The sequence below is a fragment of the Prosopis cineraria genome, unplaced genomic scaffold (genome assembly GCF_029017545.1).
Source record: "Prosopis cineraria cultivar Desert tree isolate PC_DT_omini unplaced genomic scaffold, ASM2901754v1 PC6, whole genome shotgun sequence".
NCBI lineage: Eukaryota > Viridiplantae > Streptophyta > Magnoliopsida > Fabales > Fabaceae > Prosopis > Prosopis cineraria.
The window spans coordinates 3135621-3202791 of NW_026555337.1; the positions used below are offsets into that span (position 1 = coordinate 3135621).

Here is a 67171-nt window from a genome sequence, read left to right on the forward strand (position 1 = left end):
TATTAATGATAACTTACAAACACCATTTAATATTGTAAATATGAGGATACTTAACATTGTCATTTCTTATGATGAAAAATGGCATTTGAACAACCATTATATAGATGATTCATTCCTTGAAGTGCTTGTGAAAGATGCAACTTCATATCTTGATGTCATGGAAATTGTGCACAGGAAATTATGGTTGAATGTAAGTTACGAGGTTAAATTGATGGTTTCTTTTGATATTGAAACTTCAACATATAGCATTTTAGAGATCAAGAATAACAATGATTTGATATAGTATTTTAATTTGTTGAGAAATTATAATCTCCTTAACTTTCTGTTGATTGTCTATATTTTCAATGAACTTTTGTCCACACAATAAGTGTTTGAACCTTATCATAGAGGAACTAGTTCTTTAACTTCATGTTCTTCTACATTTACCAATAGTGAGCATTGTAGTAAAGCCTGTGAGTTTTTGCAAATAAACGATATTAAGGAGGGAAATGCATTTTTTAACAAATTAGATTTTCAAAAAGTCTTGCAACTCTTAACTGTGAAGAGGAATTTTGAATACACAACTCTCGAATCAAATGGCTAAAGGCTTGTTGTTGCTTGCATTGTTGATAGCTGTAAATGGTATGCACAGGCCTTAGTAGTTTCTTTTAGTTAGGTTTGAGTTATTAGGTGGTATGTTAAGACCATACTTGTGCTGTTAATGTTATGCATGGTGACCATATGCAAGCAATGAGCCTTATCGTTAGTGAATGCGTGAAGTAAAAATTTTTTACAAACACTTTAAGGTATGAACCATCTACATAACGATTGTTTAAATCTCATTTTTCTTATAAGAAATGACAGAATTAAACATCCTCACATCTACAAAATAAAATAGTATTGGTAAGTTTTTACTTATATGCTTATATATAAGTGATATATAATAGCATATTATTAATATATTATCACAGATCAACATAACTAGATAATCATGCATAAACTTGTTTATCGTTGATATAATATCGCATATCAATAACACAAAAAACACACAATCATTTGCTCAAAATGGATCAAACACAGTCTGTAAAAAAATTCTATAGCTCTGTTTCTCTACCAGCATGCTCCGTTTTGTCGAGTACTGTCGACACCTCTCGCCTTATGTTTGTCTCTTGTAGTTGCAACCGTGGCTTGCTCACATTATCCGCTTCCTTTCATTTTCAAGTTTGACATACTTATTTCTTCCATCGTGATTGTAGCTCGCATTTGCCTATTTTGTTTGCTTGATTTCTCACATTTTCAGTTTGTTCTAGTATTTGCAAAAAAAGAAGTGTTGTAATTTAAAAAGGATAGTTTGGTAAATTATATAACAACTAAATATTAAAAATTTCATTTTTAAAATTTATGAAATGATAGACTATTTCCTTTATTTGGTCTTAAGACATGGGTTACAGTGTGCAAAAGCCCTTAATAATTTATATTTAATATTTAATTTTTTATAAATTAATTTTCCAAGCATATATACTCTAAACAATGAAGATTTAGTATAGATGGTTTAGATCTAATATTAAAAATTTTACAATTGACCATCCAAGTATATTATGGACAATATAGCTATCTACTAAGATTTTTGAAAGTATATTTTCATTATAAAAATTTGGATCATTAATATTAAATCCAGAATGTCTAGATCAAACCATATTTATTAAAAACATTTATTATTTTTATATTTTTTATTTTAATAAAAATGAGAAAACAAAACATTAAACCTAGACCGTCCAAATTTAATCTAGACAACTTAGATCCTACTAATGTGCAATGGAACCTAAAAGGAGCAAAATCGAGTCCTATTATATCAGCAAATATCTAAAACTATTTTCATTAAAGTTTATGCATTTATATATATACACATATATTTGTTATTGTTATATATATAAGAGAATCTCAACAAAGGCCTTCAAAATCAAAATAATAGTATGTTGGCCCAAAACATTCTAAAATTACTCTACATGCCAAGGGCCTCAATGGAAATTAATTTTTTTATCTAATTACAATAATACCCTTATCTTTTATTAAAAAAATAAAAGACCTGCCGTCACTGAAGATCTAGAGCTAGAGCTGCAGTCATGTCAAAGGTCAATCTAGTGCTAACCAGTGGTCAACAATGGATGATATGGAGAAAGGGGTCAACGAATAATTTGAACCCATGACCCCTTGGGTGTCTAAAAGGAGGGTTGCCGGTTAGCACTTTCAGTTATATATAGCAAAATATATATATATATATATATATATAATAAATTGTTTTCACGCATTGATATAATTTGTTGTTCGTCATGGACACATTGTTGTATATATTTAAATAATCACCTATACATATGCGAACATAACTTATTTGCATACAAAAAAAAGTTATCAATTTTTTAAAGCTAACTTTTTTCAAATTTCAAACTTTTTAACAACTTGTTGTTTAAAATTGACATTTTATCAATATTATACTAAATAAAGTATATGTGTGTTATAGTTTTTTTTTCCAAGTATTTTTATTAGCTTTGGTTATTCATGAACATATTGTTATGCATATCAAAACAATCACTTGTATATATGCGAGCATAACTTGTTGATACATAAAAAAGTACCAATTTTTTAAAAGCTAACTTTTTTCAAATTTTTTAACAACTCATTATATTATACTAAATAAAAAATATACAAGCTATAAATTTATTTTTCAAGTATTTTCATGGGCTTTTATTATTTGTGAATACATTATTGTGCGTATCCAAACAATTACTTATACATATACGAACATGACTTATTCATATATAAAAAAATATATCAATTCTTTAAACCTAACTTCTTTCAAATTTTTTAACAACTTATTTGTTTCAAAATTGACATTTTATCAATACTATACTAAATAAAAATATATCAGTTATGAATTTATTTTTGAAAAAATTACATTTAGGTCCCATGGATAGAATTTTATTGTCGAGAGGTCTCACAAATTTCACAAAATAATCTCAAATTTCAAATTCTACGTATTGACAACTTGACTAAAGGCATTGACAACTGGATAATGGTCATTTACGACTTGACGTTGTCCAGTTGTCAATAGTCGTTCTCAAGTTATCAATTCCTTTAATCAGGTTATCAATGCGTAGGATTTAGGACTTGAGAGTATTTTATAAAATTCATGAAACCTCTCGATAATAAACTTCGGTTTGTGAGATTTGGATGTAATTTTCCCTATATTTTTCAAGTTTGTTTATGGGTTTTGGTTATTTATGGAAGCATTGTTGTGTATATCCAAATAATCACCTGTACATATGTAACATCCTGATTTTTATATAATAAAGAAATTGTGGAATTTAGGTTTTGAGGAAAAAATGATAATAATAGGAATTTATATTATTTGAGGTTATTTAAAAATAATATTATGGTTAGGTATTTAATTATGAATTTAAAAATTTAAATTTAAAATCACATAAGCAATATTTAGTTAAGATATAATACATAAATAATTTTTTTATGTGTGTGTTAAAAAAAAGAGAATGTAGAAGGAACAAAAAAAAGGGGAAGAAGGTTGTTGTTTCTAAGTCCCACATTGCTTAGATGAGGGAAGAGAAGAGGTGCCTTCATGTATAAAAAGGAGGGGGTGTGTGCATTAAGAAGCATGAGAGGCTAAGATGCAATTTAGAGGAAATTGCAACTTTTGGCCCAAAAGTTTGAATAATTAAATTCAAACCTATAATTTTTTTTAATATAATTTTGGGACCACAATCCCATTTTTATATTATTTTTCTCTCTTCCTCTCACGTTCTCGGCGTTTTCTCGTAAGGGGGATTATTTTTTTTTCTTCAGGTATGTTCTAACATTCCTGTTTAGATTAGCATTTAAAAATTTATTTAATTACAAAATTAATTTTATAGTTATTTTCTAAATAATATTAGCTTTCTAGTGATATGATTATTTTGTAGGATAGAGTAAATATTCTGATTAGAATTTTTCTATAAGATAGTTAATCTGATGATATGATGGAGTAAAAATATAGGTTAAAACTCTTAGGGATATAATAAATATTATAGGATATTTTCTTGAGGTTGAAACTCATGTTTAAGAATTTTTAAGTTAAAATCTAGATCTATATGGTTGAATTTATGTAGAATCTGAGAGGTAGAGATGAACCTCTGATTATTAGATATTTATTTAAGTATGAATGGGTATTTTTGAGGTTATAGAAAGGTGATTTGAGGCTTCAGGATAATTTTAAAATTTTTAATTTATTTTTGGACGAATTTTTAGAATATAGAAGGATGAAATTGTGATACTAGAAGTGATTTGAGGCTTAAAAATAGTTTATTAGGGTACGAGAATTTTAGAAAAGAATTTGGGAAGTTAAATGAGGCAAAAATCTTAAATTAGTGTTAATATGGATTATAGATCTAAGACTTTCTAACTCTTTAAATTAGAGTTATTTATTTTAATGTAAAATTAATATATAGTATTGTGAAATAATTATGTAGATTATATTGACAAAGATAGTGGTGAAAAAGGAGTTGTGAAGGGAAACTTGTTATTCAAGACACAAGATAACCATTATTAATATGTTGTAATGAGTGTGTTTCTGAATGGTTATGTGTTGACTTGTTGTTTGGAAAAATTATGAATTATTGAAAGTAAATACTGTTATATACTTGTTTGAAATTATTGTCAAGTGGGTTAAAAATTTATTTTTATTTATCATGATGAGATATTATTGTTCGGATATATTCCTGTTTGGATATTTGAATGATGTATGACTTGTCAGGGTATTTTAATGTATGATGTTAATGGAAATTTCTGTTCGGTTAATTATTACCACGTGGTAAGCCCTCATTGGACCCAATGAGTGGCGTGTCGCTTGGTCCAACTCACCTTTGGCCAGGTGATTTGGCGTCCGAGCATGGTGAAAGGAGGATATAAGGTGCAGTCATGCAATTAAATACTTGTTCAGTTTGTTTGAAAATATTGTTCGGTTAAATGTTTTGTGTGCCCACTTAGCAATCGCATAATTAGTTACATCCGCATGCATCATTACATATTAATTTTTGGTTACTGGGACTTTTAAGTCTCATTCCCCGTAGTTAATATTTTTACAGGAGCGAGTCCGACCGAGAAAGCACCAGAGGTGTAACTGTGGTGTATGAGACACCATCTTTTACGTTGCCTCTTATTTTAGATTATATAATGTATCTTGTGCCAACTTAGGACATATCTTCTTTGTGAAGCATGTAAACTCTAATCCTTTTTATTAAAAGTATTTATATGACCAAGAGAATTATGTCTGTCCCTCTTGATTTATGATCTGATTTGAATAACATGCTATGAGGATCATTTCTGTCCCTCATAGTTCTAATTGCTTTTTTGAGATATTTTAAGACCTGTGGTATATTGTCTTGGATGTATCATGGTAAAAATTTTTCTACCATGATAAGGGTTCAATGAAAAAAAAAGATTTGTTGAATTAATAACTTGCGAAAAATCGGTCTGTAAATTTGAGGGTGTTACAACATATACGAACATGACTTGTTCATACACACAAAAAGATATAAATTCTTTAAACCTAACCTTTTTCAAATTTTTTAACAACTTGTTACTTTGAAATTGACATTTTATCAATATCATACTAAATAAAAAAATGTAGAAGCTATAAATTTATTTTTTAAGTATTTTCATGAGTTTTGATTATTTATGGATGCATTGTTGTGCATATAAAAACAATCAGTTATATATATACGAACATAACTTATTAAAACATGACTTGTTGATACATAAAAAAAGACATCAATTCTTTGAACCTAATTTTTTCAAATTTTTTAATAATTTTTTATTTCAAAGTTGACATTTTATCAATATTATACTAAATAAAAAATATATATGTTATAAATTTATTTTTCAATTATTTTCATCAGCTTTGGTTATTCTTGGCCACATTATTGTACATATCTAAACAATCACTTATACATATACAAACATCACTTGTACATGTTAATATTTTTCAACAAGTTGTTAAAAAATTTGAAAAAAATCAGGTTTAAAAAATTGGCACCTTTTTACATACAAACAAGTTTTATTCACATTTATAAAAGTGATTATTCTCAAATGCACAGCAATGCATAAATATTATATATATATATATATATATAAAGTTAAATTTACATTGTGTTGTTGATGTGTAGACGTTGTTATATTATATATAAATATTTTGTTGTTCATATACCTAGATAACTTGTGTATTATTGTTCAACTAAACAACATGGACAATGCATAATGTAACCTCCCTGAGGTTAAACCATAATTGATTACAAATCTTGGTAATTCAGGATTTAACTCTCAAAGGATTATTATATTGTAAAATTTATAAAAGAAATTTCTTGTTAAATCTTTTAAAGGAATCTCAATCTCAACAATTCAAATCTCAAATATGATTTAATAGACCCAAATCAGAGTTTTCAAAGTAAAGCGAAAGCTTAAAACTCAATGTAAGACCTAAAAATAAGTTTTAAAACTCAAAAACAAATTCTGTACAGATAATAACACGTGCGGCACAGTGTGTCTTCTTTGTGCCACACGCTGCGACACGAGGCACCATACGCCGCGGCGCATTACATGAAATTTGACAGATATGTGCTGTCATATGACAGCACAGGGTATGAACTTCTGACAGGTCCTAAATCTCTGTTCGACGTTCGATTGAGGTGATTTTGGTGTCTACACGGAGCTTTCTCCTAACTCTAGCTAATGGCATCGGTTTCACATTCAAGCTCATTTTCTAAAAAAAGTTGGACATCAAAATCTATTTTGACCACTTTCTGCAAAATCTCTCAAATGAGGTGTTCCAACTCTACCACACGTGCCAATAGCTTACACCAACCATTCGACTACACTCAATAGACTCTTGAGGATTCGTGCAATACACTGCACACAATCAAAAACACTTATATGATAAAATTACTACTCAATCTCGATTTTTATAAAGCATAAGGGAGGAGGAAATATTGCACAAAATCAACCATTTCATTTTAAATCTCTTAAAATACATATGTTTTCTACTTACACAAGTATTTTGGCCCTATCCACGAGTTCACAACCAAAATTCACTAACCCATGGTATAAAATACGCTAGTTATATACAAAATTATGTAAGTAGTGCATAAATCTTGTCAATTAATCCTAGTTGGCAATTACATTAACAAATATACATGAACATAACAAAAGAGAGGCATATAAAGGATTACTCTACAAATCCTAAGCCTCTGTATGTTTTTTCAACTCGAATTCGATGAGTTAGGTCCTAAAAATATTGAGAATTAAGGGGCGAGTATAACCACTCAGTAATCAAGTTTTACTTAACCCATATAGTTGCATATTAATTGTAAATAAGTGCAATTAGGCAATTAAGCACATGTATCACAAAATATTAGGCCACAGTTCACAAAACTAACAACTATGTGATCGAACTTATCACAAAACACTTCATCATATTATTTAGTAGAAATATAACACATGGTCACAAAAATAATAACCATGCGCCTTCAAAACATGTCGAACCATAAAACTAACAACCATATGGCTAGACTTATATGTATGATCATGTGCCAACTTTATATCCTCTTGTTACCTCCGATACGAAACCGATGGCTATCACGTGGCTACGTCCTTCACAGACTAACCTAGTCTTCCACTTATGAGGATCTACCGGGCTAGGGTGAACTCACTTACTTGTATAATCTGGTTTCTTCCATACTAATAATCATAAGGTATCGTACCCCTAATCTAGCTTCCTTATAAATCGGTGGAGACTAGTTAGATTTGAGTCCCTTATAGAACAGGTGGGATAGTCTCAAAACAACCATGAAAAAATGGCTAACTCTCTATTCTAACGATTGGTGCCAAGGCTAGTTCCCAATTTTAATGGTCACTGCTAATTACCACGTGGATTTCAATCAATCTACTCCTCTCCTTAGGTAAACTCCCGCCAATGATCATACTATGCACATATTTCACATAATATGTATTTTAACAATCATTTCTTAACATATAAACTCTAACACAAATGCTTTATGATTTAACACAGAATTTATCATAATTCTCTACCCATAGTAATAAATCACAATTAATTTCATAAAACACTAAGGGTGGCAAAATCAAGGTTTTCTTTCCAAAAATCATTTCACAAATCAACACTTCACCAATATGTATTATCAATTTAACTCATAAATCAAAATTCACAAATAAAATTAACATTCAACTATAAAAATTAAGTTTTCCTTGGTTATCTCAAACCTTTGAAAGGTTAAAGGTTTACCCCTCACTATATTAACTTTCCAAAACTTCAACAAGCTCGAATGGTGTCAAAACAAACCTCTCGACATCCATACCACAAGAACATCATCATTGTCTAACTCTTAAAGCTTTATCAACATAAAACTCCACACACTCTTTTTTTATCAACTCATAATCACTACTCAATGGGCTCATTAGGTTCTATTAATGTATATTATCATTGATGACACCTCAAACTATCATGAATGCACATAAACCTCTCTCAACTATCTCATAAATATAAATTTTTGGATAATAAATGCTCCTATGGGCCAACCACTTTCATAATCATTAATGTGATATTCCAATACATTAAACAACTCTTATTATATTTATTTTAACCAATAGAATCAGACCTATACTCCTATGGATCAAAAATTTATCTCCTAACTCAAACCCTACCATAAATCATCATAAATGAGGGAAAGAAAGGAAGAAGAAAGCACCATAAACTTATTTTGGGTGGTTGGGAGCTTCAATCTATTAACAATAGAACTCAATGTCATGCCCTAACAGAGGTAAATCGAGCTCTTCATTTTTCTTCTTCTTCTTCTTCTTCTTCTGTTTTTCTCACACAAAAATGAATCAGATATATTTGATTTTTTGCTGTGCGTCGTGATGCACAATGCCCTTTGCCACGGCGTATGGCATAAAGGAGTCCGTTACATTTAAATTATCTCTGTGCGCTGCAGCAAACCAACCATGCGCCACGGCATGTGACATAAAGGATGGTTCTTTATTGTTTTTCTTCCTCTTTCCTTGCACGAGTGGCCAGTCATTGATTCGAACTTACTTTTAGGACTGAAATCACAACAATTATGTCAAGTTAAGCTCCTCTGACCACACACCTCATTAACTCACTAATTACCTTTATTAAGTTGATAAACCAGAGTTAAATTTTTTCAGATGTTACACACAATGAGCTACAAGGGTGCTTAACCTTATACCCATCCTAAACGACCTGATTTTGTCTTGAAAGGTTTTTCCTAGCCTAAAAAAAATCAAGATGACACTTTATAAGATAGGACAAGAAAGAGGTTCAGGATGAGACGAGACAAAAGGTCTATCCGAATATTATATATATAATTTTTATTTTAAAAATATACATTAAATACATTAATTATATTAATATAATTTATACTTATTTTGATTATATTAATTACATTAATAATAATTTTAATATGCGCAATTCCTATTTAAAATAAGGAGCCTTTTATATTAATAATTTTAATGACATGGAGTAAGCAGTACAGAGTAACCTCTGTTTTTTATTATAATATATTAATTATATTAATATAATTTACTTTTATATCTATCTATTCAATATTTTTTTATTTTTGAAAGAGTCACTAGTTTAACATATTTTAACTAAAGAACAAGATTACTTGATATTGTTTCAGATTTTATAAAATTTATTTTTTTAATTTTAATTTATATTTATTATAAAAAATTATAAAATTTTAATAAATTTATTTTATTATCAATCTAAACAATATAAATTTAATTTAAGTAGTTTAATTTAATATTATTTTTTTAAAATTTTTATAAATTGACTATCTAGATGTACTCTAAACAGACTGGATTCAAAGTACATTTGAATAGTTAATTTATAAATTTTTTTAAAAATTAATATTAAATTATATCATCTAAATTAAATCTGTATTATTTATATTGATGATAAAGTAAATTTATTAAAATTTTATATTTCATTTAATAATATATATTAAAATATAAAAATACAATTGATAAATTTAGACCGTTTAAATTAAAAATTTAAATAGTTCAGATTGCTCATCAAGTGATACAACATGTATGAATAATTGAAATTGAAATAATAGGATCTCAAGTGTCATACAATAGACAAAACGAAGACATCAGAAGGGAAAGATTTTTATTTTGCCAATAGAAGGGAAAGAGTTGACCGAATGACTCAACGAACATCATTCACATCTGTTTTGGGAGGGGATTGCGAACTTGCCCGTTGAGACATTGAATTTTGGTAAAAAGATTTTCATTTATTTTCAATTTTTTTAATATTTACCATCTAATTTAGGTTCTAACGATACAAAATTTCATCGCAGTCTTAAAAGTGCTCATCCAATCCGTTTAGTCGTTTGGGCTTCAGCCCTTTACTTAGAAGAAAAGCGCTAAATTTAATTGTCCAAACCGCGCTATTGTCCATTAAAAATCACTACACGTGGCTAAATCTCTAGTGGCCCAAACCTTGGATCGCCTATGGCTGCTGCTTTCACTTTGTTTGCCACTGCCTTGTACCACGTGGGTGTTTCTCGGTTCCGAATCATCGCCAAGCCCGAATCTTTTTCACATTCGCATTCAGCTCCGTTCTCATTCACTGGCAAAACAAAGGCACGACGACAATTTCCTCTTTTAATTTTTGTCAATCACTGGCCTAAATATTCTTATTTTTAATGTCTGTGTGAGCTTCCCTTTCCTGCAGAAACCGTGTAGATTCCGATTGATTTCAATGGCCGCGGAACCCAAAGAGTCACCTGCCAACAACCCCGGTCTTCTGGCAACCCCTGATGAAGCTACTAAGGGATACTTTATGCAGCAGACTGTGAGCTTCTATCTATTCATATCACAAATTTCTATATCGATTATGATTATCTCATCGGTTTTCGATTGTAATTTTAGATGTGCCTGTTTAAACTCTCAACTGCAGATGTTTAGAATCAAGGACCCAAAAGTCAGCCTGGATTTTTATTCTCGCGTCTTGGGAATGTCGTAAGTGATTCTTTTGAGCAAAATTTCTGAAATGATTATTAACACGCGAAAATGGTAGAAATGGGCTTAAAAGTATGTATTTCCCAGTTCACTTGTTTCTTCGCTTCTGTAGGGTGAACTATAAACAGTGTTTTATTTATTTGCTATCAGATTTTTCATTCAAATCGTGATAGATATTGGCCAATAGAATTACATATAACAAACCTAGCTCTGTATGACCTAACAAACTTCATCCGACCTTAGTTCGTTTTGGGTTAATACTAATTGGAAACCGGAAACGTATTTGGTCGCCATATCTTCCCATTTTGCAGTTATTCGCTGAGACTACCTTTTACCTATGCATGTTTATTCCATGTCTTACAGTGCTTTTATATTGTTTCAAATGTAAGGTGTTGCATTTTTCTGGTTTATATAACTGTAACTATCATAAGCTTTGCAACTGAAACTGGAACTCATTTGAATTCTTCATCAGCGACAAAATACTTCATGGAAGATGATGCCATTTCTCAATGATTTCAGGTTGCTTAAGAGGTTGGACTTTCCAGACATGAAGTTTAGCCTGTACTTTTTGGGCTATGAGGTAAGGCATATATTGTTATGTTTTCCCCCTTCAGTTAGGCAGTGACTATTTGGCTACATGAAGTGGCTGACTAAAATGCAACATGCATTTGCTATGCAATTCTATCGATGCTTGTTCAGAAATATGAAATCTTCAAGAGGAAATTTAAGCACTTGTCATTACAGATTCTCTAAATTCATTTGACAAATTCATGAGTAATCTGTATTTTTTCAAGTTTTGACTTTATGGAGATGTTCCTGATCTCTATCTTACCTGTTTTGTGGTGTAGGATCTGGCAACAGCTCCAAGCAATTCAGTTGATAGAACTGTGTGGACTTTTGCTCAGAAGGCTACAATAGAGTTGACACAGTAGGGACTATAACTTTATCTTTTTTTTTGCCCCCTCAGTGTTTCCTGAAATCATCTACTAATAAAGCAATGTACAGCAATTGGGGTACTGAGAGTGATCCAGAGTTCAAAGGATACCACAATGGCAATTCAGAACCTCGTGGCTTTGGTATGTAACACTTATATCTAATTCTAAAATAGCTGGACTTGTAGAATCTGGCCCAAAAGCTTAAGCCCTCTTCGATTGGCTGGAATTTTAAGTCAGGAAAGGGAAGGGAAGCTGGATACCAGATTTTTCTAGTTTGGCATGCATCGTGTCTTCACAGTTCCTGTGAAGCCTTTTCCTGTAAAAAAGATGAAAGAAGTTTTCCAACATGGGTGCTTGAGAACCTAGATGGTTTCCTGGGAAGCCAATCTTGTGGACCAATTTACCCTCATGTTCCAACTGATTTGACCAAAGTACCCTCCCACAGAGATCTGAACTTCAATGGTGGTAGCTTCCACTCCCACCCATCTCAACACCAGCCACCATCATCTCAGTGTTGGTTGCTGTCTTCCTCACTGTTGCTGATAGCAAGAGTTCACCATTTTAGTTTCTGTCCCTGCAGAATTTTCAGAATCAAATCATTTTCGCAAATATTTTCGTTATGCTTCCCACTGCAGCTTGTGATTTAGCATTACAATTTCATTACCTATTAATTTAGCATGCTCAATCTCAGTAGTCATTACTTAGTTTGGGGAAAATGTGAGGCTAGTGGTAATGACGGTGATTAGAAGAGAGAAGAAGAATGAAAACAGAGGAGGCAGTGGGGTCCATGGCTTGACATCAAGTACACTCCTTTGACATTGATCTCCCTCCACATGGGTCACTCCATCCTTTTTTTGCAGATTTATCCATTCGTCAACAGGCCCTTAATCCTTTTTTTTTTCCTTATATTGAACATTTGGAGTCAATTTTTGTGGAATAACACCGACTACAATTATTCTTGCTTCTTTATATAAACATGATGCTTATGTCCTTACATGATGCAGAATTTGCCCTTTTTTTGAGCCAGTGTTTCCGGGAACCAACCACGTGAAATGGCTTAAGTCGTAGATATCTAGCATTAAATTTTTTTTCCTCAAGCATTCTTCTAGAGATGAGCCCCGAGAGGCATTTAAATTAGTCAATGATGAACTTTCTCAAGATTGTGATGACGCTAGTAGGCCATGTTTTATGAATTTATGTAATGTTTATGTTGCCTAGATGCTGGTGAAGGTGGGAACTGGAGGTTCAAGGATTTCTTGAGTTGGTATTTGTCATATATGGTTTCGTTCATTTCACCTTAAATTCGTTAAACTTGGTAAAACATGCATCATACAAGGCATGTGAAAGAAATTAAGTTAGTGTTTGGATTGATGGATTTGAATTTGAATTTGGATTTCAGATTTGAAATCTAGCATTTCAAAATCTCACGTTTGAAACATTTCAAATCTCATATTTGAAGCTCATGTATTTAAAATCTTTTATTTGGATAGTTAAAAAAATTTCAAATGAAGAGATGAATTGAGATTCGAAACAAAAATAAAAAATTAAAAATATCAAATTTATTTTTATTTTTTAATCGACGATAGATGAGAAAAGATATGGAAGAACACAAAGAGACAAGATGTTTAAAGTTATTGGAATTTTTGTAGAGGGAATTTGAAATTGTAAAGAAATTATAATTTAAAATAGATTTGGATTCATAAATTTTTATGTATCCAAATTCAGGATTTTGTTCAAATTCAAATCCTTGTTAATCCTCACAAACCATAAAGGATTACTGTATTCGTGGTTTTGCATTGCCAAAAATATACATAGAATGAATTGTTCTTGGTTACCCTCCTTTCTTGAATTCAAGACTAAAGAATCTCTGTAGTTAATCTTTCATTGCTGCTATTTACTGGTAGTATTTCATATTAAACTTCGCCTGTTTCAGGACACATTGGCATCACTGTTGATGACACGTACAAGGCATGTGAAAGATTTGAGCGTTTGGGAATTGAGTTTGTTAAGAAACCAGATGATGGTAACAAGTTCTTAGTGCCTGTTCATTTTTTAGGATGATTTTTGTTCGACGTTCAAGGCCTGTTAACGCAGCCAGCCGGTGCTTTCAACTATTTACCTGTCTCCATGGCAGTGCATTTGTGTATGGTGATTTGATATACCTAGGGATGGTTGTCAAGTGAAATATAAGAGTAAAAGGATGAGAGATGTATTCTAATTATAGCTTGTTGAATTTAAATTTAGTGGGCTTGCCGTTGGTCTTAGTGGTGTTGTCTGGATTTCAATAATTTCTGAGGAATTATGTGCAGGGAAAATGAAAGGAATAGCATTTATAAAGGATCCGGATGGATATTGGATTGAAATCTTTGATCTGAAAACAATTGGAAATGTAACTGCAGGTGCTGCTTAAGAATAAGATGGTGCCATGCCAACTTCAGGTAAGACAATTTGGTTTTCCTTTCTGTCAGTATTGTTATTAATAATATCATTGCTATGATGATGATCATAAAGATTAAAAACAAAATAAAAAGACGATATCTTCTTTATTTGGATTAAAAGTGTCTGTTCTGTGTTTCAGGTGGAAGGACTGCTTTTGCATAGGGCGTTTCATCTTGTCTTTGCTTACGTGTCCTTGGAATTGGCTGTGATGGTTTCTTAAGCATTTTTGTGTTACTTGCACTTTTCGCGGAGTATAGTCTGTGCTCATGGGAGACTGCCATTCTTTTCCCCCCCCTGATTTCCTAGTTGCGATTATCTTTATAATGTTTGGAGAGTCGAATGTAAGTTTTGAGACAAGAAACATATTTGATATAATTTTACCAACTTTTTCCAATAGTTTTTCTTTTTTTAAAAAATAATCTTCTCTTCATTTTGTAAGTCTAATGAAAAAATGTTGAAATTAAAGCGCAATCTTGATATTAGATTTGCTGGCAGAAGTCCCGTTATGCCGTCATGGAATTTTTTCACAGAGAGAATTGACCTTATGCTCCTCTGTCTAAGCTGTTGTAACTGACCTTCTACAAGCCTTGGCATGCCTTTATTTTATTTTATTTTATTTTATTTTTTTAAAAAACTCAATCTTGATAATTAAACTACCAAACTTGACTAAACTTGTAAGCCATTCGATCCGAAGTATCCTTTTTTATTATATTTTTATCTATAAATTCAAGAACAAACAAAAATTTGCCCAAGTTGCTGTGCTCTGTTGTTGAAATAATTGTCCATACAGGTGCAAAAATACAAGTTGCTGGTCTCGCAATGGTTTTTGCGGTGCAATATATCTCTGGAGATTTGAAGTTGTCGTCGGTGATATTAGCCGCTAAGAAGAGACAAGAATTTGGGAGGTACAACCAGTCCCAAGAAAAAAAAAAAAAAAAAACTGATTGTGACATTTTTGACAATAAGCTTTTTACTGTTGACAATACCTTCTTCCCTCTGCCATCCCTGAAGTGAAATTGTGCTCCAATCAAATCAGTCCAAAGTCAATGCTTCAACAGCTTTGACTTCTTTTTGTTTCCAAGTAAAAGCCTCCATCCAACTTTAACTAAATTCATGCTCGCTTATCAATCTAACCCTCGCGCTAAGCTCTGGTTAATTGCTTGCACTTGCAAGTTATGCCAATACCTGCCTCTCTAGTCCTTGATATCGATGTCAACTTTTCATATCTCCTTTACCCTTTTGTGCAATCCAATTATCTTTAGTAATGGTTTTGAAAAGATAATGGTTTTGAAAGATCCAGGCAACATGTAAAAAGGTGGTCACCAACGCCATTATGAGATTAAGAGTCCTACATGTCGGCTATAGTATTTTCTAACTCCATTAACAAGACTGTATATGGTGATATCTTTTAAATATTATTTGAGACTTCGTCTCTGGGTCAATGATTCCAAAGGCGTATTCTTTTATACTTGGGCGATAAAAAAAAAAAAAACAAGTTTAAATATACTTTTATTCTGTTCACATATATAGCATTATTAGCAGCGAGGTAAGAATCCGTATTTTTCTACATAACCATTTAATTTTATCAAGTTCGAGCATTGTAAGATTTAATTAGGAGTATGTTTTTTTAAAGGCATTTTCTGCATTCATATGTCCTCAAATCTAAGATCTTGTACTTAAGTGATCATAATTCATTCTACTGGAATCAATGCCTGTCAATAATTAAGATTGTGTTTTATTAGTGAGTTATTTTTCCAATTTATTTTTTCTCTTTTTCCAAATGAATAGAGTGCCAATTATTCGCTCACCTTTTTCTTGGAAACTAAATTAGGATGAAAGGACTTGGATTGAGCTGTATTATTTCTGAATAATGAATGACAACATTAATTAACTTGATCCAGACAAGGGGGGAATTCATAATTTTACAATAATAGAGGGACCAAAAGTCAACATATTAATAAAATACCATCACATCTGACCAATCAGACTAACTGTAGGTCAGTAAGCTTTTGGCTAACATGTGATTAGAATGTATCTGATTAATAAAACAAGAAATAGGTGTTCACGCTGAAGCAATCTTTGTCCCAATAATATATGAAAGCACTGTATGTGCTGTTTGAAATTACGTGCCATGAACGAGAAAAACCCAGATGACTATAGGTCTCAGACAATGGTCAATCAGAGTCCACCAGCTGGATTTTTTTAAGACCTATTAACACACACTAATTAATCTATAGGGGGATCTGAGAAAGAATTTCTGATTTTTTTTTTAATCCCTCGCGCACGCATAATAAAATACAAGTAAAAGACTCCGATGCCTACGAGGCAATTATCTAAAGGTGTACTGCTATTCTGGTAATCCCTCTATATTTGTTGACAACTAATACAATCTTAATAATTGATTAGGCCAAACAAATTTGAAAGTAATTATATATATGTATTTAATCTGTCAGACTGTACCCTTGGGCCATGCCTTTTGACCTTTACACTTCACTAGAAAAGACATTCCCTGAAGGGCACCAAAAATATATATATATATATATATATATAAAATCACTTGAATAATTTTCATTATTCTATACTATACAACCAAAGAACAACCCTGTACATTTAAAGAAAAAAAAATGTGACAGTACAGAATAGGATTCAATGCAGCTGGCAATTTAAATACTAAATAGTTCTTTTTTTTTGGGTGCGCGGATGGCAATTTAAATAATTTAATTTTGAATGACATAGATTTTGCATGGTGAGTTGAAAGGTTAACACTTAACACTTTACTTGTTTAACCCCGGATAGCTATTACTATTCTTGTTCATCCAAATAAATCATAAAAGCTAGTAATATATTCTCCATCTGCTGCTTTCTCTTTCAACTTCTTGCAAAACTTTCTTTGAAAAATAGTCATTTAATTAGAAAACACAATAGAAAAAATAAAATAGTTTGGCATTTATATTTAAATTGATAAAAAAATTATTTTTTGTTAAAAATGCAAGAGAGATTAAATGTTAAAAATGTAAAATATTTTTAATTTTTTAAAGTGTAATCAACATTTTTTTCTTCATCATTGCTAAATGTTTATTTATTTAATTAATATTGAAATTTGTGGTAAACAAGCTCTTGACTGAGTCACAGTTTACATAAGATTCTTCCGCGGGGTTCTCGATGTTGTTTTTCCCTTCTGGTTCTTGTTGTATAAAAGTACCCTTCCATGAAGGGGAAAATTAGACATGCTGGCAACTGCTTCTCCTCCTCAACCCAGAGAGAGAGAGAGAGAGAGAGAGAGAGAGAGAGAGAGAGAGAGAGAGAGAGACCGAGAGTTCTCATATTGTGTGTATAAAGGAAGGTTCATTATATGTATTGATTAAGAAATGAGGATATTTGAAGAATTATTGACTATCGCGTGATTTAAAATCATTACTAATGGTACCATTACGCCAACTTGTTTATTTAACGTGCGCAACCAAATAAAGGAAGGCACTACAGAAATATGCTAATGGTTCTCGGTTTGTTTCTTTCTAGCCTTTCTTTCGTAGTTCGTACCATTAAAGTTGTTAAGAAAGAGAAACGAGAAAAGTTTCTCACTTTTCTAGTTTTCAGAACGTAATTTGTGCTCGGGGCTTGCGCAAAAGAGAAATAGTTACAAAAATCTAACATCATTGTCACGGTCACAGATTCGAGAGGATATACACACAAATTAAAGAGCCAAGGGTATTACCATGTACTGTCGCAATAATAAGAAATGCTTGATTTCATCAACACACACCCACACAAAACCCCAAAAACTCAAAGTCTTTTCTGAAATCTCTCCTCCCTTACCCCATCATATCTTTCTGATTTTACTACTTCCAGTCACTCATCAGTTGCGCTCAGAGACTCATCAGTAGTAGTAGTACATCATCCCCTTCTCCTCTCTCTTGTTTTCCTCAATATTATTAAACATCCCATTATTACCACTGATCATCTGCCTTATCTCCTCAATTCCATAATCCATCAATGGGGTTTGCCCCGAGTACCCACTCGGCTTCTCTGTCCACTGGTTAATAATACTTTCACCTCCGGGCATGAACTTATTGCCGAACTCAAGCCCACCTCCACCATTGGCCATGTAGCTGTGTTGATGGAATTGAAAACCCATTTCTTCTTGTTTGACGTCTCCTCTGCCGTGGCTGATTTGACTGCAGCTTCCATCAGACGAAGTGCTGCAACTTCCTTCACTTCCAAACATGCAGTAGTATTGCATTGGGCCACTAACCAAGGAGACCTCTTGATTTTGAAAATACGGAAAATTGGTGGTCGGCGATGAAGTTGTGTTGTAAGTTGAAGGCACAACAGCAGTTGACTCGAGGCCGGTGAAGGATATGGTTGATGATGGGCAAGGGTAGCAAGAGCTGAAGTCTCTGTAGGATGACTGAGAAGTAAATGGTGGGTTTTGATCATGATGAGAGGATTGAAATAATGCTGGAGGTTTCCTGATCTGATGATTAGATGGAGGAAGCAAGCCCATGAGCTTCTTCTTGAGCTTGGTGTTCCAGTAGTTCTTAATATCATTGTCCGTCCTGCCTGGCAACTGAGCTGCTATAATTGACCACCTGCAGTTTTATTATTATTTGTTCAAGTGAATAACTTAATTTCCAGAAGAGACCGAAGTATGTTCAAACTGTACTGTCAAAAACTTTAATTAAACACCAACATATGCAAGGGGATGCTGGCGTGCATGCGGAAGAACCATACAAACATATAATATAGGCAGGTTCTAGATAGCTACAAGGTTTCGGAATGAGGAGGGAAAACCTAGTTTATATTACTGTGTCCTTTCTTTTCTTTTCACCCCTTTAAGTTAGATTTTAATAATTTTACCAAACACTTGGCCAACGCATGCAGTTGATATAACTGAACTCAAAAGGGGAAAAAATGATGTGTCCAATCTCCACGAGATTGTTGCCCAGAGAAAGAACAAAGTTAGCAAAGTCATGAAAAGGGGAAGTGCTAGTACCTGCTTCCAATATTAGCATAGAGGGTGCATATTATTCTATCCTCCTCATCAGTGAATTCTCCATGCTTAATGTTGGGCCTCAGATAGTTGAGCCACCTCAACCTGCAACTTTTCCCGCACCTTTTTAGACCTGAAAAGATCAAACACCGAGCTGGAGATCTAAGTGGGAGAGAGATAGAGATATTTAATTAATAAGAAAAGGCGAGAGCTTTATTTATATATGCGTCTTTACCTGCTTTCTGAGGAAGAGCGATCCAATTACCTCCAGTCCCGTTCTTGTCGATGTACTCTTTCAGCTTGGAGTCTTCTTCTGGTGACCACGGACCCTTCTTCACATTTGCTTTGTCGCAACAGGGAGCTCTGCCCATCTCTGGTCGTCCTCGTCTTGTTCGTCTTCGTCTTCTGCTGCTTCTTCCGCTTCTTCCCTCTCTCTATCCCCCCTCCGTCCCTCCGTCCCTCTCCCTCTCTCTCTCTCTGTGATAACTTTGATGTTCCAAAGTCGCACTTTTCTAAATGAACTTTGGCGGATAGAGAGATTGTACCTTATAATGAGAGACCTGAGTTTTGGACAGTTTGAAAATATATTTTATAATAGAGTGATGGAGAGAGGGGTGCCCAAGTCAAATGAAAGCTATGGCTGGGCAAATTAATTTCAACTCTTATGGCCATTTAGTTTGATTAGAAGACAAAATTTAATATATACCCCCCCCGGGGAATAGAATTTTTTGATCCCACATTAAATTTTCATGATAAATTTTTTTAACGAAGTTTTTTGTTAATCAATATATATTTAATAAAAATAAAGTTAAAATTAAATAAATTTTAATTTTTTTAAGTTTAATAAAACATGTTGAATAGGACTAGAGGGATATGTATACACACATAGTAATAAATATTTTTTGATTGCAGGCTCATATAATTAAACATTTCAAAGTAATTATTTGAAAGATCTACAAAAAGTGCTTGATTAAAAATTTTAATTAATCTGACCCGCTGTTTGATTACTTAGATGGAGGCAGCTAATTAAATTAATAGATATAACATTAACATGTTCAACGCTGGCGCCCATGAGAAATTTCACACCCTTCCTTCTCTCAAAAGAATCCAAAGTTTGTCATACATACTCAGAGAAACACATAACAGGAAAATTGAATTGATAGCTACAGCTACCAGAACGGTGACACTTTCCAAGCACAAGGCTCAAATGATGACCTAGTTTTCTTCTGCTTAGTGGCGTTCCTTCATATTTTATTCTATTTTTTTACATAACTCAAAAAAGTAACAAAACGATAGAGATAACCATAGATATCTCTGTGTGTAATTATACTGTAAAGTTACCTCACACATTACTCCAGTTAACCCCATATCTAACTATGCAGATAAAAAATGATAATGAAAAGTTGAGAAAATAGCCATTCTATAAATGGTTTGAGATGCAATGATTTTGTAAAAAGCGAAATAATTCATCTATGCAATTAATTATTCCATTCATTTAAAAATATAAGGTATTTTTAATCAAATTTTACTCTTAATAAAATAATTATCTACTTTCAAATTAACTTTATCTTTACATATTTATTTTTATTAAATACTTTATAATAAATATAAAGTCATTATCACTAGAAACACTTTAAAAAAACAATGATTATACCTTTAAAGAATAAAAATACTTTATATTTTTTAATATTCAATTTTTTAAAAAATAATTTATATTTTTGAATGGAGGATATAATTATTTGACTATTCATGAATTATTGTTGGAATGCCTATTTGGAGAGCAGGCACTGTGCATGTTTTGGACAAGGGAAGTGATGAGAATTATCATGAGGTAGATACATATTTGGATGGCATCAGATTCTGCGGTGACTTTAGACTGAATAAATATTTCATCTGATCAGGTGCCGGGGATTGACTCATCAATGCTGTGGTAGCTTGTGAACATCATCGTTTGGGTAATGACACATCGACGAGGGAGAAGGGGAAAACAGAAACATTATGAAAATTTGGCAAAACAGTTCCCACAGGTTTGTGCTGCCTCATTATGACATTCCTACTTGGGAGTGCCTCATGTTCATTTGCGTAGGAATAGAAACCTAATAACTCTCTGTAAGACCCTCCCATATGCAGCTACTTTCATTTCGTAGGCCGTGAGATGACGAACCACTGAACTAACCCGCACCCCCTAGTATTATATATTAATGTATCCATTTCTCGCTACTCCCCCCCCCCCTCCCTCAGATTTTATAACTTATTTCTTTTATGAGCCTCCAGAGAGAGAGAGAGAGGGTAAAGGCTGTATTCTGTGTTATGAGATGTCCAACTTAGATCCATGGCTGGAGTTTTCAAAATTTGCTCATAATCCTCCATGCGATATAGGTGAACTTAAGATTGGTGAGCTTAAGAGGTATTATATACAAATCACGCGCATATATATATATATTTATCGCCATAAATTAATTTGATTGAAATATAGAAGAGTGAGTTCCGTGTACTCCTCCACAATTGATCAAACTGTAGTTTTCGACATCATAACTCATCATTAAGATTTGAATATTTTCACCAATATAATATCTTATGTATATAAATATATAATCATTTACAAGGGGACAAGAATAAAAACCTTCCGGATCTATTACTTTTCTCACGTGCTCAGCATCAAATAATAACACGAGATAATTGCAATCGGGGATGATGTGTATATTACCGTATAATATTGAAACAATACGAGTTAAATACCATATTTTTTCAGCTGGACAAAAATAAGGTAATATTTGGTTAATAGAAATGAATGAATTAAAAAATGAAGGAAAAAATAAGATGATAAAAAAATATAGGTGAAAATATTCATAAGATGAGTAATTTAGTTTATTGTGAATCTTGGTTTATGAAATTTTTGAAGAGTATAATAATTCTCACATATAAAATATATATTAATTATTTTTATCATACTTATTATAAAATAATAATAATTTATTTTATTTTTGTTTTTATTTTTTAACATATTATATTTCATTTCTTTCTAGCAATTAAATGGGAACTAAGAGTAATAAGAAGGGTTATGGATTTTATATGAAAGTGGTTAACTAGCAAAGATAAGAATGAAATTACTGAAGCATGGAAGAAATTAAACTGAATACTGTGACGGCCTTGTTAATATATTTAATTTAATAAACTTTCTTCATTAGTTGTGTCATTGCTAACGTGATCCTACACGTATAGTGCTGCCAACCACCTATATACTGGGCGTACATCAGTTCTCTGAATACTAATTTTAAAATTTCATGATCAATATTATTAACTTATTAAATACGTGCTGATGCATATGCAGATTAATCTCACCCAAATAGCAAATCCCGATATTAATTAATCCCCCACGCAGTTATATTATTCTTTTATCGTGTTCTCCCCTTTGTCTGTTGGATCCGTATCAAAGTACCCCTTCAGTACACAGTGTGGGGTTGTATTTCCCAGAATATAAAAGCCAGTACGCATCAAGCTTTGGTCTTTTAGACATTACATTTTTCTGATTCAAGTTTTATGGGGCAACTGCAGAGCCGCTCATGCACGTACGACAGCGAATTTTATTGGGGTTTTTACAATGGTGGGTGTGTATTGGGAGGCATATAATTTATCCAGGATTTTTTTTCCCCAAAAAAAAAAACAGATGTCTTCTTTTAGAACATTTTTTAAGGAGCTTTGTTTGTAAAAACATGATTTTTATCTGTAATCTCATGATAAGGTTTTGAAATTTAAGCAATTGTCACAAAGTAAGGTCGATGCTGTTAAAATTATATAAGATCATGCGTTTCCCACATGTTTCACTTCTTATTTGCTTTGCACAGAATTAATGAAAGGCAGCAGGAAGTCATTATTGCCAAAAGGAGAATATTATAATGGCCGCGAAAAGTGAAACTTCATTTAGATGGTTTTTTTGGGCCAAGGAACTTTAGATAGGTTAAAGTAACATAATCAACATTAGGAGACAGGTTCTAGGAAGATGGAGATACGCTTGCGCTTCGCATTGAATCTATCTAATCGTGTTAAGTATATAATGCCTGCATTTTTGTTTGCACTTTGCTAATATCACTGTGCATAGTGCTCGCTTACAGTGACATTTCCTGCCTGTTGACCACTATCTAATAATTATAAGGCAATGATTATCTCAAATCGAAACTTGTCGACCTCCACATATAAACCTTCCCCACCTGATTAAACATAAAGTCACTCAATATCTTGTGACCTCTCCAAGCAGTCGTCGACTCTTAATTTTTATTTATTTTTTGTCCTTTCTTTTGTACTGCACGTTGTTTTCAGAATATTGCTCTTAAAATCAGGACTAGCTAGAGGTAAACTTGATTCCCACCCAGCTGGTTAGAACTTGCAAACCATTGGGTTGGCTCCGGACAGTGATGTTGTCCTTTCTTCTCAGTTTGTGTATGATATCGGACTGAAATTTGCTTCTGCTTTTTTTCCTTGACAATGTCACTAAAAGAAAGATGACCAGATAATAAATAATAAATACTTATGACACTATATAGGTTTGTGTCTACCAGGTTTAGGGTCTATCTGCATATTGGACTAAATCTCTTGCTTGTGTACTCAAAATCTCAGTCCTTTGATACAATGTGATGCTGTATAAAGTTGTGACAAGTAGCAGCATCAATCTGGCAGCAGGACATGGAGCAGCGATATTTATAATATTTATATTGTATGTTAAATTTTCATGGCATTAGTTAATACCAAAATTGTAATTACATATTAGCCAGTCATTATTTTCTTTTCGCAAGATATAACGCTTTCGAGCGTATTGATCAAGTGGGTCATTCCTAATACATAGCCGGCTATTAGCGACCGAAAAGTAATTAATTAATGTGTAATTGGCTATGTACAATTAATCATAGACTTTAATAGTGCATGCATGTGCATTTAATGATAGAGATGACTAGTTCAGATACTATTGCCAATTAATTTGATTTGTATATTAATCTACATACACAGACATATGAAGATGGACCCCAAATCCAAATGTTTGTATTCGCCGAGATATGCTGCACAACAATAAATAAAACTATCTAACATAGCACTAGTTTGGCACACATACATATAACAAAAGAAAAAGTGAGAGCTATTTTTCATAGAGTTCTAACTCAAAGTTTTTGTCTTGCAAGCAAGTTGATCTGTCTTCCGTCCTTTCCACCCCCTTGGGAATCTTGGACTTGACAAACAAAATAGGTCTTCATCATCCAATTCAAATATTAGACACAAATTCTTGAAATTTTTAAGTAAATATTACTAATCAATCATCTCATCCTATTCACGCAAGCTAGTTAATCAATTAAGTAATTGAAAGCGTAAGTGTCATAGTCGTCCACATTGACTCTAGAACAGCAAATGATCGTCTCACTTTCTCAACGGTTGGCAAACTAAGATGGACATTTTCGTAGGCTTTGATCGTTTTCCCATTATTGCAATATTAAAATGGACAAGCAGTATCGTTGTCGCTTAATTTTCTCCTAGCTTGTCTTATATATTTGCATCCGTGCCCTTCTTCTCTGACTTATTTTTTATTAAACTTGTTCTGTAAGCACGAAAGACATTGGAATGTTGGTTTCGTACGTATGTATAACGTATGATAAAGCTCATCATCTGGGCTGAACTTGAAGAACTTGGAAGGAGTAAACCTGGTCGCAGACGCGCGCCCAAGCAGTTTTCCGTAATAAAAAGCACGCGTATCGTGGAAATTTGAGATGGTTTTTGACAAAGCACGAGGTTGTGGTGGAGTCCCGATGAGATGGAAATTGCGCTTGAAGTTGCCCAATGTTTAGACTTTAGTGGGAAGATCCATGCAATCCTCCATGAATGAGCGTGTGTTCACACGACTTTTAATCAATATCCTAAACAACAGAACAACGAACATGAATAATTGCGTGTGAATTATTACTCCCGTCTTTAATAAAAGATGAAGTCAAAATAATTAGTGTTTTTTTTTCTATTTTACTTTTTATTTATTACTATCATTTGCATTTTTAAACAGTAATTTATTACGGTAACAAATTACAAAGAACGGTAACGTTGAAAAATGACATACTTTTTTTACAACTTCAAGGTTATGATTAACATTTTTTAGTAAGTGTAAAATTTTTTAACTTTGTCTTATATGAAAGATTGGAGAGTAATGGTCTTCCTCTGCAGAAGTCTGCTCTCGAATAGGAAACACGTGTTACAAATAAAAATTTTAGTAGAGTGGAAAAGCTGTGGTATCTTGACAAAACACAACAACGTTGCGGTGAAGTCCAAGTGAAAGAACATGGAAATTGCACTTCAAATTGCCCATGGTTCAGTGGGAAGATGCATCTCGGCCACTGTACTTAATACAAACATTCATCTAAATTATTAAAATTAAAATTAATGATTATGAATTTATATTTCATTTAAAATTAATAAATAAGTAAATTATCTGAATTGTTAATTTATATTTTAATAATTTAAATAGTACAGATGCTTAATGCCTATATTAAATACAGTAATTGAATTTAAATTCGAAAAGATGTATATAATAATCATGTATGTTCATACCACTTTTAACTAGTAGTCCGAACAAGAAAATAGCGAACAAAAATTGCATTTACATTAATGTTTTTCACAACACGTACGAAACACGCATTAGTTATTAATGACAATGACAATTACAAATTAGTGTAATTTAAAAATGAATGGGGTCTTCGGAGGTAATCTTTCCTCACAATAAGGTACTTTAATTCATGATAAACATGGAATGGGAACACTTGATAATATGTTTCACTGGCACCCAATTTTTTAGGGGAAAATTTCAGTGAGGACCTATTGATCCAATTTAATTTTAGTTATAATCCTTAAAATTTTGAAATTTTACTATACACGTGGGGACTAAAATGAAGTTAATATGTGTGAATTTCTGTAAAGTTTTCATTTTTTAAAATATTTTTATTATTTTTTAGAAAATACAAAACATTTTTTTCTTTCTTTTCTTTAAAAGATAAATTTTCTTTTAAGAATTGAAATCCCTGAAAAGCAATTTATGGAATACTAAATATGTATTTAATTTTCAATCTATATTTGATAAAAGCATATTTAGAGTTCTAAGAATTTGTTGCACTGTATTTGACAATAATACATTCTAAATATAGGCTGAGTATGTTTTTAACAGTTGTTTAAACGGGCCCTAAGGCTAGTATGACTTTTTTGTAGAAAAATTTCTTAATTTTTGAGACTAGGGGAGTTTCCACCAAAAGGATAGACTAAAAGAAGCGTGAGAGGGGAGGGGATGAAGGTAAAAATGAGAAGCGTGGCGTAATTTTAGTGGAGGTTTTTTTTTTTTAAAAAAAGGAGATGGTTATTTTTTGAGAGAGAGAGAGAGAGAGAGGAAAAAGGATGACGGAGATGAGATGGTAGGAGAAGAAAGGCCAAAAAAAAAAAAAGTCAAAGAAGGGGCAAGTGAGATTCGCTGGCAGAGGAAGCTGACGTCACAAGTTACGCCTTGGGTCTGCCACACCACCACCCCGCATCCCTATCCATTCCCCTTCTCGAAACGCTTCCACGGCCATGCCTCTTCTCTCTCTCTTTTCTCCCAATTAATTTTAGCTGCAAAATTACTAAAAGCTTCTATTTGAAGTGTATTTAATTAGTGGAATGCCGCGCACGTGCATGCACTGTTGAAGACACCCAAGCTTGTGTCTGGTGACTGGTCAGAGGAAGATACAAGATGCGGGATTGGCACACTCCTCAGGCTTGTACGTGGGTAGGCTTTTTGCCTTTTGGTTTGATTTGGGGTGGAGATAGATATAGATCATAGTGTGAGCCTATGAGAGATGTTTCTTTTGTTTTGGGTAGTTGAGGTGAGAATGCAAAATGGACCAATCAATCAGTCACCTCAAAGTGTGTGGGTTTTCCTACTCTTCACTAACGTTGTTTGTTGTTATTGTTCATCTAGTACTTTCTGTGTTAAACAAACCTAAATCTTGCATTAATCTGTTTCGTAGGATCTGGTTGGTACAGATTGGTTTTGCCAACTTTGAATTTGACGCCTCCCTCCTCCGTTTCCCTCTCACGCCTGCTACCCCTGCATCCCTTGTTTGCTGTCACACTAACATTGAGGTAATTTCGTCTCTTTTGCTAACTGTCATTTCCACGTCCTGCCTTCCCTCATTAAACAACAATACTTTTTTTTTGGGGGAAATTACCGCCTAAGTATCACTACAAAATGTTCATATGTCAATTGAGGACAATAAAATTATAAAATTTCATTACAATCCCTTACTCTTTAGCTAAAATTAATTTTTTTACGTAAAATAATCAAATTGTCTCTAATGAATGAGTTATTGTTAAAATTTGAATGAATAATTATTAATAAAGGTTTTTAAAGTTTGAATGAATTATTGTTAATTTTAAATGTATTGTTATCAAAACTCGAATAGATACTTGATATCGATGATTGAAATTATAGGTCTAACGGAATAAGTATATAAACAATAAGCCATTCAAATTTTGACAACAACGCATTTGAAATTAACAACAATCAATTCAAACTTTAAGAAGTCAAAAAAACTGATAAGATATGTTTAATTGTACAAATATTAGTCCTTTATCCTAAGTACTATTTTGATTTTAACAACAACTCATTTGAAATTAACAACAATCTACTTGAGCTTTAAAAAATTAGAAAAACTTATATGATAGACTTAATTATACATGTTAATTATTCATCAACAAATATCCATTTGAGTTTTAAAAACAATCCATTCACGATTAACGACAATGTATTTGAATTTTTAACAAGAAGTTTTAAAATTCTTAATTTATAATTAACAATATCAAATTAAGAAGTAACATTAGTAAAATAATAAATGCTATTTATAAATTAATTACACACCGTTATGTTAAAACATGAAAACAGTTTAGAAGTTCGGGTTGCTCTGTGTGTGTGTGTGTTTCGTATATAATTAAATGAGTTTAGTGACTCGATAGTTATCAAATTTTTTATGTGACTTATGGGATCATAAGATCAAACTTCTCTTAGTCACATTTATCAATTACCCTTGAATAAAAGTGCCACCAGCATTGAAGCTTTTGTTGATCAACCTTTGGCAACTCTATTGTACAAGGGCTTTGGGGATCTCATCGTGGGCAAGGTTTCCAATGAAAATCAAGTGACAATGGGGATCATTTATTTTTATTATTTTAAATTTTAGAGACAATTCAGCCATTTCAATTTCAACTAAGGACCAAAGGGCAAAAGGGAAATTACAGAATCTTACTGTCCTCAATTGACATAAACTTTTTATAGTGGTCCTCAAATGATATTTTTCTTTTTTTTTTTAACATCATGTCACATAATTTTTCCCTCCGTTAAAGAGGTGTCCTATTTTTTTACTTACATGATATACATTTTAGTTATTATTTGGTCTTTATTTCCCCCCTCCCAGTGTGTGCGTGTTAAAAAACAGAGAGCATGTGCGATGTTTATAAGTTTTCTAGTCTGAAGATGTTAGTTTCACAGGTACTCTTTGTCCAGTTTTTGATCCCAGCCTCGGCCAATGTTCTTGTAGAATATTTGAGCTCCTTTCATTTTCAAAGTTCTTGATCTTCTGTGAGCTTCTCGCTAGTAGGTCATTTTCTTCTTCACTTTGTGGATGACTAGGTTGCAGAGAGTTTCCTAGAGGAGAACGAGAGAGCCACAAGGAGACTGACTTGTTTAGGCTTCTTAAATAAGCACTAGATTCCTTAAACGAGAGGACTTCAATGTTCAACGTTACCTGATTCAAGATTTCAACATGATCGTTAGTGTATGCTCCTTTCGTTTTTATATATAAAAAAAATTGTATCTCATAATTTAAAAAAATTAATTAATTATAAAAGTTATGTCTAAAAATAAAAAAATTGGATTAAAATACTCTATGGTAATCGATATAAGTATGCATTAAATATTTTTTATTAATGTAAATTATGAGAAATAATTTAAAAAGTGTATAATAAATACTTATTAAAATATATAATTTTTTATATAAAAAATAAATAAAAAGTGATAATTTTTTTTATAAATAGAAACGAAATAGTAACATCGTAGCCTTTATTTCATTTGTTAACTGTTAGCCGGCAAAGAACTTGAGAGAGCACGTACATTATTATTGCATTGGCCCAAAAACAACCGTAGGTTCAATTTCAATGCCTGATATCCTTTTTTTTTGTTTTTAATTACAAGACAAGTCTAGACTTGGAAAAAACCCAAAACACGAGGGGAAAGTCAGCCGTTCCTATCCTCCAGGAATAAACTCATGCATCCCAGTGGGGGTTTATGCAGTACAATCAATTCTTCAGTGTTGTTGTGAGCTTCCTTAGCCAGATAATCTGCAACATAATTGCTTTCCCTATTAGAGAAATAGACCTGAACGTTTCCAGAAGAGGAAAGAGCACATCGAGCTTGATGAACCTCCTGGCGTAGGGAATGATCCGTGTTATAACTTGATGAAGGAGATTAATCAATTCAATGCAATCAACATGCCACTGAACTGGATTACCTCTGTGCTGGTTGCATATTTCATAAGCCCATGTAGTTCATGTGCTTGAGATCCAATTGAAGGCCACATTATAGCCCTGAACTTGCATCTTGGTCTAAAGACGTATCAGTTGTGATTCTACCAAAAAAAAAAAGAAAAAATAAAAAAATCACTTGTGAAGTTGTGATTCTACCAAAAATAAAAAATGAAAATGAATGCTTGGGAATTCCCAGACGTGACAACGACCTCTTTATCGCTTCTTCCCTAGTCAATGGCTCCAATCCAATCCAACGCCGTCTTACTTCACAGTTGATCCGCCACTTTTGAGTTCAGTTTCTCTTCAAAGATGAACAAGAAGATGAAATTCTCTTGCATTGGCCACCATCCTAAGCTCAAAATCTTAGATTGCTTGCTTCCAATTTTTCAAATCCATGCCGTAATACTCCTCCTCGCCATCTGCTTCGTCCATTCATCTTTTTTAGTGTCGAATCGTGAGCCCTCTCCTCCTCCTCTTCCCATTTTGCCTATCCCCAGTACTTTCCAGCTCCAGTGGCAGCTCAGCGGAATGGTCCTCTTCCTCCACTTCGGAATGAACACCTTCACTGGCTCAGAATGGGGTACCGACCGTGTTGACCCCTCTGTCTTCAACCCGTCCATGCTCAATGCTACCCAGTGGGTTTGAGTTGCCAAGGAATTCGGATTTTCTTGAGTACTGTTGACCGCGAAACACCACGACGGTTTTTGCTTGTGGCCCTCTAACTATACTGATTACTCTGTGCGGTCGAGCAAGTGGAGGAACAGGACCGGCGATGTCGTCGCCGAGTTGGCTGGCACTGCCAAGGACGCTAGCATTGGTCTTGGGCTTTACCTTTTCCCTTGGGATCGGCACGAACCATGTTATGGTAAGACTCGGGAGTATAACGAGTTTTACCTGGCGCAAATGACTGAGCTACTCACTAGGCAATTCAGGTCGAGCTTCATTTTCGAATTCTTTGTTTGTAAATTTCCCTGATTTTTTGACCAATCTCAGGTCGGATTCGATTTATGAGTAATGTGTTTTCTATTAATGATTGGGGGGGGGTTGTTTCTCTTATTTTGATATATGATCCTTGTTGTTCTAATTTTACATTCAATGCTAACAAAATCAGGAACACCAAGTCCGTCTTGAAGCCGCCACTCTATAAATACTATCACAGTAGGTAATTTGGCAGAAAAATGACTTTCTTTATTCATCGAATAATCAGTTAAGTACCACAAATTATTGTTAAATTCAAAAATTAATCTAACTGAGTGTACACGTGGCTGTTGAAATCAACCATCCCCACTATTAAAAATAGCCTATGAAGGCTCTGATACCATATCACACTAGGTAATTTGGCAAAAAAAATAACTTGCTTTATTAATTGAATAAGGTCATTATATATACAAGAGAGGTAATCTGTTAAGTACAGCAAATTATAGTTAAATTAGAAAACTAATCTAACTGGTGTACACGTGGCTATTGAAAATATCAACCATCCCCACTATTAGTATGTCAATAGCTCGGACATGTTTCGATTGATACTATGTCTTTCACTTTTCATTCCACAGTAATTTTTATCGGGTTCTTGTTCTCTGTGTATCTGAGGATTTAGTGACTTTGCTGTGGCTTTTGCTATGGTAGAATCCATATTTCATTTCAAGATATTACGCGCCTATGGAACGTCCTTTATTTTGTATTGCTGGCCATTGCTTGTAAACTGCATATGACTCTAACGATCACGAGGTTGAGTTTGTGGCTTGTGTCTTAACGTAGTCGAAATCTTATAGTGGTTTAACTTGACTAGAATCTTGATTGCCCCTGCTTTCTCGAAGATTCTCTGATAATCTGCCACTCACATGCCTTCCATTTTTTTATATTGGAAATAATTCAAATACCCAGTCCATTTAAACCAGGTATGGAGAGATCAAGAATGTCTTTTTGGATGGTGCAAAAGGGAAAGGAGAGAAGGACATGAAATATTTTTTTGAAGGTTGGTTTTCTCTGATTCATCAGCTCCAACCGGGGGCTCAGATTTTTACTGATGCTGGTCCGGACACTAGGTGGATCGGTGATGAAGAGGGTTTTGCTGGGTCCACATGTTGGTCTCTATTCAACAAGAGTGCCGTTGAAATTGGTGGTCATAACCCCTAGTGAGTTATCTTTCGTTCAATATTCCTAAATATAATTGTCTCTTCTTTATGTTTGGGTATAAATTTTCCTCTTTGTATTTTCCTTCTCCATTTAAGTGAGGTCATCACTTAGCAGAGCTACATATAGTTCTGGCTAGCACGTGGCCGCCCCCTTTGTCTTCACTAAAGAGTAATAAGATGATGAATTTTTTTGGGGGCCAATAATAAGATGGAGATTTTGGAGATTTTACATTTGACAGATACGCAGGTAGAGGAGATCCATTTGGTCAAGATTGGGTGCCTGTTGAGTGTGATGTCTCGATCAGACCTGGTTGGTTTTGGTATGCTTCTGAAGTTCCAAAATCAGCAAGGACTCTACTTGACATATACTACAAATCAATTGGTCAAAACTGTCACCTGTTGCTAAATTTGCCTCCTAACTGTTCAGGTCTAATTTCAGATGAGGACATCCAAGTGCTTCAAGAGTTCAGTGATATCCGCAGGTCCATATTTTCCCGTAATTTGGCTCTGCACGCTCTTCTTCGTGCTAGCAGCACTCGAGGAAGGACTTGAGATTCTCGTTTCAGTCCTTACAACGTTCTTGAAGAAGGCATACAAACGTACTGGGCTCCTGGGTCGAATCAATTGGCTTGGATACTGTATATAGATCTTCAAAGATTAGTGCCGTTCAACGTTCTGAAATTACAAGAGCCTATTCAAATGGGACAACGGGTGATTGAGTTTCACCTAGAGACACTTAATAAAGGAGTATGGAAGAGAGTGGTGAATGGAACCACTATCGAATACCAGAGGCTGTTACGATTTCCAGAACTAAAATCTCAGCACTTGAAGCTTCAGATAGACGAGTGTCGGGTGGAACCGTTGATTTCATATTTCAGAATTTACTTGGATCGAGTTTCCATGCTAAGCAACAACGCATCTGACGGAAACTCAATAGCCCATTTCAACGGCAGCCAAGCTGCTCGCAGTACTGCACAAAACGACTCTCGACTTGCAGCCATGTAGATTTTACCCCATTCCTTTCTATGGTTGTAATGTGTATACATTGCACAATAAAAATATGAATTCAATTTTGGTTCTTGCATAAATCCTTAATTATGAATATAGAATAGCGTGATCTTAAAACCATGTGAAGATAGAAGAGCGTGATCTTGAAACCATGTCAGCTCCCAGCCTCCTAGCCATCTTTTTTCTTTTCTCAGGGCGGATAATGTGCCTGGATAACTATATCCTAATATTTGATTTTTCTTAGAAAAAAATACTAGCGTAATCCCTATAAAGGACGAATATTTAACACTAATGTGTGCTTCATGGAAAATAATTCATTCATGCATTCTCATGTCATGCAGAACGATATTTAATATGTGCAAGGTGCTTTAGCAAGGATAGAATTACGCAAGTGCTTTCTAGTTCTGGCACGTTGAATTTTGCAGCTTCGTAGAAACCCAAAATTTGGGCTGATGTTGATACAAAGTTTTCATTAATAATAGAAACAAAGCAGATGACTCCCAAAATCACGTTATTTTTACGTCTCGCAGCATCCTTGCTGCCATCGAGCCATATCTTCTAGCTTCCCAGTCACTGTGTTTTGTGTTCGGGGAGTATGTGTCATCCTTTTCTTCTGCAAAATCAGACCCTTTTTCTTTGGCAACATTTTCCTCACTAATTTTGTCTTCCCCACTGGTTTCAAGTACGGCATCAGCTTTCTCAGCAGAAACGAGACCTGCATTCTCTATGCGCTCTGCCGTAGGTTTTGATCCCATTATGAAGAGCTGAATACTAGGATGTTGGAACGTTTCATCCATCTGCACATATTTAACTCTTCAGAGCAACTTCAAACATCTCATTAAGGTTGAACTCATCCTATATCCATTCATCAATGAGCATCTGAATGCGAGACTACACCCAGACAATTGCACAATATTAAACTGTACAACTAAATAAATAAATAAAAATACCTTGGACTTTGGAACAGTCTTAACATCAAAAGTTTTTTTCCACATCTGAAGCATCTGCTCATGGACAATGGTGGAACGGATCTCATAGCCCAGCTTCAAGATTAAATATAAAGAAGTCACAAGCAAATAAGTGAACTATGAACTATTCAAGTTTACAAGTCGAAATAAGTACAAGACATTAAAATACTACCAAAATTGTAGTCCTGGGTCCAGATAAAGCAGCGACTGTCTGCAACAGAGGCTCCAACAAATGCTCAACATAAACCTAAAGAGGGTTAAGTTGGGGGAAAAATTAGAACAACAGAAGGCTAGATGAAACATCGCATGCCACCTGAGTTAAAATAACAAGGAACAATGCCTGCTTCACAGTTCTGCGATGAGGCAGATTACCTACCAAAGGGATCATATGCTCAAGTACTCGGTACTCACCATGAACCCATCCTAATCCACATACACATATATTCATATACGCTTCAAAGTATATGACATCATCAAAGAATGAATGCTAGTGCTGCATGGAAGCAACATTCAGTCTGCTTTACATGTAGAAAGGTGTGGTTAACACTTACAACATCAGTGCCAATAATGTAATCAAAGGGAGGATCAACAGCCCTGATGTGATCCCTGTCTCCCCACTGTAACTCTGAAACCTTAACTGAACCAAATAAATCTATAAAAGAACAGAAGTCTTCATCAGATGCTATAATTCTTATTTGCAGAACAGTAAATAGGCTAAGACCAAGTACATGCATGAAAAGCATCCCCTTCCAAAATGAAACATGTTTTACAAGTTCAGAAAGATATTCAACTCCCAAGTTTCACAAAAACACCCCCATAGCATATGGCAATGTAGATGGTTCAAAAGTTTCAAACCATACCAGGATTTTTCTGCATAACCCTTGAAATATTGCGCTCAACATTTCTCTGAAGTATTGGCAAGATCTCTTTTTGGTCTGTCACTATAACATCACACCCCAGCAAAGCCATGCCTGCAAAGTGCAAAAGAAGCACGGATTGGATTAGACCAGACATCACCATTCAACCAAAGCAGGGCAGCCAGAACAATTCCAGCCAAGGGATGCAAATAGGTAGCGTGAATTAATTCAAGGAACAATTTTTTAATTCCTTGATTATAATATTAAAAACCCACCAAATCCAGAAACTCCACAACCGGCCCCAAGTTCAATTACACGTTTTCCTTTAAGCTTAGCTGGGGAAAACTTCCCCTTTCTGCAATTTTTTTCCTGAATCAATGAAAGATGCAATCTGGGAGTTAAAGTCATCTAAATTCAGAGTTATTGCTTGATGCTTTTGCAGAACCAAAATGGCAATATCTAACGAATTTGAAAATTTAGATCATGCTCTAGTGCGACGGGATCTAACTTCAACTTAGGAAGACATTGTCTTCCAAAAAGAAGAGAAATCTTTTTTTTTTTTTAATGAAAGAACAGCTCTGCAATGTTGGTTCTCTCTCTCTCTCTCTCTCTCTCTCTTCCTAGTACTTCATAGGAGTTGGAGGAATAACATACAGTCACTCAAAACATAGCATCAGAAAAAAAAAAGAAATTGAAAATGAAAAGAACAGCAGTGACCATCATAGATATTCCAGCCTTTTAGATGAACTTTTATTCGGATCCTAGAATACTTTAAATTCAAGGATTACTTTTATTTCTTTCCTTCAACAAAAGAGGCCCAAAAAATATACACAAAATTTCACCAATGTTTTAAGAAATTGGGAATATAAAGAATGAAGCAACTAGTTCTCAAATGTCCAAGATTCAACATACGTTCAAGGAAAAATAAAAGGGGATACAACTCACTAGAAACTTGACAAACACAAGTGATGCATCCCATACAGTAGTTCCCAAGTGTTTCGAATTAGGATCCTACCACAGTCATAACCCATTCACATTGTCAGATAATTTATGGAAAGGCCGAAAAACACCCAAGAATACATAGCACTAAACATAACACACACAAGAGAAACAATATTTAATCAAAGCATCATCAAATTTTAAAAACTTCTGCGGATGTTTGTGTCTATTTCACTGAATAAAGGAGAAATGCTTCGCTTCTGGGGATGCCATTGGCCTTGAAACAGCAGTAATTATACCTGAGAAAACTGCAACTCATGACCCAAAATCTCCAACGGCATTTCGAATGTTGTTGGGGAATTTAATCTGGCATGATGATCGTGGATATTAGAAAAGACAAATTCTAGCTAGAAAAGGAAGGGAAAAATAAGCTTCACAATCCCATAATCATTATAGGTCTCTGTTCACAAATACAAATTAGAGTCCCATAAATAGCAGTATTATATCTACCGTCATTCGTTACAAAACGTACCTGTCAGGCTCCATAGGGTCAATGTTTGAAAAATTACGCTTGCGTAACAAAGGCAATTCTAGAAGCTTTACAACCGAAGTAAGTTCATATTTTGCTCAGAACTCACTGCAACAAAATAAACAATAATGATTAGTCAGAACGTAAACATATTCCGTACAGAGAGGGGAGAAGGAAGCACTATATATGTAATGGACGCGAGGTCTAGCCCCCAATAACTTCAGGTGTAAAGACTCTTTCTTTTGATGACTTCAGATCATTAGTAAAATGAGATTCTGAAGTCGGGATCTCCCTGAGCAATCCACCACAATTACATATTCCATGACTGGCGTTTCAAACTATTCTAAAGTTTGCTACCTCTACCTTTTTGTTGTATCGCAGCTCATATATCAACTTGACATAAATTAACTCAGATATCATTAATAAGCGACTAATAAATAGAATAAACAACGAAAACGCGAAGAAGAAGGGAGATCAAACCAATCTCCGTGCTCCCCTAAAGCTTGAACTTCCGATTGACCTCAAGGAATAAGCACCTTTCTTTTTTTTATTATAAATTTTAGGACTGAAGCAGTGCGAAGCTTGAGCGGCTTTCTGGTTACCTCAAGGCTGTAACAGCAAAAATCGATGGAGAAAAATAGAAAATTTTTTTATAAAGAAAAATAGAAATTCAAATGAGTTAAGACCGTTAATCAAATCAAGATTGATTTTTTTTTTTTCACCCCATTCACTGAGAGATGGGACGGAGATAATTTTTTTTTTGCCAGCACGTTGGATATGATTGAATACTACGCTGGTCATGCCGTTTTATTGAAACAGCATGCGCGTATTGATTTTTCCCCTTGTATTTTCTGAGATAAATAAAGCGCTTGTAATTTTTTTATTATTTGTAAATATTTGGAGACATTACTATTTAAGTTATCATCGAACTTTAAATATAAATATTTTTAATAAAAATTTAAATATTAATTCATTATATTATAAGAAATTAATTCCTTTTATTAAATTAATTTGAGTAAGATACATATGACTTATCCTTTTTTTTAATACAAAATTATGGTAAAATTGTACAAAAATCAAAATCAAGTAATGTCATAAGTCATAAAATTTATACAACCAGTAGGCAAACTTTCAAATAAATAAATATTAAAATTCTTCATTGATGCCTTATGTACTATTAAGTCAGCGTATTTATTAATTTTTTTTTAGACATGTTCAAAAATTATCTCCCAATTACATGTGATTTATCCCTTAAATGAAAAGAAAAGTGAGTGGAAAATTGTAATCTTTTTACATCGATATGGGGAGAAAAATAAAGTAGAGAGAAATTTGGGAAAACATAATAAAGAAGATCTACACATTTTTCTCTTGACTTTTTTTCTTTTAAATTGAGAAAAAATTTTCTGAAAAGTTTTCAATATCTGCCCATCAATTTTATTATATTCTATTATTTCTTAATATAATGTCATGTATTTTTTAAATTATTTTAAATCATGTTAAAAGAGTTATTTAATTTTTTTAAAAATCATTGTGTAAAAGTAAATTTTAAAAATTTAATTTTATATTAAATTATTAAATTAATTACTGTTCACCTTCATTATTTTTTTTCCGAGTAATAAGAAAAAGTCACCACTTCTCATTTTTCTCTTTTTCTGCATTTTTTCTCTCCTTTATTCTCAAATCATACTCCATTAAAAAAATATTTTTTAATAGTTAAATATTTAAAAATATAAAATGTTTTCTATTTTTTTAACGTATAATTATTTTTATAAATATTTTATTAAATAAATCATTTTATATTTTTTAAAATAAAATATTTTATTAAATTTTAATAAATCTAAAAAAGGTAAATTTAATTTAAAATAAGATACTACTTTATTAAAAATAATATTTAATTAAAAATATTTCATATTTTTTTTTACAAAAGAGTTAGGAAAGAAGCGTATTTTTCTTTAGATCTGGTTTGATTGCAGCAACCAACGGCGCCGTTTGATTTGGCGTGCGGTTTGTTCCGTCGATCTTGCGAACGGTTGAGATTGTTCCTTGCTGGTCAAGCGTCGTGCTTTGGATGCAGCAAAGACGGAGGAGAGGAAAGATGGAGACCGACCGACGGCGGAAGGAGGTAACGTTTTTGATTGTCCAGAAAGTCGGAGGCACACAGAATTCCCTGAAAACTGAAAACAAATGCAATGGAAGATCATGAATCAACGACGATTACGTGCAGCATTTTAGCCATAGACCACACCAATCTCACTTACCATGCCTGCCATGTTTGTGAAAGGCCTCAGCTTGACTCCTTACCTTCTTCCACTAACCTTTCCTCTCCTTGCAAATTCTGCTGCTCCAAATCCCTCAACCCTACCTCCCCCTTCCCCTCCTCTTTCAAACGACTATTTCGAGTCCTGGTTCGTTTGTTTTCCAGATTGAAAAAAAAAAAAAAGGATTGCTGCAAAGTTCTTATTTCGACTTTTTCCCCCCTTCATCTGATTTGACGTAGTGGGTTTTATCTGTGTTTTGCAGATGTCGATTGCAACTGACACCAAGGTTATCACTGTCGTTTGCTTTGATAAAGTTGCGAGGGTTCTGTTTGGATGCTCTGCCGATGAATTTTTTGACTTTGCCAAGCTTCACCCGTTGTCTGGTAAATCTGCCTACATTTTTATGTTTGTTTCTACTGCTTGATGTAGACAGGAGACAACAGTTCCGAAAGAATCTATTTCTTGCCATGCACTTGCCTCTAGACTAGAAATTTAGCGTTGAAAGTGGACAAAGCATGCTTATAATGATATGGAAAAAAACTTCTATGTCAAAAAGCAAAATTTTACACCTAAGTTTTGTCCTTCAATGTTGTATACCCTTTCGGAATCACTTCTATTTGTTACTGCAGGCCCGATGGTTAACGAAATTCTAGAGGGAGAGATGTTCAGAATGAATGTATCGAAACCAAAAAACGGTCATGCACGACATCTACGAGTTGTATCAGCTATCCCTCTGAGGAGTGGATTTAGGCCAGCAATTGAAGCCTTGAGAGAATACCACCGACGATTACCAGTTTCATAATGCCTTTTGGTTTCTCTATTGTCTCAGGGATCTACTTACTTCTGTCTAATTTAGCTTCCCGATATATTTTTTCCATGTTGTTGTTGGATAATTCATATGAGATCTCTACTGTTATAAGTAGAAGAATGGTGTTTTGAGTAATCATTACTTATTAGATACTCCAGAAAAACTCTCGAGTTAAAAAATTATAGCGACATGACACATTTTTGAAACCTTTTGTAGTTTAGATTGTGCTGAGTATATTTATCTTAAAGAAAATATAGTTGCATGTAAAAGTGCGCATTTAATTAACATGCGTGGAAGATTTACAGTATAACTTTTAATTTTAATGCACGGTTCTCTATTCTAAATTTTTTGAAAATGAATCTTATTCCCCTCTTCAAATATAATCAAATCATGCACGAAGCCATGTACACATGAAGAAGCCAATAACTTCCATTCAAGAGGAGGGTGGTTTCAGTTTTAGTTTAGTTTTGAGCTTTGAAGCTATCACTTTGGAGAGGCGTGATCTCCTCCTGCTGAGATCAGTTTTCCCTGCATCCAATTCCTCAACATCTGAAGTGCCGCTTTTGGTTGATCCATAGGGACCATATGCCCTGCTTCATGTACCTGTTTCACGGTACCCAAGTCATGGAAGAAAAAGTGAAAATTTAATCATAAGTTCATTTATTAGGTGTTTCTGTCAAAATTTTAATACAATTATACTATGCAAGGAATTTTTTTTTTTTGAAGTGTCAATAATCTAATATTTTGAAAAATATTCCCATGTTACGTTTTTGTTATAGAGTCTCAACAAACCTTAAGGAAAGTGAGAGGTCCGTGTCCTTTGAGCAATCCTGCCTCAGTTCCATCAACTGTGAATGGAATTGTAGGTGATGCCTCGAATTGTTTTTGACCTGACCATTCCATGGCATGAACCCACCTTGAATTCCCTGTTAATTTAGCAGCACATTAGTAAAGTTAACTGATGGTACAATCTGGTGGTTAACACCTGAGGAACATAGGTCCAAAATGAATCCAGTGGGCTTACCAAGCCAATTACAGATGAGATCATCTTCGCCAGCGTATACAAGCACCTTGATTCCATCCTCAAGGAGAGAAGGAATACCCACTTCCAGATTCCTCATCCAGTCCTTCAACATGGCATCATACACTGTGCTACTGCATGACACGAAATCCAAATCCCCAACTCCTATAGCACTTCTCACTTCCTTCTTGTTCAAGAATGTCTCCATGTTTGAGAAATCATAGCACAGGTCTCCCTCACATTTCTTCTTTATGTCATAGTACTGCAGTTTGTAAATCAGCATGCGTTAAAACTCAGTAAATATGAAACAAGTTACTATCATTCAGAATCACCGCTCAAATAGCCACTTAGGTACATAAAGGCAGTGTTCTCCCATGGTTTCTTACATTGATGTTGCCTGAGATAGACAATATCTCATTGAATATGTTATTGCAAACAATGTATGAGGATACACAGGCATCTCCGCCTTCAGTGCCTGGAATACAAACACCAACCAAGAATAATGTTATTGAACAGAAATCATTTACTCCATTTATTTTCTTCTTCTTCTTCTTCTTCTTCTTTTTTTCCCACCAGAAGGTGTTTGAGCGAAAGAGGTACCGCAAGTTTTAATTGCATGAATGCATGGAGGGAGTAACTTGCTGATATTGTCGTAATCAGCCTTGTTAATCAAACCTCTGTCTAACGCATAGTCTGTATAAGCAGGGTATTGCATTTCTGGATTGGTTAGCCCATTGCCAATGGCAAATCCCTGTTTAAACATCACAAGGGATTAGATAAACCAATACATGGAAGCTGAAGCGATCAACATTTAGGATGATGGTTGTCTGAGAAACAGGGCAAGACCTTGAGGTTTATGTGGAGTCCTTGTTTCTCTTTGTTTCCTTGGTGAACTCTGGAAGCAAGAGCTGGAATGTAATGCCCCGCATATGATTCTCCAGTGATATAGAAGTCGTTCTTAGCAATTGAGGATGCTCCTTGAAAAATGCCTGCCATGATCCTTAAATATTTTGAATCTTATTGCAGCATAGCATGAACTCTTTTTCATTTGTTTATCGTACTTTGGTATGGTTTATAGTATTTCGCACACATGAATTTTATTTTAGACTAAAATTACCTTTTTGTAATTTCAAAAGTACACTATACATTAATTTCAAAAGTCCACCTTGTTCAGCGAACGAGCTATTAGTAATAGGTAATTTCTTTGCCAACAACCAAAAAAAAACAAAGAAAGAAAAAGAAAAAGAAAAAGAAAAGAAAAGAGGAAAAAAGGCGTCTGTCGCCATACGCTTTGATTTCTTAGAAAAGGAAGAGAAGATATATATATATATTACCTGCAAAAAGTCGTACAAGTCATTGCTAACACCATCTTCGTCGTGACGAATGTCATTTTCATCAGAAGTGTAGCTAAAACCTGTCCCGACGGGTTGGTCCACATATAGAAGATTTGAGGCCTACGAATTGAGAAAATATCAGTAATAGGAATTGGCAAATTCAAGTGGTTCAACAACCTTGATTCTCTTTTTCGCCCAAAATAAATAATTAATGGAAAAGCTTGATTCTCTAAGCTGAGAGATCGCCAGAGTGAGATGTGAACAGATATGCACATAGTAACTAACAAATTTTTTGAGACGTGCCTTTATAAAAGAAATCATGGGCTTGACAAAACAGAGAGAAATGGTCGGAGTCGGTTATAAAGAGTGGGTAATTATGTCGGGGAAAAAGCAAGGAGAAATGATAGGCACCTTATCCCAGCCATATTCATTCCATGAAAGAGACAAATTGTTTGTGATCTGAAAAGGGCCATTCTCATAAAACATGGCTAGTTCACTGCTACATCCTGGTCCTCCAGTCAACCATATGACCAGAGGATCATCCTTACTCTTCCGAGATTCGAAGAATAAATAGAACATCCTGCAAACACACACACAGAAGAATTGATTAATGACGCCCTTCAACCTTCAAGACTTCAATACAATTCTGGACCGAAGTATTTGCCAATAATCAAGTACAAGATGACAATTTTACGACTTTTTTCAGCCCCAAATGTTATGCACGCACAAAGACCAAATAACTTTCTTTAGCCTGTTATGCGGCGAGGAGTATTGGCTATCAAATGAAAATAACATGGCCTTGTCAACGAAAGCTGTGATCCGAACACGCGAATAGGACTAAAAGTAAAAGTCAATTGCTGAGTTTTCCAAGATTCCAAGAACATATACCTCTAAAGAAGAATAGTGGGGTTGCAAGACTCGTTTTCGCGTTAATAATCATTAATATGAAGTATTTTCCTTGCCTTTCGAATATTAATGATGATTTGATATGAGTTTTGATTATGTATGCATACTTTTGAACAGGATATTATTTGTCTTCACACTAGCTCTTTCAACTTTTCCCACCAAACTTGGAATATCTCACCACTTTATTGATCAATTTGAATCTAAATAATTGCTTGAAATCACGGAAAAGAATTCCAGAACTCTGTATCTAACTTGAACAAATATTTCTGACCGGAGAGAATAAAACAGAGGAGATGACAAGCCAAATTTTGAACATAATGACCAAATAAATGGGAGTAAAGTCACGGACCTTGCAGCTTTGGAATGAGGAAGACGATAATACCCTGCATGGTGACCGAGCTCTTCCATTGAAGGCCCACCAGAAACAGCATTAAGATTAGGAAATGTGAACTTCTTCTCCACAATCTTCTCAGGGGAAAACAGAGGATCGCTGGATCGCGTGTTGACTGATTCTTTCGGGAACAAGTTTAACTCTCTTATGAGCTTTTCTGCTTGTACCTTGGGGAGGTAGGCCGTGGAAGATAAACGAAGGTCATTGCCAGTGGTGGTGGGTGAAGTTGCAGAGCAGAAGGGTGAAACGAGGAAGAGAAGAAACAGAAGAGAAGACAGAGAGGTTGAAGACGATGCTTCCATAGTTGGTGGTTTGTGAGAAGTGTGAAGGAATGAGGGTGGAATTTATAGTGCTTGGCCTCAAAGACCGTAAAGTCGTAGACGAAAAGGTTGAGTATCAGAGGGTTAACGGTCTTCATCACTTTTCTCTTTTAATTATTAAATAATTTGCTTTTCTTTTTACTAATAAAACCTCTTTTTTTCTTTTCTGCAAGTTTTTGTTCTTTTTCAGAATCTGGTTTTGGTAAATATTCTCCCGGGCAGTTTCACCAAAAGAAAATAAATTATTTAATCTACCCCTGCTCATTTTTTTCTTTTATTTATAATTTAATTAATATTGTATTGACTTGAAGTGAGAACAAACTCAACACCAGTCATTTCGGAATTTTGATGCCATGGGACAATGATATTACGCAATCAGAGAGGAAGGAAGGAAATAAATAATATTACATGACTGAAGTCATTATAAAATAAGGAGAATTATAATCATGTTTTACGTTAAAAAATTAATTACTATAAAATTAATTGACAATTGGCTGTGTTGTCAATACAGTTTAATTCAATTTTCAATAAATTTTTTAATAATTAATTTTTTAATGTGAGATTTCATGATAGTTTTCCCTGAAATAAGCAGAATTACAATGATTAATTTTATTCAATTTGAGTGATAAATTATTGGAATTAAATCATGAAGACTATTTCTGCACTCAAGAGATGAGATAAAGGGACTAGCTAACATGACTTGGAAGGACGGCCTTCTTCCCCACACCACACCCTTCAAAGAGTCATTTATTATACATGACATGCCTTCCAAGCATGAAGCGATGTTGTAGTGTGATGATAATTGAAAAATAGTCATCAAAGGTTGTCCAGTCTGACTCCTTCTTACTAAAACAAGTCATTGTATGATAGAGTAACGTCCTAATGTCATGATGCTTTTATCATTATGGCAACCTTAGACCATTTCTCTCTATTTCAGTAATTGTGAAGCCACAAAGCGCCAAACTAAACCTAAACCACGTGTTGCGTGTAAGATAACACACTAGTGCCTTGAGAGCACATAAACACGCAAATTTGACCAAATCGTATGAATAAACTAAAAACAACATGAACCAAAAAAAAAAAAAAAAACCCCGCTTGTGTACTGTCTACCCCATACGATCCCTATCAAACTCATTTGTGTTTCACAATAGCGATGATTGTCCCTAATCAGATATAAACACTGAGTTTGCTATCCTATAGTTGTTATGATTATGAGTGACATAGAAGATAACCCTTATCTTCGGGATATACTTTGAGACGTAGCCGCGTTCGTCATTGCGCATCCATATGTGCCACAGCCCACAAGATAAGGTATCGGTACCTTGTACACTGTATTTTGATCATCTTCGCGTGGGATTATTGACCTCTGTCATTATCGAATTCAGTTTGTTTCTTCTTTTATAGTTAATACTTTCCCTTAAAAAATTAGTTATAATTCTCGAAATGTTCATTTGATCAAGGGTATGTAAAAGGGTCTTTCCCCCAAAGAATAGTATAATTTCATTTAAATAAATTTTTTAACAATGAAACAAAAACTAGATGTAGGCAATTATGGATCAGACTCCAGATCGCAAAGGGCACTAACACTAAACAGTACATGCCATTAGCGGATATCTTGACCCAAAAGTATGCTATACTCGGATGAAAAAGATAAGCTGTATTTGATGGCTAATGGTTTCAGACTCACGCATTGTAGTTTTCTGGGGACCTAAAAAATGTAAAACAGAAAGTTTTAACCAAAACTCACGTCAACTTTTGTTGCTTGATGCGTATCTTCAGATAACTGCTTCTCTTTTGGTTGATTCTCCGTCACAGAAACCACTACATCATGAGTTTTGATCTGCTAAAGCATTTGCTCATGTCATTTGAGATCTGTGACTGTTTTCTTCAGCAAGAGAGAGAGAGAGCGCCATGTCATCTCCCATATGTTCTCTTAATGCAAATTCAGACAAGTTTCGTCATTTGATCGCATCAAGTTTTTCCCTTAAAAGGATAGCGTCGTGAACTGTACTTCCTCCACTACCAAGGAGTTATGATGAGTTTCTGATTTGCATATTTCTTTCAGCCAGACCTCTTATATTCAGAGGTAGAAGTGGAAGAAATGATGTAAAAAAGTGACAAGTAGAAATGAACAGTGGATAATAGGTTTCATAACCTGATATATTGATGATCTTCTGTTCTATTTATCCATTTGTTCCATTTTTATCTTCAACAAATGGATCTTGAATTACACGATTTGTTCATAGATATTTAATAATCAGCTCTTATTTACAACTCAGCTAGGCACATGGTCACATTTAGGGGTACCAATTTCTAGCTTTACCAAATTGGCATAACTTTGGGATGAAGGGATCTGTCAGAGTTGAGTTATCTCACTCAATTAATCATAATTATAATAATAAAGAATTAAAATAAAATATTCTCGATTATTGATTGGGGGCGGCTCAAAAGCCATTCCTCCTAGTTATATGGATCAGAAAAGGCTGAGGGAGATTTCACATGCTGCAAAGAAAATATTCAGCATGTGACAACGTTTCTCTGCAATCCTTATACAAATTTTTTAATATGATAATGAGATAGAGATACATTTATGACCGGAAAAAAAAAATAGAGATACATTTAAGTCATCCCACGTTATACAGAAGCTTGGTTCTTTGTATAAAAACCAATCTTGACCACCATTCGCGGATCATGGAAAAGGTTAACTGTCGGTGGTTCCAAAAATGAAAGCGGGTCAATGGGGTATTGAGCATTCGGCGGTGCACGAGTTAGTTAGTGAGAATTTAACTATCAAGCGGAGTTTAATTCAAAACGCTTTACAAAACATCTCAACCAAGCTCATATAAACTTTGTTGCTCTTCCAAGAACTTGAGTGTTATTTACACGATATAACTCTGCTCCCAGAATCTTCTATTCTAGGCGTAACTTTGGTTTTGCCTTTCTAATTATATTATATCAATTCGGAAACAAATCTGTCATTATCTTCCTCATAATACACCAGAGATGCTGCAAGAATTCAGCTAAGCTTATGATCTCACTTTAGCAAGTCGTGCCCTAATTTCTTCCATTTCCTCCTCATCATCAACTCCCTCAGCTATAGCATCTTCCTGCATAGGGTAGCAAATTGCATGGTTAGTTTGACTCCGAGGAAGACAAGACTTCTAAGGAAGAAAAAAACCACACAAGGCTCATGAATTGCACATACCTCTGTAGCTTCGACACTTTGAGCAGGTTGCTTCACCTTTTCCTTCCTGACAGCTTCTGGTAGCTGTGCAGCTGTCTCACCAGCAATTGCAGTTAAAACTTTATCAACTTCTTCTTCAATCTCATCTTCTATGTCCTCAGAATCTAGTGCTGAGTCAACGGCATCACTTACTATCTCCTCAATTACTCCTGCCTAAAAATAAAATAGGTAAATTTGTTATAATTGTTTGGTAAATAAAATAGAAATGAACGACAGAAAAAAGGAATGAAACAAGCAACTCTATCAATAGAAACAACTGTTCATCCCTGCTAAAATAAGAAATAATAATAATAATAATAACAAAAATGGGCAAACACTACTAGAGTAATGATAACAAGGACATAGGTATTGCATGCCTATTGTTTTGAACAAGATAAACAGAGCCTGTTTCCCTCCCAAATACTAAAGAGACACAATCTGCCACATGTATATTTCAATGCATAAAATGCTAATGGTTTTAAAAATTAGACAAAGTACAGACTAGTATCAAATATCATACTGATGGACTATGGTCACTCAAAACGACAGATGACTAGTTAGTCACAATGAACAACCACTAAGTTTGTAACATTATATGCAGCTCATCAGATCACCTTTCATGTGGAGAAATGCCAGGCAGCAACTAAACACTATCCTGGACTACCTAATTTTGTACAGTATATGCAGGGTGGATATAATAGAAGCATTCACTCTTTTTGAATCAAAGGCCAGGAGAATTCTGTGCTGTCTCGTGCGCTTGTATTCAGTGCTATCATTTATAAGACTTCTTTTTTAGCAAACATGGTTCTGCTATCATTGTATTCACTTATGTGTTGGGATTTGTCATGTCTGAAACCACGAATGTGTTTTCTGATCTGACTTCAGTCTCCGAAGGTCAGCTATACAATCATATATCCATAACCTATTCCTAAAGTATTTTGTGTTTGCACATAGGCCATAGCTATAAAAAGGCAACCTAATTTTTTATACGAAAAATGAAATAAGTCTCTGTTTCAGTGAAGCATCATGTGTTTGCAATTTGCAAACAGAAAATACCAATCCATGATGCAATATCAGGGGGAGTTCATTGAGGTTGATGAAACGAATATTCATTGTGTGTATAGGGTACATCAATTCTAAACCTCAGCTCCGGAAAACTAAGATGGGGGGCTAATTTGAGATGCCCGAGTTCTAAAGTCAAACAACATATTATTCATGCCAAAACATTACAACTCATATATCAGGAGACTAAATGACACCTTTAGGAGATCAAAAGGTTAACCTTTTATTGGCCCTCAAAACTGACTTCTTGAACCCAAAAACTTAGCAGGTACAGGTAAACTCCAACCAGTAACATGATAAAATCTTACCCACTACTGACAGTTCCAGAAACAGGTGGCAATAATATACTTAAAAACAAACTTTGAAGGGAGCCATTTACAATCATATTGGGCATTTCAGTTATAATCATATTGAAGGGAGCCTACCATTAACCTTCCAGCCAGATACAATCATATTGGGCATTTCAGTTATTGCACTCACAAACTTTGAAGGAAGCCATTTAATCCTTGATCATTTGACACTCATGCAAAATCCAACACCATAATTCACTCGTCTAACTTCTCATAACAAAAACTCCTCTCACTTGACTTCTTGTAAAAGAAAATAAAAGTAGAAAGAAAACAACTCAATAATTGGGTGTGATGTCATCTTCTTCCTTCACGAAAAACTTTTTTTTTTTGGGGGTGGGGGGGACAAGCACTTAGAATGCATTGCAAAACATCTCTGCCCAGAGTAAGGGGGACGAGGACAAAAGAGGGGTATCTGCCTTCTTCCAAATGAATAAGCACCTCGGTTGCAAGCATACCTTTGTCATTTCTTTGCTGAATTCTTGCATTGTCACAGCCACCTCAGGAGCCTTCATGAGGTTGTTGACAAGCTTCATAACCTCAGCACTCTTGGATAAATGTCCCACAGTACGAGCAATTGCTGAAAGTGCAAACAAAAAATAAAACATTCAAATCTTTCACAATAACTCATAACAAGAGAATTTGTGGCAAAAAGAATAATAGCTAATTGAATTCAAATCATATCATTATACTACATTACAAAAACCATAAAAGATACAGAAAAATGTTACCCATACACTGAACTAATTTGAGGGATGGTAAAAGCATACTTATTAAACAGGACAACAAATTCACAAGCAAAATATACAAGTAAGTGCCTATATGTGAGTGCTATGTCATACAAGCCATTTAATCAGTGAGTTAAGAAATTGGACAAAGAATATTTGATTTGATATGAAGTAACAGTAAGTTAAAGCTAGTGAAAAGCAGCACAACCTACCAACACTTTCCCCAAGATGCATTGATATTGAATTCAACTGTGCTTTATTTTCATAAAGACGGTTCACTGTTTTCCTAGATCTTACAAGTTCCTTTGCAAGTGCCTGCAAATTGCAAAAACATCACAGGAAGGAAAATAATGAGAGTCTTCAGAAAAGGTGTACCTTAAGTCTCAACAGAGGAAAATCATCTTCTCAAAAGTCCTATCCAAAGGTCCCAAATAGCAGCCAATAACAGTTAATCTCTGTTTTCACTTTTTAATACTTAGCTCATGCATCATCCCACCTGATGCTTTTTTATGTCTAGCATGGAAATAATAAAAAAGACAAGGGCCCATATTCCATATTATTCTCAAATCCAAACCCAAGCTCCCCTCCCTGGATGAGCTTGGGTGGACGAAAGGAATTCACTGTTTGTTTTGCTTTTCCAATTAGTCAAGCGACGTCTCAATAAGCACTTGGGACTTGGTTAACCAAAAAAGACAATAAATACTTCGAAACAATTTTATTCACTGGTAACTTGAATGTCTTGGTAGTAAAACCTCGCATAAGAAGGAAGACTTTATTACGATCTTCTCGACATCCACTCATGCTAAATGTGATGACCATGATAGAACGTGTAAATACGTCTTTTAAGTAAGCCATACGATATTACACAATTTTTGCAATTGGACATGACTTGTATCTTCTCCCCAAATTTTCCTTTAATTATAATAACATATCCAGATTCTAGAGTTATGTGCTTAGAATTGTGCTTAGAATTGGTTGTTGGGTGCGAGGTTTGACGGTTTGAATATAAGTTCTAGATTAGATTCCATGTGCAATGAAATTAAAAAGAAAAAAAGAAAACCATAATAACCGGATAACAACTCTTGTTAAACCAGAGATCAGAAAGCACCAAAACCATTGTTACTCCCCTGCAAACATGATCACACACACAGTCGTCAAAAAATCTGATTGCGTGACATTGCCTAAACTTCCTCACTGGCACTATCAACAGTAAAATAACAGCAAATAAACAGAAATAACATAACCTTAAGTTTCCAAATACCTTTGCAGAGCCCATGTCATTTCTCTTAGCTGCCTCCTTTATTGCCTTCTGTACATTTTTTTCTTCTCTTTGTATATCTGATCGAACCCATAATTATAAATCAACTACAACGGCAACAAGAACAACAACCTAGATTCAAAAAAGATTGTAATATCATCACCTCGGATTTGGCGTTCGATGTTGCGACACTCTTGACGAAGCTTGCGCTGCCAATCTCTCAATAGCTGTTGTGGATTAGGCTTTGGCCTCAGTACATTCATCACCTTCTCCATTTCTCCGAAATCCCTAATGCTCAATAGGTGCTGTCCAAGCAACGATGGCCTCCCAATCTCGTCTTTTATGGTCTGCAGCCGGCAATTCGTCAACAACGATTATCCGTTTCCGCTGCTGAGCGTACAAATCCTCCAGGAAAAGGAAGCCCTGTGCAATTCACCGTCTGCTTTGACCTTACGCGTCTTCCCACAAAAAGGCAAGTCCCAAAAAGAAAATTCGAAAATCGAGAAAGAAAGGGAGAAAAACTGAGAGCTGGCTCATCAGGAACAACCGTAAATCTAAATTCACCTTAGATCAACCATAATAATAATAACAATATTAATAATATTGACAACAACAATAATAATAAAATTGCTAAATTGAAATAAATATTAGAAATTAACTTTTAGTGTATCATTACACAAAAATATCTAAATTCAAACTAAAAATTATATGATAGATAGCTAAACAAAAGTAACATTTGAATGACTTTTCTACTAAGAAATAAAAAAATGTATATTATGAGCGCATTTGTTTGTTTAAACTTCATAGTAGTTTTGATTAACTACAAAAGATTGGTTGAAAGGTTTTATTAGTAATTTGGGAAGTTTACCAACTGCCATAGCTGAAGTACATCCTATTAAGTGTGGGCTGAAGCTTTGTTTTAGTCTTAATATTGAGAAAGCTGTGATATATTTTGATTCCTTGAAGGCAATTAATCTGATTTAAAGGGATGTTAACCTCATCCTTTTGCTGAAACTATTTATGAACTACAAGAAGGCATATTATCACGGGGTTAGTCTTTCGACTCGTAACCCGTGTGGCACTTAGACAATTTTTATTAGAAGTTGCTAAGTTAGCCTAACTCGTAGAAAAAGAGAATGCTTGATTAAGTTGAGGAAAGAGAAAGCTTGAGGGCAAAGGATACTTGAAAGAGAGCTTAGAGAATGTGAGAGTAGTATTGCTTTGAGAATTCAAAGTTGGTTACAAATGAGGAGGGGTGAGGTATTTATAGACCTCCCCTTAGATCTAGAAAGTTCCCACCTCCTTAATGGACGGTGGAGATTAAATCAATTCGATGGTTACAAATTGTTTCTCTAGAATTCTCTCCTAGATATTTACAACAAATATCTAGATATTTATATGAAAATATCTAGTGGCAAATATTAAAATATTGAGGCTAGAGTTGTGTAGATTTTTCTAGAACATTCTTGCACTCTCTAGCACTCATAAGATTATTCAAGAGCTTTCTGGAGGGTTCTGGAATGTTCTAGAGCTCTTTAACCTCATGAAAAATAATGAATTGTGACATTCACCCCTACTTAATTTCGCAACACCCTCGTCATGCCTTCCTACTTGTCGTGTTGGATTTGGTTAGTGAATTGCCACAGGATGTCTTCACGTTCCCAACTAGCTTCAGAGTCTAGTTAACCCTTTCACTTGATTAAGTACTCAATGTAGTTGGGAACTCCTCTTTTTTTGATCACCCTGTCAGCAAGGATTTCTTCTATCTCCTTGTCGTACTTAGTGACGATCGCTGTTGGTGCTCTCTTAGAGATACCTTGAGATGGATCTTCTTCATATCTGCAGTATTTTTTCAAGAGACTAACATGAATGACTGGATGAATCTTAAGTTTGGGAGGGAGTTGTACCTAATATGCAACCTTTCCCATACATTTGACGATAGGGAAAGGGCTTTCATATCTCCTGACCAAGCCTTTGTGGACTTTGCATAGTGACTTGAATTGATTCAGCAGTAACTTCACCACGACCAAGTCACCAACTTGAAACTCAATGGGGCACCGTTTCTTGTCTGCCTACTTCTTCATTTTACGGGAGACTTTGTCCAGGCATGCACGAGTAATGTCAATTTCTTCTTGCTATTCCTTGGTAATTTTATAGGCAGCTGGATTGTCTCCCTTATATAGTGTGGCAAGTGCATTGGGGGGTTAGAGGTTGTTGCCCGGTAACTATCTCAAAAGGGCTCTTACCTGTTGACTCGCTTCGTTACAAGTTGTAAGAGAATTGGGCCACATCAAGCAACTTAGCCCAATCTTGTTGATGAGCGCTCACGTAGTGATGAAGGTAGAGCTCTAACAAAGCATTGATCCACTCTGTTTGTCTATCGCTTTGAGGATGAAAGCTTGTTGAGAAGTTCAAGTCTATCCCCAAGAGCTTGAAAAGTTCTCTCTAAAATTTCTCGATGAATCGAGGATCTTAATCACTGATGATGCTTCAAGGAATCCCTCATAACTTCACGACATGCTTGAAAAATAAGCGTGTAACTTTATCAACTTTGCAATATACTGGGGTTGGTATAAAGGTGGCATATTTGTTGAATCTATCAACCACCACCATGATACTCCCATATCCTTTGGACTTAGGGAGAGCAACTATGAAGTCTATTGAGACACTCTCCCGTGGTCTTTCAGCCACTGACAAAGGTTCGAGTAGACCAGCAGGATGTTGTTGTTCAACTTTATCTTACTAGCATACTAAGCATGTCCTCACATATGCTTCGACATCATCTTGCATATGTGGCTAGTAAAAGTGATTTTGTACGAGAGCAAGTATTCTAGTCATACCTGAATGTCCAGCCCACATAGAATCATGACATCCTTTAAGGACATCCTTTTAAAGGTTTTCTTATTTTGGCACATAGACTCAATTCTCAATGGTGTAGAGTATTCCATCATTCACCCAGAATCTTCAAGCCTTGCCTTCTGTAGCAAGCTTTACTAAGTCGCTTGTAGTAATGTCTTGAGACATACCTTCCTTGATTTGTTCATGGAAATCGTTCTAGGCATGCTTGCTGTGAGAGTAGCTAGCTCGGCTTTTCTGCTTAACGCGTCTACCACCACGTTTGCTTTGCCTAGCTTGTACTCTAACCGATAATCAAACTTAGCAAGAAAATCTTGCCAATGAGCTTGCTTTAGGTTGAGCTTTTTTTGTGTTTGGAAGTAGCTTGTAGCAACGTTGTCCATCATTATAGTGAACTTACTTCTAAGTAAGTAATGCTACCAGGTTTAAAGACAATGGATGATGGCAGACATCTCTTTTTCTTACACTATGTAGCGCCTCTCGGTTTCATTTAGCTTGTGGCTCTCATACGCAATAGGGTGCCTTTCTTGCATTAATACTCCCCCTATTACAAAGTCTGAGGTATCAGTGTGTACCTCAAACGGCTTGAAGTCATCGGGCAAGGACATAACAAGCTTTTGCATGACCATCTACTTTAGCTTTTCTAAAACATCCTGGCAATCTTGTGACCACTGCCAGGATCTATTTTTCTTGAGCAAATCTGTTAATGGAGCAGTGGTTGTTGAATACCCCTTGATGAACTATCAATAGTAGTTCACCAGACCAAAGAATGATCTTAACTTTAGGACCTTAGTGGGAGGTTGCCATTCTTGAATGGCTTGAACCTTAATTAAGTCTATCATGAGCTTCCCATCCTTGATCTTGTGCCCCAAGAAGTCCACATCTTGTTTGGCAAAAGAACATTTTTCCAACTTAATATTGAGTTTATGATCAGAGAGTACCTGGAAGACTTTTTTCAAGTGTTGAGCATGCTCTTCAAGAGTATTGTTGTACACCACGATGTCATCTAAATATACTACCACAAACTGGTCTAAGTAAGGGTAGAACAACTTGTTCATGAGCGTGCAAAATGTTGCTGGAGTATTCGTCAGTCTAAAGGGCATGACAAGAAATTTGAATGCTCTATATCTCATCACGCAGGTTGTCTTCAGTTCATCACTTGCGGTGATGCATACTTGATAGTACACTAATTGGAGATCAAGCTTAGAGAAGTACCTGGCCTTTCCAAGCTGATCAAACAAGTCAACGAACAAAGGTATCAATTACTTGTTCTTGATTGTAATCTTATTCAAGGCCTTGTAGTTGATACACATCTGCAATGATCCATCTTTCTTCTTTTGGAAGAGGATTGGAACACCATATGGGGCCTTGGATGGTTGGATGTACCCAGAATTAAGGAGATCTTACAGTTGTCTCCTTAACTTAGCAAGTTCTGGAGGTGACATATGGTAAGGTACCAAGGCAGGTGGTTTAGCACCAGGCTCTAACTCAATTTAATGATCTACCTTTCTTATGGGAGGTAGTTTCTTAGGCAACTCATCCAGCATGACATGCTTGTACTCTCATGGCACCTCTTGAATGTAAGGGGGTAAGGTTTCCTGTGGATTGGTTGTGCCATCCTCTTCCTCGGCCAATGAATGTATGGTGGCAACATATCCTTCTAAGTTCTTGAGACCCCTCTTGAATTGTAAGGCAGAAATCATAGGTTTATATTTCTCCAAGCACTTCAAGGGGATTACCCGAATCATGTTAAAGTTGATGACCACCATAGACTTGGCTTTGGGAATAGAGAAGGCATGTGCTTTGCAAAAGAAAGCAAGTCCTAACACAACTTTAAAATCATCCATAAGGACAATAGTAAAATCCAGCGTACCTTGTCAGTCCTCGATCTTCACCTTCACATCCTTAGCGATCCCAAGGACTTGTTTTGCTGGGGAGTTTACCACCTTGATGGTGCCTTCTCCCTTGTTGGGTTGGATGCCTAATCTCTTTACTTCTTTAACCTTCATAAAGTTATGAGATGCTCCTGTGTCGAGCATAGCAGAGGTAGCCTTGCCTTCGATGGCAAGATTAATATAAAGTAGACCTCTCTCTTCCTTCTTGGATGGAGAAAAGAGTCCAGTTAATGCATTCAAGTGTTGGAGGAAACTAAGGTTGACTTATTACTCTTTGTCCCGCCTTTCCTTCATTTCAACAACCAAGGCATTCATAGCCTTGTGATTGGGGCAATCGTGAGTCCAGTATAGACCATCGTATATGAAGCATAGCTTTGGTGGCTTTGAGGCATCACGTTTGGTTGAGGATGGTTTATCCTATTTAGAACCTCCACCAAAGGATTTACCACTATCCTTATGATCAAAATTCTTCTTTTGTCCTCCTTTATCTCCCCCACTCTTACTAAGATTAGATTTCTCGGACTTAGTAGAGTAGTCGATTAAGCACTCAGCAGTCGCAATTTCCTCATCTAGAGTTTTCACCTTGCGTCTGTCGAGCTCTACTCTAGCCCAGTCTTTTAATCTGTTCATGAAGTGAAAAAAAAGCCTCCTTGTCAGACAGGTCCTCAATTTAGAGCACGATGGTAGTAAACTCTTTGATGTAGTCAGAAATACTACCAAAGTGTCTCAACCTACAGAGCTTACCTCGAGCCTTCGTCTCAGCATTGTAGGGAATAAAGTGCTTGTAGAGTTCTGACTTGAATAACTCCCATGTGTTGAGAGTGTAGATGCCCTTTTCTCTCTCGACATGCTTTCTGTGCTACCATAGTTGGGCTGCATCCCGAAGGAAAGTCGAAGCATTATTGATTATGATCAAGTTATCAATGACTCCCATGTCCTTGAAATACTGTTCTAGGCCGAAGAGAAAGTTCTCCACAACTGTAGCACCACGAGCCCTATTGTACATTGCCGGCTTGGGTACTTTCAGACCCTGAGAAGTGGCGTTTGAAGTATTACCACTAATAGGGCTGCTCACACAGCGATAAGATTCCCACTCATGATGAATCTCATCCACTTGAAGGTGTAGACCTCGCATCTCATCCTCGACGTATTTGTGAAGCTCGACAAGATCATGTGTAAGGGAACGAATGTCCTCCTCCAAATTATGGCCAAGTTCTGCAATCATCGACTTAGCAATGTGTATTACCTCAGCATTCTCTTAGATAAGATTGATGAGTTGATCGTCGAGTCCTCCCATAGTATTTCTCACCTCCTCCATGTTAGATTCCGAGCTAGCAACACGAGGTTCAAGAGACTCACCTACGGTTGCCCTACTCCTGCTTCGTTTGGATTTGATATGAGCTTGCTCCTCATATACGCGAGCTTGCTTTTGTGCTTCCATGCTAACAATGTTTCCTTCCTCGGTTGCTATTGCATAATACCTTCCTTCAAGCACAACGATAAAACCATGCTCTGATACCAATTGTCACGGGGCTAGTCTTTTGACCCATGCGGCACTTAAACAATTTTTAATTGAAAGTTGTTAAGTAAGCCTAACTCGTAGAAAAAGAGGATGCTTGGCTAAGTTGAGGGAGGAAAAGCTCGAGGGCAAAGGATACTTGAAAGAGAGCTTGGAGAATGAGAGAGTAGTATTGCTTTGAGAACTCAAAGTTGGTTACAAATGAGGAGGGGTGAGTTAATTATAGACCTCCCCTTGAATTTAGAAAGTTCCCACCTCCTTAATGGACGGTGGAGATTAAATACCCGACCATTACAATTGTTTCTTTAGAATTCTCTTCAGATATTTACATGAAAATATCTAGTGGCAAATATTAAAATATTAAAGCTAGAGTTGTGTAAATTTTTCTAGAATATTCTTGCACCCTCTAGCACTCATAAGATTATTTGGGAGCCTTCTGGAAGGTTCTGGAACGTTCCGGAGTTTCTTAACCTCATGAAAAGTAATGAATCTGACAATATGCTCTCATGATAATTATAGAATCTTATGTACTTCTAGAGATGCCAACTCGTGTGCAGATTTCTTAGCCAAAATGGCCCATGATTGTCTGAATGACTTTTCCTTGCTTAATGTAGCTTCTTCTAGATGTGAATGCTTACTTTTGGCCAAGAAGAATGGTGTAAAACCGATCTAATTATCAAGTTTCTGTATAATTGAACACCTCAAACTTTATGCTAGCTTTATTTATGAGAGAAAAAAAAAAAGCAATTTTGATTAAAGTACATCATGAAGTTGTGAGTAGAAGGGGTAGTTGATAAAAAAATTGTTTTAAATTTATTTTGATAAGCTGATGAAAGCCACTTATGAAATATAATCTAAAAATATTTTTCCCCATGATCCTTTATATTTGGCTTAATATTCTTACAATAACTTTCTTGTGTATCTTGATTAAAATCCTTGAATTCATAATTCAGATGCATAAGCCTGATATGATGAAAATATGCATGAATAACCTGTTGATCCTAAAATCTAATATTTAGATCCTAGATGCTTCTAATCCTGAAAGTTTTATTTTTCATGTAGGCCCTAAGTATGGCTTTCTTTTTGGATTCCAGTTTGGAGTTCTAAATTCAGTTTTGCAAGCTCCACTTTTATTAAATGCTGTTAGGCTGTTTATGGTAATCAAACCTCGGTTTTTGCAAGAAAAAGCAAACTCCCGACTTAACTTGTTCCCTCGTTGACTTTTCAATTTTGCAACCACATGTCAACTTATTAGTAAAATTGTCAATGATGCTAACTCGAAATTCCAATAAACTCATCTAAATCGTGCTTTCGCATTGCTTGAGTTTAAATTGGTTTCAACATTTACAATAATTATTAGCCACTTGACCTGTAAAACATCTTCAACAATTTTTATTGTTTTTTATATACAATAACAACAGATATAATGATCATAAATAAACAAAAGGAAAAAGCAAAATCCCAAAAACATATAAGTAATTGTCCTATAAAAAAATATAGTAAATAAATTAAAAGTTCAAGCATAGTATACAAATCAAGGTACATTTTTACAAAATTTTGGTGTTAATTACAAGTGATTATAAAAGATCAATAATTTTTAAAGTAGTATGATTTGAATATTAAAAAAAAAAATTTAAATCACCTAAGGTTAGAAAAGGTGATAAAAATGGGAACGGATTATGATTAAATTAGAGTTAAAATTTTCTTGATATAGTAAAAAATATTTTCTATATTTATATATATATATATATATACACACATATATTGATAAAATACATATAAATTCTATTCCATTTGGACTATCTTAAAATAATTTTTTTAGGATATTTATTGATAATAATAAACTCTTGTGAATTTACGTTTCCAATTTATGATACGAGCTTATCATATAATTACGAGCTTATTCAAAATCGCGAGTTGGCCAACCTAGGAGTTAACTAGACTTTTCTAAATCGAGTTTTTTAACGCCAACTTCTACATAATATGCCGATGTCGTTTAGGTTTACCGTGATAGCTGGCAGAGGTGGAATATAATAATAAAACCTGCCACATGCTCATGAGTCTCGATGCAGGACCGTTCGAAGGAGATGGAAGGAAGCTGTTGGAAGATGCGATTCCGTTTGATTCGATTCGGTAGCTCCACTTCTTCACTCTCATATATCAGACTACTTTTTCTTTTGCTTCGGTTGCTTCTCCGAGTCATAAGCCTCGACCTCTGCCCCGGGGAAGCTGCCCTCTATTGCCAGGAGGCAGGGGCCCTTTTTTTTTTTTTTTTTTGCCTTTTGGTTGGGGTTTTCTTCTACAAAAATCAACCAAAAGTCAAAGTGGCTTCATATAAGATTGAGAAAGAAAGAAGGATTAGATGATGATAGCTAATTCTAATTCACACGAGAAGGTATTTAATGATCAACCGCAGACTCAAAAAAACAGAGTTTACACTTTAAACACAGTTTATAGTAACAAATTACAGCACAGCAAGCAATCCGGGATTGATGGTGATCAATGAAATCATGACACTAAACAACTGATGTATATTTCACTTTAAGGTACTCTAAACATCATTCCAGGATTATTTGTCAGTAACATAACTGTGAATGCATTCTATTCCTAGCAACTGTCACAGATTAGAAGGTGAAAACAGGGGCAAGTCTCGCCACCTACATAGGATCACAGATATATATGCTTCAAACTCTGCGCAACGCTTACATGCAATAGAGAAGTCTGATGAGCAGTAGTGTGGGAACCACCATATGCCAATCTAGTGGGCGTGACTCCATGAAGCCACCTCAGATCAAGACAATTTTATTCATTTAGTTGATTGCTGATGTGAGGAAATATGCATGCGGTTCCTTTCTTTCTTTGACGAGTTGTTGAGTGCTCAACAGGTTTGATGTTTTATTCAGTGCGTGTTTTCTTTCTCTCTTCAGCATCAACCAATCTTATGTGTGCAAATGTATTGTTTTTTTCGAAATGATTATTAACAAACCCTCCTAATGCATTAGATTATATCAGAAAATACAAATATAGAATGGCAGGTACAAATGGATAATAAAAAAAAAAAAAGCCACCAGCTTCTATTATTTCTATTTCTTACTAGTTATTTAATAGAATTTCAATTTTTGTTTATGTCTTCCACTTCGATCATTGAGTTTCAAGTATTTTAATTATATGCTTATTTCGATTGATAACCAAAAAAAAAAAAAAACTCCATTCATTCATAACTTCTGGTGCAGGGGCTCTATCAAGCTGTCGGCAGAGGGTACCTGAGGAAGCTCCGAGTGGACGGGAAGGGCCATTCAATTTCTAATTCAGCTTACATTATGAATATAGTGAGCGTAGGAACTTCAAAACTTTCTTTCTCTTATTGAATTTCTCCAAATGGTCTGTAATTCACAATATCAACGATCGGTAACTAGAATCCGAAAGCATACAGAGTATGTACTGTTGGTGATGGAGGAATAACCTTCAAGCCATTTAAGTAGTTGAAATGTTAAGGTCAGGATCTACAGTGTCCGTGGACTTTAAATCCCATTCAAAATAGAGAATTCAAATCATAAAATCTTTTGAAAGATATGGTTAGTGATATGTACTTCCCAGGTAAAATTCTGATTTCATGCATGTTCAGTAGAGAGCACTAACGTCAAAGCGGCGGGGAGGATGGCTTTTTAATTTCCTTTTTGGTCCAATGACTGAGACGCTGAGCGAAGGCCCCGCAATTATTAAACCAATTATTGTTACTCCTTTTTTTCATTTGTGATATAATTGAGCAAGTCTCTTTTCTTCAATAGCGTATAGTTAGCTAGCTAGTGGGAGTATGATCCTTGAAGCAAATAAACAAATTTGGGATAATGTGGTTCAGTTATTGAAATTTGGGAAAATTATTTGTCTTTAGAAGCTTTGATGCTATATATGTTGACCCAGTCTGCAATATGCTTTTGTATTTTCTGCCCTTCTGTTTACGCTAGGATCTTTCTCTTTTCTTCCAAGTTTTGTATTAAGCTTCTTTATCTTTTACTGGTTGAGATTATGATTGAATCCTACCAATTCTACTTAAACCACAACTCAATCTCTTCTTTTTTGTCGGTAATCTTAATCACTCTATTTTAAGGCTAAGAATCTTTATCTCAATCAGTGTCTGCAAATTGCGTTTAATTGTTGCAAACTTAAAAACGCAACCTATCCTGTAACGCAGGCTTGCTTGCCTTTATCCTCTTGCTCCTTCCCCACACATATCTTCACATATACAGAACAAGAACGTCTCAGTGGAACTCTTATCTTCTTGTCTGCTCTATGATATATCATCTCCGTCATTAAGGAAAGAGATATCGGTGCCCGAAACGGAGGACGAAAGGGATTATGATAATGACTAGATTGCTTGATTAGTTAAAGCATCACATTTATCAATGAAAAAGGCGATCATTTCCGTAATGCTAGACATTACATACATTCAATGTAGTTTTGATGACACAGAATAACGTGGTGGTACATATCTCATAACGTTGTGGAGAGTTCATTGTCTCCGTGACCTGACGGCCCCATGCGTGCGCCAACACGGGCATTAAATCTACAACGCAACAAACCCTTTCGTCCCATCTCCACTGTAGGGGCTGCCTCATCAAGCAGTTCAACATTATTGATTCCATATGATAAAGTAATTTCGATAGCAATAAAGCACCTCTCATTCATAAACATAATCTTTTTTTCCCACGTCCTTTCAGTTAACTTGACATTGATGTCCACTTTGAGGCAAGTTTCCTTTGAAGATCACGCCATAAGTTGAACCGTTAATATCAACATCCAGGCTATTGGTTAAGATTTGATGCTGATTGCTTTCTTTTAGTTCAAGGGTAGTTAGATACAGTCAATTAGCAGTACTGTTAGATAGCCAACTCTCAAGGAAATTGATGGTGCAGACAACAGAGTCATGGAATCATCATAGGATTAATTATAACCGTAACCACTAACCATGACAGTGAAAGAGGCTTCAAGTAGTTTTTCCCAATCTCGAGAATGTCAAACAGGCAACATAGCATAGAATATATAGGTTTTGGTGGCCACAAGTTGCTCAATAATATTTTATCAGCGTGTTGCAGCACTACCCCTCTGTCTTAATTATAAAAGGTTATGCAGTACTCCCTCCATCCTAAATTATAGAATACTTTTAGATAAAATTTTATATATCAATAAATCTCATAAAATATACTTAACAATCTTATCTTTTCAAAACAAAAATATAAACTTTCAAAAATACTCATCATTTAATATATTGAAAAAAGAAGAGACGAAAATTAATTATAGAAAGAGAAAAAATAATATTAAAATTGTTGCATATTATGAAACATTAAGTTACTCAAAGTGTCTAATATTTTGAAATGAAAAAACTCTTTTAAAAGTGTCTTATAATTTGAGACGGAGGTAGTATTATCTAACCATTTTTCATTTTTATCCCATAAGAGGAAGGAAAGTTTTATGATGTTTACATTCCTTTAATTAATAAAGGTTTTTTTTTTTTTGGAAAAATTTAACGGTTCAAGTGTTCAACATAACAATGTGCAAGGTAGCCTTCCTTTACCATATATAACAAGTTTTTGATTAAATTGCAAAGACCAATGAATCTTATTAAATATGGTTAGAAACCTTAAATTTTTTTTTAAAAAAAGGAAGTATACAAACTTTAAAAAATATCTTTCATTTAATTGTAAAATTCTAATTAACTTGTACTTAATTAATGAAAGATATTTTTGGAATAAGGTTATTAATATTGTTATGCTATTTTTAGATGTTATGAGTCCATAATTATAGATATAGCCACCTTCTACTTCACTTGGATCATCGCAAATAGCTTTAATGGCTTAGCAACCTTAATCGTATAAATTGCATCTAGAGAATTAAATGGAACAACGACAGTTTCAAATTATTATGAAGTTATCATTTCCTATCACATTTCTCAAAAAAAAAAAGGGAGGTAGACTAGGATGAGCTTCCACGTTCTTCTCTTCAATAGAAGCCTGGTCCAATTGTACTATGATCATGTCTATGATTTGGCAAGGTTCACCGACCCATAACTTTTCCCAAGTTGTATGTCCTCTCTGTCACACTGCCAGAGGTAACCAAAACTAGGTCATAAAAAGGAAACAGGCAAAAGTTACAGTTTTACAGAATTCATGATAAAGTAGACATCAAGCATCCCAGATTAAAAAAAAAAAATTAGAAAAACCAAAGACAAAACTAGTCAATCACTTCTTGATATCTATATATATATGACTGTACGTATCTACTAATAATAACTTTTTAAAATTCATAATTCACGCCAAGAGCTATAAGTGGAATGGAGGGATAGTTGATGGCTGCTGATTTGACAACAATGAGGAAGAATAATAATCACTCGAAAAATTGAACTAATTTCCCACACTGTTCATCTCAAATGTGACAGTTTTGTCGCGTCTACAACTCTGCGATCAACTAAATTCCTATATATATCATCTGCGCGTAGCCTTCCCCTGTCATGAGCTTCAACTAACACTGATCTTCCGTTATAGCAGAGTCACTCTTTTTTCTTTTTGCTTCAATGCCATTATCACCACTTTCTTTCCCTTTCCTCTTCATGTCTCCCTTCTTCCCTTTTCTTCTGCTTTCTCTCATGATTTCTTCAAGTAGTGCTCAGGGTCCGCCTTCACCAGATTACCTCCCAAGTTCCCAAATTAGCCCTCTTAGCTTTGATCAAGGGTTCAAAAACCTCTGGGGTCCTCAGCATCAGAGACTAGACCAGGGTTCATTAACAATCTGGCTTGACTCTAACTCAGGTATTCCATACTTTGTAGTGTCAGTCTCTGCTGTCCCATATCTGTTTTAGTATTTGGTCTTGCCAGCTCTCACCTGTGCATTTTCTGAACTTAGGGAGTGGATTCAAGTCACTGAAATCTTATCAATCTGGTTACTTTGGAGCTGCAATTAAGCTTCAACCAGGTTATACTGCAGGAGTCATTACATCTTTCTATGTGAGGATTATTATTACTCTATTTATGACTATAGTGAATGTTGAAGATTTAGGTTTACAAGTTTTCAGGAGAATTTCACCCGACTTTTTTTCTTGGTTGTGACATTTGGGAATTGTAGTTATCAAACAACCAAGACCACCCAGGAAACCATGATGAAATTGATATTGAGTTCCTTGGTACTACTCCGGATAAGCCCTATGTCTTGCAGACAAACGTATATATCAGAGGCAGTGGAGATGGAAATATCATAGGCAGAGAAGTGAGGTTTCATCTCTGGTTCGACCCAACACAAGATTTTCACAACTATGCTATTCTGTGGAAACCCCGCGAGATCATGTAATTTTCTTCATTCAAAATCATGCTCAAATTTCCCAGTCAATAGCCATGTCTGCATTATGAAACTCACTTTTATTGGCAACGATAATTTTTTTTCCTCATTAATTGATAATGAAGTATGTTACTTTAAAGTTGATGCCGACGGCATATGTGAATCCTTTTTAATGTTGTCAAGAAAAGATAATTTCATACAATAACTGCATGTGGACCCCCCTTGAAAATATCGTATTTACTTTTTACTTTATGTATTTCTAAAGTGTCAGAAAAGTCATTCAGAGTGTTGTTGCTTTTGTGTGAGCTGCCCGACAATGAGAAACTCTTGCTTATGGGGTGCGGTTTGTTGTATGTAGTTTGCAAGTTTGTCTTATAATGGAAAAAACTGTTATGCAGATTCCTGGTTGACGATATCCCCATACGGAAGTATCCTCGGAAGAGCGATGCCACATACCCTACAAGACCAATGTATGTGTACGGATCAATATGGGATGCTTCGTCCTGGGCAACAGAGGATGGAAAATACAAAGCTGATTACAAGTATCAACCCTTTGTTGGTAGGTATAAGAACTTCAAAATCAAAGGTTGCACCAGTAATGACCCTGCCTCGTGCCAACCACCCTCTGCGTCACCTTCCGGCTATAGCAGTCTGACCCCTCAGCAATATGCCACCATGCAATGGGTCCAAAACAACTACTTGGTCTATAACTATTGCCATGACCCTAAGAGAGATCATACACTCACTCCTGAGTGCTAGGGTCAAAAGATTCTCACATGCTTGCTTTGTACCAGATCAGCTGGCTGAACATGAGCGAGCAGATTGCATGCTTGTAAAAGTCAGCTTTTTATTTACAGTTATTAAGTCTGTTGTGTGATCAAACTGTTTATATCACGAGAGGTGGTTTATGAGATGGTCCCACTGTGCAAGTGTAGTTTGCAAGAGCAGTTGAGCGTCCAGAACTACCCCACACAAAGATTGGAATGTTTTTGTTGTTTATGTGATTTGTGTAACTGTGTTGTACCATTGCTTTTGGTTCTCTTGATGATGAAATAAATTAATTAAAATGTTGTTCTAATACGTGTGTGGAAGAGTGCGCTTGTCCCTTGTGGTTGAATCAACTTTCTCCAGATGGAGTTTTGTTGCTCATTTTTGGACCACCAGAATAACTATGGTTCGAACTTGATGCTTATGGTTAATTAGCATGCTGATATTGTCACGGGACGACCCCTGCCAAGGACACTTCATGAGCAACAATGATAAGACAATGGGCCAGGCTAATTTATTGCGTGTCAAGTTTTCCAATTGTCTGGATTGATATTGGGCGAATTATAGAGGTCGAGTTGATGAGTAATGGCCTACCATTTCTTTGTGCAAAAGGATAACCTACACAGAGATGCAAAAGGCAAACAGAAACAGAAGAGACAGGAGAAAGAGTAAGGATAAGGCAAACAAAAAGACGGAGGGAAAATAATACACAAAAGGCCAATTTGTTGGAGACCGTAGAGACTAAAGAAGTTACAGTGTTTTGCAGAGGCAGTTTAAATCTCACAGGATTGTCACTTGTGCAGTAAGTGGGTCGAAGAACTCAAAAAAGATGCCTCCAATGGCGTGTAGTTGTGTAATTTAAAATTGCAAGTCAGGGCATGCTTTACAGAAAGAACCTCGGTGAAGGGTATCTAACCCCATACTTTCGTTTCCTCGAATCACGTCTTATTACAGTATGGAATGTGAAATTCGATTTCATCTCGTGAACGATCAGAAACAATGTGTTGTCGTCTTCTTCCCTGGCTATGCATGTTTCGAGTCAAAATGAGATCACAAGGTGAATAGGGAAGAATCCAAACTGGCCAGTGGGGGGACGAATTTGGAATTTTAGTACACAACAACCTAATGATTTTATATTGCATAAGAAAGTCTAAGTGGGGTTGCACTCACATGAATGTATTTATGTAATTATTTTGACATACACTATAATTTCCGTGTTTCATTCCTTTACACCTCCGAATTTTGACTATAAGTCTATAATCATAGTTGATTGGTAAAAGTTGGAAAGCAAAATTGATACATAGAACCTACACCGGCAGAGAAAAACTAGGTCTCTTTTTGCAGCAATTCTAGTAAATCGGCTCTTCACTTATATTCATATAATTGGTCCTTGCCAAAAGATGAATCTCCAAAGTAATATACGCTGTTTTTTAATATTTGGCGACTGATGTAAATAATAAATATATGTACAAGTGCAGGATATGTAGTTCTTGTGTTGGTGGATGTAATACTCATTAAGACATTAACTATGGAGCCTCTTTTTTTCGGTGTTTATCATGGTCTTGTGAAAGCTTGTCAAATAAATTGTTCATATGTCTACTGAAAGAATTGTTTTTTTTTTTTGGGGTAAAATACTGAAAGTATTGATGTAACATCGATTACTTTTAGTCAGGAAAAACGAGAGTTTGGACCTAGAATTCCTTGGAAGGGCGTGGCCCATTAAAAATCGTATCTCTAACAGACGAGACTCTTGCTCACGGGAGTGCGAGCGCGCACGGCGCAGTTACAAGGGGAAAAAAATGTTGGCAAGTGAAAGTTTGTGGTTATGGAGACGCTGAATGCAATGTCTTAAACAATAGGAGTAAATAGAACCATAAATTCAGGTTTTCTAAAAAAATACAGAATAGAATTATAAATTGAACCGGTAACGAAGAGTAATGGTATAATAATAATATAATCGTGGAATGAACTGTGGACGAGTGTGGGAAAACAAAATTATGACTTGCTGTCTCCAACCAAAATATATCGTATCGGCAACCAATTCACAATTGCAAATAAATTATTAACTGAAATCTTAATTTCTCAAAAGAATTTGCATATGTATAATTATGCCCTTATTAAATACTCTATATAATTACATTGATAACGATAATTAAAATTTCCATACATCATAAGATTGAGAAAGTTAGTTGATAGTGTAGGATTAAATAGAAATATAAATCCAGGCTTAGAAAAAACGGAGAATAGAATCATAACTCGAACCGGGAAGGAAGAGTAGTAATATAACATAATCGTGGAATGAATTGCGGCCAGAGTCTAAAAGTGTTGGAAAACAAAGTTATGACTTGCTCTCTCTAACCAAAATATGTGGTACTGATAACCAATTCATGATTGTTAATAAATTATTAATTAAAACTTTAATTTCTTACAAAAATTTGCATATGTACAATCATATTCTCATTAAATACTATATATAGGTATCTTAATAATTTAAATTAAAATTTTTATGTATTATTTTTTTTACAAAAAAGTAATAAACAAGGTAGGAGTATAGTTAAAAAATAATTATAAATATTATCAAATACCTTATATTTTGGACTAAACAAAACTTCTAAAATATCCTTTATATTTAAGTATGGCAGAATAGAGAAGCAGGTGTTAAAACAAATTTCATTACTCAGGCACAGGGAGTGCCGT

At 34.8% G+C, this 67171-nt stretch overlaps 8 protein-coding genes across 10 annotated transcripts; 4 read left to right on the forward strand and 4 right to left on the reverse strand.

Moving 5' to 3' along the window:
* The first annotated feature begins 10547 nt into the window (after positions 1-10547).
* Positions 10548-14852, forward strand: LOC129314311 (lactoylglutathione lyase). The gene is made up of 9 exons (XM_054957713.1): positions 10548-10704; positions 10796-10915; positions 11021-11082; positions 11602-11662; positions 11931-12010; positions 12088-12158; positions 13951-14040; positions 14327-14455; positions 14596-14852. Exons 1-8 carry the CDS (start codon positions 10573-10575, stop codon positions 14425-14427), a joined length of 717 nt encoding a protein of 238 aa, XP_054813688.1. The 5' UTR covers positions 10548-10572; the 3' UTR covers positions 14428-14455; positions 14596-14852.
* Positions 14853-18074: 3222 nt separating this feature from the next.
* LOC129314339 (transcription factor RAX2-like) lies at positions 18075-19957 on the reverse strand. Its single transcript, XM_054957761.1, has 3 exons — positions 19682-19957; positions 19450-19579; positions 18075-19045 (listed from the first exon to the last, which is right to left on the reverse strand). The coding sequence occupies exons 1-3, from the start codon at positions 19815-19817 to the stop codon at positions 18334-18336; spliced, it is 978 nt and encodes a 325-aa protein (XP_054813736.1). The 5' UTR covers positions 19818-19957; the 3' UTR covers positions 18075-18333.
* Positions 19958-30216: 10259 nt separating this feature from the next.
* Positions 30217-33388, forward strand: LOC129312848 (alpha-L-fucosidase 1). Its single transcript, XM_054955600.1, is given in 3 exon segments — positions 30217-30941; positions 31917-32153; positions 32393-33388. Coding segments are annotated over 3 exon segments (1617 nt in total). The 5' UTR covers positions 30217-30327; the 3' UTR covers positions 33159-33388.
* A 78-nt stretch (positions 33389-33466) lies between these two features.
* On the reverse strand, positions 33467-37124 carry LOC129312850 (uncharacterized). 3 transcript variants are annotated; one of them, XM_054955602.1, is made up of 10 exons: positions 36935-37122; positions 36458-36562; positions 36225-36291; positions 35932-35997; positions 35262-35355; positions 34990-35100; positions 34681-34781; positions 34302-34376; positions 34112-34204; positions 33467-33958 (listed from the first exon to the last, which is right to left on the reverse strand). In XM_054955602.1, the coding sequence occupies exons 2-10, from the start codon at positions 36469-36471 to the stop codon at positions 33668-33670; spliced, it is 912 nt and encodes a 303-aa protein (XP_054811577.1). In that variant the 5' UTR covers positions 36472-36562; positions 36935-37122; the 3' UTR covers positions 33467-33667. The 3 variants fall into 3 exon arrangements, with proteins under 3 accessions (XP_054811577.1, XP_054811578.1, XP_054811580.1); XM_054955603.1 differs by lacking the exon at positions 36935-37122 and adding an exon at positions 36636-36914; XM_054955605.1 differs by lacking the exon at positions 35932-35997 and having other exon boundaries at positions 36935-37124.
* Positions 37125-37619: 495 nt separating this feature from the next.
* Positions 37620-39726, forward strand: LOC129312851 (uncharacterized). Its single transcript, XM_054955606.1, has 3 exons — positions 37620-38859; positions 38975-39095; positions 39342-39726. Exons 1-3 carry the CDS (start codon positions 38644-38646, stop codon positions 39512-39514), a joined length of 510 nt encoding a protein of 169 aa, XP_054811581.1. The 5' UTR covers positions 37620-38643; the 3' UTR covers positions 39515-39726.
* A 51-nt stretch (positions 39727-39777) lies between these two features.
* LOC129312849 (serine carboxypeptidase-like) lies at positions 39778-43496 on the reverse strand. Its single transcript, XM_054955601.1, is given in 10 exon segments — positions 39778-40123; positions 40313-40446; positions 40545-40803; positions 40928-41016; positions 41142-41292; positions 41388-41509; positions 41512-41530; positions 41876-41995; positions 42287-42455; positions 43131-43496. Coding segments are annotated over 10 exon segments (1527 nt in total). The 5' UTR covers positions 43475-43496; the 3' UTR covers positions 39778-40003.
* Positions 43497-46307: 2811 nt separating this feature from the next.
* On the reverse strand, positions 46308-50650 carry LOC129314566 (vacuolar protein sorting-associated protein 24 homolog 1). The gene is made up of 6 exons (XM_054958045.1): positions 50274-50650; positions 50114-50190; positions 49065-49167; positions 48583-48704; positions 46698-46889; positions 46308-46599 (listed from the first exon to the last, which is right to left on the reverse strand). The coding sequence occupies exons 1-6, from the start codon at positions 50383-50385 to the stop codon at positions 46519-46521; spliced, it is 687 nt and encodes a 228-aa protein (XP_054814020.1). The 5' UTR covers positions 50386-50650; the 3' UTR covers positions 46308-46518.
* Positions 50651-62872: 12222 nt separating this feature from the next.
* Positions 62873-64784, forward strand: LOC129313708 (probable xyloglucan endotransglucosylase/hydrolase protein 32). The gene is made up of 4 exons (XM_054957024.1): positions 62873-63183; positions 63278-63378; positions 63497-63714; positions 64105-64784. The coding sequence occupies exons 1-4, from the start codon at positions 62949-62951 to the stop codon at positions 64463-64465; spliced, it is 915 nt and encodes a 304-aa protein (XP_054812999.1). The 5' UTR covers positions 62873-62948; the 3' UTR covers positions 64466-64784.
* The last annotated feature ends 2387 nt before the right edge of the window (positions 64785-67171 follow it).

What these genes read in the sequence shown, in the direction of transcription:
- LOC129313708 (XM_054957024.1), top strand. Translation starts at nt 62,949, where the DNA reads ATGCCATTATCACCACTTTCTTTCCCTTTCCTCTTCATGTCTCCCTTC. An exon ending in CTGGCTTGACTCTAACTCAG is followed by an intron (nt 63,184 to 63,277) that starts GTATTCCATACT and finishes TTCTGAACTTAG; the next exon opens with GGAGTGGATTCAAGTCACTG. An exon ending in TGGAAACCCCGCGAGATCAT is followed by an intron (nt 63,715 to 64,104) that starts GTAATTTTCTTC and finishes ACTGTTATGCAG; the next exon opens with ATTCCTGGTTGACGATATCC.
- LOC129312851 (XM_054955606.1), top strand. Translation starts at nt 38,644, where the DNA reads ATGGAAGATCATGAATCAACGACGATTACGTGCAGCATTTTAGCCATA. An exon ending in AACGACTATTTCGAGTCCTG is followed by an intron (nt 38,860 to 38,974) that starts GTTCGTTTGTTT and finishes TGTGTTTTGCAG; the next exon opens with ATGTCGATTGCAACTGACAC. An exon ending in CAAGCTTCACCCGTTGTCTG is followed by an intron (nt 39,096 to 39,341) that starts GTAAATCTGCCT and finishes TTGTTACTGCAG; the next exon opens with GCCCGATGGTTAACGAAATT.
- LOC129314339 (XM_054957761.1), bottom strand. Translation starts at nt 19,817, where the DNA reads ATGGGCAGAGCTCCCTGTTGCGACAAAGCAAATGTGAAGAAGGGTCCG. An exon ending in CGCTCTTCCTCAGAAAGCAG is followed by an intron (nt 19,580 to 19,681) that starts GTAAAGACGCAT and finishes TGATCTTTTCAG; the next exon opens with GTCTAAAAAGGTGCGGGAAA. An exon ending in TATGCTAATATTGGAAGCAG is followed by an intron (nt 19,046 to 19,449) that starts GTACTAGCACTT and finishes ATAAAACTGCAG; the next exon opens with GTGGTCAATTATAGCAGCTC.
- LOC129314311 (XM_054957713.1), top strand. Translation starts at nt 10,573, where the DNA reads ATGGCTGCTGCTTTCACTTTGTTTGCCACTGCCTTGTACCACGTGGGT. An exon ending in GATACTTTATGCAGCAGACT is followed by an intron (nt 10,916 to 11,020) that starts GTGAGCTTCTAT and finishes TCTCAACTGCAG; the next exon opens with ATGTTTAGAATCAAGGACCC. An exon ending in TCTCGCGTCTTGGGAATGTC is followed by an intron (nt 11,083 to 11,601) that starts GTAAGTGATTCT and finishes CAATGATTTCAG; the next exon opens with GTTGCTTAAGAGGTTGGACT.
- LOC129314566 (XM_054958045.1), bottom strand. Translation starts at nt 50,385, where the DNA reads ATGGAGAAGGTGATGAATGTACTGAGGCCAAAGCCTAATCCACAACAG. An exon ending in ATGACATGGGCTCTGCAAAG is followed by an intron (nt 49,168 to 50,113) that starts GTATTTGGAAAC and finishes TGCAATTTGCAG; the next exon opens with GCACTTGCAAAGGAACTTGT. An exon ending in AAAGTGTCGAAGCTACAGAG is followed by an intron (nt 46,600 to 46,697) that starts GTATGTGCAATT and finishes TACCCTATGCAG; the next exon opens with GAAGATGCTATAGCTGAGGG.
- LOC129312850 (XM_054955602.1), bottom strand. An exon ending in TTGTGGAGTTTCTGGATTTG is followed by an intron (nt 35,101 to 35,261) that starts GTGGGTTTTTAA and finishes TGCACTTTGCAG; the next exon opens with GCATGGCTTTGCTGGGGTGT. An exon ending in ACATTATTGGCACTGATGTT is followed by an intron (nt 34,377 to 34,680) that starts GTAAGTGTTAAC and finishes AACCCTCTTTAG; the next exon opens with GTTTATGTTGAGCATTTGTT.